A 57,734-nucleotide genomic window follows, 5' to 3' on the forward strand; every position below is an offset into this window, starting at 1 on the left:
TTATCAAAATTTCATTCCAAACATGATTTATTTTGAAATTTGAATGCATTTTAAATGTTTTAGATCCCCTCTGGTTGAGATTAGCTATTAACACAACCATCATCGAGGATTTATGGTAGCCATTGGGATACATTTATATTTCAAAATCATTTGGAGGCATTTGAAGGTATAAAGTCCACTTCAGTTAAGATAAACATTCAACACGGCCAACATTGAGGATTTAAATAGCTTGTATAATTGTTATTTAAAACATGTCAATTATTTATGTTCATATGCTAATAGAAGATTGGGTTTAGTATCACTCTTATACTTTTAATAGTCAACCTTTCTTTTAATAGACCTTGAATGTCTAATATGAATATATAAAACTAAATACTACTACGACCATGTATTTGTTAGTATTTTAAGTCGTGTCAACTCGAGTCTAGTCAAACAGAAGGATTATACTTAAACTTAGGTTCTCTTTTAACCCGCGTAGCGATATCAAGCTTTATTTTTATCTATTTAGTACATTTTATCGGAGCATATGCAATTTTTTTTTTAAATTAATCTGTATGTTTCTTGAGGTGATGACTCGCTTTTAAAGGTGGTAGTGCTCTTTTTAGGGCAGTTGCTTGCTTCTCAAGGCTGCTGCACATATTTCAAAACTAGACCATCAGTTAAAATGGATCGAAGTGGCCAAAATTGGCTTTCTTTCTCTAGAATTCCTCTTCTCTCACAAGCACATAGTCTCTAAGGAGAAAATGAATTTATTTTTATGAAAATAGATTTTTATTTAAAATATGAGCACAACATTATGGCGCTTGATCTTACATGCCGTAATACTCCCTTAAGGAGTGCATATTGCTACCTTAAGGAGTACATAATGCCGTAAAGCCACCCCATCACTATTGTGTTGAATTAATTTGCAAAATTCTAGAGAGCTCAATGATGAGATGCTGCCTACCCTAATAATAAAACACCCTAGAGGAAAATTTTTGGGTTTTTTAAACATGTAAACAGACCCCTCAGACTTACTTCAGAACACATGCAGACTTTCATGTGTCTATAAATCATTTATAGACACATGTAGAAAAGTTTATATAAAAAAATTAAGTGGATTACTTTGAATCAGATCAAATTAGAATATGTAACTGATTCTGGAGGTAAAATAGTGGAATCAAAGGGGAAAATCATGGAAAAATGATTTATTAAGTTTTTAGATCAATATATGAAATTATCATAAGGTTTATACAATCTTTGATCCACGAAAAGATCAAGTAAATCCAACTAGGTCAGGAACTCTGCCACGCTTGGTCGACCACTTCTATGAGGGATTTAGAGGAGAAAAAAGGTAGGGAAAATTAGGAAAAAATTATTAAATCAACAAAAAAAAAAATTAAACATTCCACATAAAATTCACATAGGTTTGAGTCCTAATATACATCACAGATAAGAGACAAAGCTCACCAAAGTTAAGTGTAGGGGAATATAATCACCAAACCATGTCCATGGAGTAAGAAATCAAGCCTTGCCTTCTAATTCTATAAATTCTTCACATAATCAACTCATTTTTCATTTACAAAATAAGCCTTGAATATATATGCAAGATAAAATTCAAACTTGGGAGAAGAGGAGGGAAAGGAGGGGCTGATCAGTCCATATAACTACCCCATAACTTCTCCCTCTTTTTCCTTGGCCGGACACTCTACGGGGAGTAAACCACTATTCATATTTAAAAACTCACTTGACTGTCACTACACTTACTTACACTCACATAAAGACACTTTGGTGAACCAAAAGACACTATAGTGCACACTAGAGTCACTACAGTATAGTGACAACACATTATAATGAAATATCCAACACAAATGAAATAATATGAAATTCTCCTAGGTATTCTTCATTTGATTCTTATTAATGGGTCCTCATATTTTCTTTTTAGCTCTCTTAATTTACATCATGGTAGTTAGTCCAATCTTTGGTGTAGGTTATACACCATAAGCTTCTTGGATGCCTTTTCTGGGTATCATGAAATAAAAATGCACCCTAATGACATAAAAAATATCATCACGAGTAAAGGTTTATAGTGCTGCAAGGTGATGTCATTTAGTCTGAATAGAATTGTGGCAACTTATCAAAGAATATTTGATTGCATCTTCAAGAAGCAAAAATAGGCAAAGTGTATTTGGATTACCTATTGGTGAAAGCAAGTCGACTTAGAAGTATATTCAAGATTTAAAAAAGAGAAATACCATTTTAAAATGGTATAATATGCTTGTTAACAAATTAAAGTATACCTTGGTGGGATCTAGCAAATTCCTTGGGTCCTCCTCACACCTTAGGGAAGAAAAGGTTAATCTTGATAAATTAAAAGCAATCCTAGAGACATTGTTTCTTAGAACACCCAAGGAAAGCAACAACTCACTAAGTGAGTTATGGGACTCAATTACTTCAACACCAAGCTGGGTGAAAGGTGCTCACCCTTCTTCAAGGAGTTGAGAAATGCAAAAAGTTCATCTAAAGTGAGGAGTGTGAGGCTCCCTTCCAACAGCTCAAGCCCCTTCTCTCCATGCCATCTTAACTTCAAATCCTAAGAATGGGTAAGGATTGTTACTATACTTAGGCATATATGGGGACACAATAATCTTTATGCTCATTCGAGAAGAAAGAAATAAGCAATGATCAATTTATAATGTCAATATGATAATAAGAGTTGCTGAACATATATACCATATATATATATATATATATATATAATGTGAACATATCCTAAAAGAGTTTTCAAGTGAATTTATATTTATTTAAAATTTTGTAAATTCAATAGAATTAAAATATTGTTAAATTTGAATTTATTTTATCTTAATTTGATTAAATCTATTGAATCCTAAATCGTTCAAAACCGAGCGAACCCTAATCCGGGGTGTAACTTTGCTAAACCCTTTCCTCTCTCATACGGGAGCCCCATTTTCAGAACCTCTGCCAGGCCATCGTACTACGCCGCCACCTCTACTGCTCGCACGGGCATATCCCCTGTACTCACAAAGTTGAAACATTGCCCTTATCTGTTCGGAAGGGCTGACTTTAAGCTCGCATATCGTCCAACGAAATGCCTTATCGGCAGCGTCCATCGGAGTGCTCATGGTTCTCCATACGGAACTTCCCCAAAACCAGAAGGTTTGCAAGGTGAATCTGGCTACTTTTTAAAGCGGGTCTTCTCGATTGAAATTAAACTGTATTGATTGATAATGGTTATATAAACATTTTACCTTACAAGCCTTATCTAGTCTTAATTCTTCGCTCCCTTCATTGCGCTTTTTTCAAGGAGCCCTGTGATCACATGCGACTTATCTAATCCAATTCCATCCAGCTCAAGTAGCAGTTTGCATACCAAATAGCTATATATATTCCTCTTAGCTCCTAAGTATCATTATTTTTTTAGTTCTATATCTTAGACGCGACAGAATGGTGTGAAAGTACCGAACAAGTTTTCGATTAGCATTGCAGTTGATGCCACTGAGGTTGGTTTATTTGTAGATTAAATATATTAATATGATCCTCTAACCACATTGAGATGGTTCTGTGACCAGAGCTATTGTGAAGCATAGATTAAGCATTCAGCAGTATGCTAGGATATCAGATTGGTATTAAATTTGCTTATCACCGAAAGGATTGTGTGACACAATATACAGTGTTTAATGAAGTTCATCCATCCTCAGTTGAGGACAGTGTATTAACAGTCAAATTCTGAACTTCTCTAATTTTTGTTTACTGCCGGTTGATTGATAATGCTTATACGGCTGACACATCAGTTTTTTGTTTTGTTTTAGGAAAATGGGTTTTGAAAAAGATGATATCTACTTTTGGAAACAGATGGGGAAAGCAATGTTCTGCACTTATATGATATTTGGACTTGCCTGGTTGTGGAATGAAACATCTCCGCTTGGTTGGTGGACCTTTAGGTCGAGGCCCAAGGTGATGATGTTCCTTTTTTCCTATGTTGTTGCTATTATTACTATTGCGGTTGCTGAATTTTCTTCTCCTCCTTATTAACATCTGGTATCTGACCTATTATCTCCATTGAGAACGTATGAGAACCTGCCTTGAAAAAGCATAATTAAAATATTGCAAGTCAACTAATTTTAAAATACATGCTTACAAAAGTAAACACTTCTTACAACAACATCAAGCCTTTATCCCACTACGTTGGGGTCAGCAAATGTTTTAGTCATGGTTTAAAATTGTGCAAAAATAGTTGTGCCTCAGCGCAATTTCATCCTTTTAAGTCTCAAAGCCCACACAACGAGATCAAGAATTGAGGCGTACGCCTCAAGTTTTAGAGGCATCCGCCTCTAGAAATAGAAAAAAACTAACCTATTATTTATTATTTTTAGGTAGGGGTAGACCTAAAAAGACTTAGCTATTTAGAGGCATCCGCCTCTAGAAATAAAAATATTAGGAATGACCTTTCTTTATTAGATTTAAACGAGAATTTGACGTTTAATAGGACACAATGGAGAAAAAGGATTCATGTAGCCGACCCCACGTAGTGGGATAAAGGCTTGATGTTATTGTTGTTGTTTGTTGTATGTTCGGACCCCCCCCCGGGTCGGTCATTTCCCGAAAACAAACCGAGGGTTTTCTCCCTTCTTCTTCGAGCGACATTTTCCCTCTTCGTTTCTTTCAACCAGCGTCGGCCTCCTTCCACTGAGAGCTGCTCTTCGCCTCTTGCTTGGAGTTCTCTTCTACTGCGAGTTGGGCTGGAGTCTCCTTTGACCGACCGCTTTAAGCTTTTCTTCTTTGTGGTTGGAGCTTGGGGTTTATTGACAAAGGTGAAATAGTTTTATTTCCTCTTCTTCTTTGCACTCAAATGTGATTTTTTTGTTATACCATCGCATTTATCGACATATTCCTTTGGTTTTCATTCATTTTTGGCGAAATTTTTTTCTTTTAAATTTTATGCAATCTTGCTTTATTTTATAAATACACTTTTTATTGTCATTTGATTGAATGGTTGCCATTGATATTGCAAGAAAATTAAAATAATAGGACTTTTTTATTTATGTAGTATTTAGATATCTTTTTGTTAGACTTATGTTTATGTGGACATATGGTTTAGGCTTGTATAATAAAAAGTATAAGATGCTCAATAGATGTGTGTATAAATTAATATCGAAAATTTTAGTAGGAGAGGTGTACTACATGTAATATGAATCTAAGTTATGCACAAAAAATGTTTGATCTTCTATGATATAAAATTTTTTTGGATACGATTTAAAATTTACTTTGTAGGTCTTGACGGCTACGTCTTAAACTCTTAGGTTGTTTTTTTTATAGTGGCTTGATGTTTTGATCTTGGAATTATATATTAATGAAAAATACTGTGATTTGGGAAAGATAGAATTTGTGTTGAACTATATTTCATAGTCTTATTATTGGGATATTTTGATTTCACTTCATATCTTTTGCCTTTTAATGTTTTATATTATTTACTCATTAGTATATAAAAAAATTATCATTTTATGTTAACGCAATCTTTTGATTTTGAGGCTTATGCCTCAAAACGCCTTGAGGCTTACTCCTTGCCTCACGAACGAAAAAAGCCTCAATACCCGATTACGCAATTTTAAACATTGGTTTCAGTTACTCCTATGGGATAGATTATGAGAAGATATTTCTCATGGTTTCTAAGCTTAACTCCATTCATGTACTATTAGCCATTGCAACAAGCTTGTACTAGCCCCTACATCAATTTGATATTAAAAATGCTTTTCTCGATGATTATCTTAGAGAAGTATATATGAATTCTTTCCCTGGGTCTGAGAATCGAGGCAATGCACATTTCAGAAATTCTTATATGGTTTTAAACAATCACAACCACTGCATGCATGGTTTAACTTATTCTTAAGTATGTTTAAGATGCATAGATTCTTTTAATGTCAAATGATTACATTGTTCATAAAATATATTTTAAATTGCTAGATTGCTATACTGATTGTTTATGTTGGTAATATTATCATTGAAATGATGAGGAAAAAATAATTAAAAGAATCTTTTGCCAAAAGAGTTTAAGATTAATGACTTTGCTAAACTTCAATGTTTCCTTTGTATGAAAATTGCCTTATCAAGAGATCGCGTTTTTGTATCACAGAAAATGTACATTTTTAATATCTTTATTGTAATTGGGATGTTGGGATGTAAGTTAATAAACATTTATGAATCGAAATTTTAAGATGAGTGCTGAGGATGGAAGCACTATTGCAAAATGTATATGTAAAAACTTTGCGGAGAAACGCATATGACATAAACCATATTATATATTTGCTTCTCAGTTAGCATTGTCTGTAAATTCATGAATTATCCCACAAAAAAAACATATGTATGGGTTATTTTTCAGATCTTTCAGTATCTAAAAAGGAGTCTTACCAATTGACTATATTTTAGGTAAACTCTCAACAAATTGTGGAAGTGTTCATTGATGCTTATTGGACAAGTTCTATTATTGACAGAAGATCAACAATTGATATTGCATATATGTATGTCAAAACCTATGTTGCACTAGTATGGATACGACGATACATATATGACACGATACTTACATAGGGCACGTCAATTCTTAATTCTTAAAAATACAGGATACAGGTACAGCGTGGACACGTCATTATAATTTATGAATCATACATAAAAATTAAGAAAGCAATCAAAGCATAATATTTGAAATTACAAAAAAATGAAAGCAACATCATTTGTAGCTTATAATATCAAAATAAAGTAAGCATTAAATGTCTGGTACAACAAAAAAAGCAGAAACATAAATTGTTTAGCACGTGAAGTTTCAAATATTCAATAGAAGAAATGATATGAGTAGCTTCTTCAGTGGTTTGTCTTTGAACTTCTATATCATCTTTAATAAATATCATAGCTTCTAATTCAGGCTCATCAAGTGCAAGATTAGCAATTTTTAATATTCCCATATCATCAAGTGACTCAAATCCATCTCGGAAATGAGAGAACCTCTCTCACAGCCGTGGAAGTAAATACGACGAGTCTTTTTTTTTTTGGATTTTGTTTTTGCTTTTCAACGGACTCGCGTATCGGATACGCGTATCATTTTGAAATTAAATAATATTTTAATTGGATACGGCAAAGCCGTATCCAACACATATTGGTGCCGTATCGGAGGCTTATTCGTGTATCGGTGTATCATATACAACACGCCTTCATAAATAGGTATATCGGTGCAACATAGATCAAAACTTAGTCATATCGAGAAATAAGAAATAAGCTGTTCTGTCTTAAAGTAGAGCCAAAACGGAATTCGAGGCTATGTTACATGTGATATGTGACAGAATTTGGTTAGAGAGAATATACAAGAATTCCAAAGATTAACAACTAGCTCATGTTTCATAATAAAGATATCAATAACATTGCAGAGAACAGAGAACCCAACTCTTCATAATTGGACCAAGCATATATAGTGATAATTATTTTATTTAGGAAAAGATTGATGACTTCTATCCAACTTGTTTACACTCCTTGAAATCTCTAGGCAGCTTATATTCTCTCTAATGCCATACAGTAGCAATTTTGACAGTGTGAACTTGAACATGGGTATGCTTGATATCTAAGAGCTATTATACGTTGGTGATGTCTACAGACCTTAGCAATTCCACGGAGTTATAAAGTAAAGAAGTAATTCTTCAAGCTCAAAGATAAATAAATTTTAGGAGAGTGCCACTTCAAATTTCATGGAATCGAGCTTCACAACAGGTTTTTTTAAAACAATGTTATGCTATTCCAGCTTGCTCTTTCTTATGCAAAGAATGGTTTGAAACTTCCTTTGTTCAAATGATCATATCCTTATATGTGCTGTGAAATTTTAGTCACCACTTATCTAAAAATCTTTTAAGCATTTGAATCCTTACTTGCTTTGTGACATACCAATTATCTCTTACCATTTAATGTGTTCTCTCAATTATTTGAGCTGCCACACATGAGGTGTCTTCTATTTGTATCTTCATTACTTTGCTTTCTTTGGTCCTTTTGAGGTTCTCTAGAGCTAGAAGTAGTTGACTTAGGAGTATGAGTAAGACTGTATGAATGAGCTCCCCTTTCGATTTCTTGCAAAAGAGCTTGTTAACTTTTTTGCATAAAACCCATAGGAATAAGTTTTTTGAGGAAAAACAAAAAATAGTCCCTTGATCATTAGCAAGTGCGCAATCTAGTCCCAAAGTTTTGCATTGCCCCTATTTAGTCCATTGACTATTGAAAATTGATTCAATTTGATCTCATGACTTAAAATAAAAGTTAAATGTGAGTGTATTTTAGGCATTGCAATTATAGGTGAGATTATATTACTTGTTTATTTTATCATTTATTAAATTATAATATATAAAAAAATCAGAATGAAAGTTGAACTACTAAATAATAAGGGCGAATAATTAGTAAAAAAATATTATCCTTTAAGAAAAATCTAAATGAAAGATTATACAAAATTCCAAAACTCATAAAAAATACTATAATTGATTAAAAAATTCCAAAACCATTATTGCAAAAATGGTGTCATTGGCTACAAAGCTCCAAAATCCTTGTTGGACATTGTTGCATGTTGCTCGTCAAAGATTGTCATATGCTGCTTTAGTTGCCTATCTTAGTTAGAACTCTACAATCTTTCATTGTTTTATCTCGCTGTCGCACGGGATGGCTCTAGAATGGGATGAGCTACGATATTATAAAAAGGTAAATTTTAAATATTTTTACTAAAATGCTTAGGAGACGAAGGAATTTCTTGGCTTACAAAACTTTTTAATACTATTTTGAAGTCTAAAAAGATGCCAGATCACTGGAGAATGAGTGTGTTAATTCCTATTTTAAGAATAAGGGTGGTGCACAGGAGTGTGCGAATTATAGAGGAATTAAGTTAATGTGTCATACTTTAAAACTATGGGAGCGAGTTTTGGAGCGTAGGTTGCGACGTGATACTATTGTTTATCAAAATCAATTTGGATTCATGCCGGGTAGGTCTACTATGGAAGTCATACATTTATTGAGATGTTTGATGGTGAAATATAGAGAGAATAAGGACTTACATATGATATTTATTGATTTAGAGAAAGCATATGATAAAGTTCCAAGAGAAGTGCTATGGAGAGTTCTTGAAAAGAAAGGAGTTAATAATGCTTATATTCAAATAATTAAAGATATGTATGCAGGAGCTATTACTTGTCTTGAAACACAAGGTGGTTTGACCAAGTATTTTCCTATTTCGGTTGGATTACATCAAGGATCAGCGTTAAGTCTATATCTTTTTTCTTTAGTTATGGATTTTCTCACTAGACATTTGCAAGAGAATGTACCTTGGTGTATGCTTTTTGCTGATGATATTCTTCTTGTTGATAAGACTAGAGAGGGAGTTGAAGGTAAACTCGAATTATGGAGGTCAACTTTAGAGTCTAAAGTTTTCGCTTGAGTAGATCTAAAACTGAAAATATGGAGTGTAATTTTAGTAGCAATAGACCTAGTGATTGGATTGTGAGTTTGGGCGATCAAGTCATTAATAAAAGTACACGTTTTAGATATCTTGGATCTATTGTTCAGAGTGATGGTGAAATTGATGGGGATATTATCAGCATAATTCAAGTTGGATGGTTGAAGTGGAGGAATGCATCGGGCTTATGGTGCGATAGAAAAGTCCCCCTCAAACTTAAGGGAAAATTCTATAAGTTGGTGGTGAGACCTGCAATGATTTATGGTACCGAATGTTGGCCATTAAAAGAGAAGCATAATACTAAGTTAAGTGTTGCAGAGATGAGGATGCTTAGGTGGATGAGTGGCTTGACCCTTAGAGATAGGATACGAAATGAGCATATACGTGAAAAGGTTGGAGTAGCTCCAGTGGAAGATAATATTAGAGAGAGTCGCCTTAGATGGTTTGGTCACATTAAACGGAGGCCTTCTGATGACCCGGTTAGGAAAGTTGAGGTATTAGATTTGAATTATGTTAAGAAAGGCAGAGGTAGACCCAAAAAGATTTGGTTAGAAAATATTAGACATGATCTTTCTTTATTAGATTTAAATGAGAATTTGACTTTTAACCGGACACAATGGAGAAAATGGATTCATGTAGCCGACCCCACGTAGTGGGACAAAGGCTTGATGTTGTTGTAAAATGCTCTCACATTAAAAGTGGTGGTTTTGCAGGCTATTTTGTAAAATTTGATAGATTTTCTAATAAGGGACCAAATTGGATCAATTTTCAATAATTAAGGGACTAAATATGGTCGGTGCGATGTTTTGGGGCTAAATTTGGCACTTATTATTTGTCGGAGGACTATATTGGATTTATTATCATATTTTTTGTTACTTATTCTGAGGCAATGATAATTTGATAGTTATGAATTAGATGATGGGGAACAGTGGAGTTTAAAGTGAATAAGGCTTGTTTTTGCCAGATTCAACTAACTGATTACTCCTTTGTGTTTTCGTTCTTGGTTTTAAATCTCAGGACTTTATTCCACTATTTGGTAAATCAATAAATTTTTTAATATGCTTGTCAGACTTCTTGACTCTACACCAGTAGCTGTTTAACCCTGATGAGAAAGATGGAAACCTCTTATGATGATGAACATGGAATATTTTGTTCCTGTCCGCCCTGATAACAATATCTTTGTTAACATCTTTGATTCTGAATGATTTGACTATCTGTTTCTTTGAAAATGTCCGCTTGAATGTAATTGTGGCTAATGATCTGGACCAACTGAAAGAACACTGATGCCACTTGAAAATTCGTCAGGGATGTTAAGCTCTTATGAACTAGCCCAAGGCTAACCAAGAGGGGGCGAATTGATGTTTTAAAATTTTTTTAAACAGAATCACAAACACAACCAAACAATCACCACAAAAATTAAATTGCGAAAATTAAATGCGAAAAATACAATAAGAAAGAACACACTAGATTTTATAGTGGTTCTGTTAACTTGACCTACGTCCACTCCCCGGAGCCTCTCCTCAGGCTATTGCACTAAATACAGTGTCTCTCCTTTTGCCCCCACAACAAGGCGTAGAAGCCCGTACAAAAACTCCTTTCCACTTACCCAGGTGAGGCAGAGAACCCAACTCCTTTGCTTCCTCCTGAAGCAGACAGAGAACCCAACTCCTTTTGCTTCCTCCTGAAGCAGGCTGAGAACCTCGATCAGTTGCTGAACTAGACCTCTCTCGAACTACCAAGGAACTAGGGACGACGATCGTAAAAGACGACTCGGATCCTTGCTTGGAGCAACCTTTGTGAAACCCCTCACAAACTCCCCCTCACAAGATTCTCTCTCTCTCTCTCCCTTGCTCTCCCTCTCCTCTTGGCTCTCTTAGGTCAGGACAACAACAAAAGATCTCTTAAGAAAACAAGAGATCTTAAATAGAAGGGCTTCAAATTTGCCCTAATTTACAACTAATCATCAAAGATCATCCAGGACGATTGACCGATCGTTCTGTACGATCAGTTCAAATTCAGCTCAATCAGCCATGACGATTTGGGAGAGTCTGGACGATCAGAAGGTTCATTTGTTCAGATCGTCCAAGACGATAGGATATCGTCCAGACCATCGCCTTGGATGGATATATGGACGTTGGAAAAATAACTAGATCGTCCAAGACGATCTCACGATCGTCCAGACCGATTATTACAAAAATGACAAATATCGTCCAGAACATAGCCCTGGATTCATGTCTGGATGATGAAAAAATAACTGATCGTCTAGGCCAATTTTGGATCATCCTGGACGATTAGTTCAATTTAGTACATATCGTCCAAAACATCATTCTGATCGTCCAGCAAAAACCTAAGGTTTGTTTAATTGATCATCCCGGACGATCCTGTGATTGTCCAGGATGATATGATCGAGCAATCAAACCTTAATTGATTTCCTTAATTACCATATTAATTTTAACATAATTGCACTGCATCGTCTAGGACGATGTCCAAAAATAAAACATGCCTAAAGAGATCTGGCGGCTGATTTTTTCTGATTTGAGCCTATCGTTCCGGATGATTTGATTAATTGCGTCTGCCTTAACCAGGATGCCCTAATTAGGGTTTCTATTTTTAACTGATCGAAAACAGAGAAATCTAAAAACAGTCAGAATTTTTCCTCCAAGTGTGTGTGTGCAAGGTTACTTAGCATCCGGACCCACATTGTTACAATGGACTCAAGAAAAGGTAAAAGACACTTGATGTACATTACAAGCTGACTCAGTCATAATCTACCCAATCTTGAGCTGGTTTGATTTGCAATTTGATCTTGTGGACCTGAAACGTTAGTAGGCAAGGCAGTCGTAGAAAAAACAGAAGTAACATAAATATTTGCTATCATCAAAATTATAATTCTTGAATCCAAATTCGCAACACCAACATATTTGAAAAACTTCAAACTGTGACTTAGCCAAGAATCAATCAGCTTTTGTGAGGTGTTTTTTTTTTAAATTTTTCTTCACTGGCTCCCCATTCCTTATTTTAGATTATGTGAATCTGGGCCCTGAGGTCTCTTGATTGAACAGATCTATTCTAGAATTGTGATTTGTATAGTCCCTGAACTATTTCACGTCTCTTTTCTGGCAGAAGGCTTGGCATCCTTTTTCTCATTAGCTGATATGGCGAAGTCAGTACTGACAATATTGCATTCAAAGATCCCTTCTCAAGAATGTTGTTGTTCATTTAATTTTTTAATTTTTTTTTTTCAGTTGTGTTAGTATAGATATGTAGAAATTCAATTCAAACCTCAACTTCTGTCAGTATTTGTATAATAATTAAAGATTGGAAATTCAAAATCTTTGAAATAAAGTTTTGATTTCAAGCTTGATTTTTTATTTAAAATTTTTTAAGGCTCACTATTAATGCTTGTTTGATGATGATGTATTAGCCCTTGATCTCATCATGATCTTATAATGGGCATTTAAAATTACCTTCTTGATGTTCTAAATTTTCATGTGTTACTGATCATAGAGTCAAGATATAAGAATTGATCTTATTGAGTACCATGCACAAACCTCTATGTTTATTGCTAAATATTTTGTTAAATCTTATTAACCACGAGAGATAAGTGGGCAGCCAACACGCTCATTGTTGGAATGCAAGAACAAAAAGCGCACCCAACTATATTCATTCTAATATTTCTTAATCTTTTCCATCGTAGTCTTAATTGGCTTTATGGGTTTGAACTTATCACAACTTTTAAAATCATTGAGTTGAATTTGAATATCTATGATGCATGGACACGGACACGGCGACACGGACACGACACGACACGGACACAGGACACGGTTTTTTTTTTGAAAATATAGGACACGGGTACGGCTCGGACACGGCAATACATTTTTTTATATAGTGTATATATATTAATGTAATATCATATTAAAAATGATAAATAATAATAAATGAATGACATGATAACTTGTCTAGCTTATAATATAAAATATCTAGTACAACCACAAAAATATAAGCAAATAATAACTTACTCCAACATCAAGCATTCAAGCTACAAGAAAAAGTTATTATATGTGGGACATGATGTACTTGAAAAATAAGGATTAACATCATAAAGTGTTTTTAAAAACTCAATTTAATTTTTTACAAACTTCTACCCTTCTTTTTTTGGATTATACTTAAAACTTTTATCAATTTGTTAAAGATGATCAAATTATTCTTTTGAGGGAAATGCTATCACACACATTTTTTTTTTGGGACATTTAGGCCATTAAGGCAAACTCACACACAACGCATACACAAAGACTCGAACCCAAGACCTCTTGGTTGGAAGCATAACCTCTCAACCAACAAGCCAAAGTGAGCTGTGTCTATCAGACAAATTAAACTAATGAATTCCATGTATGGCACATTGATGGTATTTGCTTCTTTTCATTTAAATTTAGTTGATTAATGGATATTTCAAACTTCTAAATTATAAAGATGACTTTTCAAATATCTTATTCTTATATAGTACCTATTTTTATTTATAAGTTCATTAATTTACTTCAGTCCATCTTGAACTATTGAGTTCTGTATGTGTGCACTACAATAAACCTGAAGTAGATCATTAGATAGATAATAATTTCTTTTTACAATGTCTCAAGTTACTATGATAGCAGTACTTGAAATATTATTGACAACAGTGCATACTAATGTCATAGCGGCAGTCAATTTCAAAGACATCTTCATTATGCATGCATATAACTAGTTAGTATCAAATGGCAGTTTTACCTTTTATATGTAATAATATTATTCTTCAGTTAACTGATATTACAAGTTTCTAAAATTATGAAGCGACAATAAAGCCTAAAATATTGAAATTTAATACAAAAAGAACGTAGGAGCTGCACGCTTGTATTAATCTAGCATCATTGTCCCTTTAGGACAGGTGAGCATGAATTCTCTTGAGAAATCATTATGTTTTTTTTTTTCTTTAAAAACTGTGTTGTTATCATTAATGTATACCGTAAAAAAAGGAGAAAGTATATAGGCATGCTAAAGTGCAAAAATCAAACATTTCAATGACTAGTGATTTTGTTGACTTCTTTTTTTTTTTGAAGAAAAAAAAACAATGGCTAGTGATTTTGTTGACTTCTTTGCATTATTCTATTAGATATATTTGTTGACTTCCTGCATGATGCAAATAATATATATGCTTCCAATTTAAAGATGGTTTTGAAATGAAATAATAATAAATATAATTTTCTTTGTTGTTGATAATGCTTCAAATAATTATGCCATAAATCAAGGTTGTGAAAATCGGTCCGGACAATGAACCGGAAGAGGTTCACAGTTCGATGGTTTGCCTAAGGCTGAACCAGGGCTAACCGGATGATATAATAAATATTAATTTTATTTAAAAATGAATTAATATAATAATGATATAATCATATCAAATATGTGATAACAAATTAAACAAAATAAATAATTATGAAGCATAAAACATGAATAAATAAAATCTTTTTAAAAAATAATATTATGAGTACAATGACCAAATATAATCTGTTTGGCTCAAATACAGAACTTCATCAACTGGACTATCTACATAACTGTTCAAACAGACCATTCTCTTTCATTCACTACTCAATTATGGGTATTTTGGATCAAACACATTTAACATTTAAATGGATGCTCGGATAAGCTAGGCTTTTTAATATAGTTTTGAACTATGTAGAGACCTACTGGCTCTATGTTTTTCATTGATAGATGTAGTCCTAATTAAAGCCTAAAATTAACATCTAAAGGATTTTGTTTCTCAATAAATATGAGTCTCTCATTTTATCTTTTTAAGATAATAGTCTCAAGTTTTAATTGAGTCTTTAGCGATTACAATTTTCCTAATTCATTACATTGGGGCATTTCCACAATCATTTGGAGGGCAGTTAGTTGCTTCTTGCACCTTATCCATGGATGAATCTAAGGATTTTAAACACTTGTTTGCTGCATTTCCCAATTCATTCACAACTGAATTCATAATCATTTCAACACAATCTTTCATGGACATGTCGACGTCCACACACGAGATGTTGCAGATCGAGAGACTGACTTATTTATGTCGATCAAAACCCCGATGTAGCATGAAATCGTGATTCGGCTCATGTTCATGATCGCAGTCTGCCTTAAAATCAGGCATTGTTTCATTTTCGTCAGTCTCAAATGCCTGTTCCTGCTCGGATTCATGATCTTCCTCATTCTCGTCGCACTTGGCATCCGAAATTTCTTCGGTTGAGCTGGCGAAGGTGATATCCTGCAAGTGCCAATGGCAATCCAGTCAAGTAGAGTAGTCTGAATCAGGTTGGGGACGGAGATGAGCATGGAGAGTTAGAAAAAGCGGGTTTTTTTTTAAAACATTTGCCAGTTCGCCGGTCCAGCTGTTGGACCATCGATTTGAAGTGGGCTGCTCTGGTTTCCTACGGAGCCGGTTAGAGGAAAGGATCAAACCAGTTGGCTAGCCAGTTCCCGGTTCAACTAGTTGAACCGACTGGTCCTGTTTTTAAAATATTGCCATAACTGAATTTTAATTTAATTGTTATCTGATTTATTATTTTTGTGCATTGGTTTATTTCATGTTTGTTGCGATGCACACTCCTTGAACTTAATAATTGATGAATTGAAACACATTGCTTTACTTATTAAGAAGACTTGGGATGATGTGAGATATTTAAATAAATTAGCATTTGTGAAGTAGAAGTATGAAAATTGCATCAATCAGTTGAAGTTAAATGAAAATAAGAAAGTACTTGTAGAAGCACCTTAGTTATTGAACTCTAATTATTTATTGCTTGTGACAACATTGCCATTATAATATGCATTCAGCCATCTTGTGTCGCTACGAGTTAGAAGCATTATCCAACTAATAGTGAAGAGTTGCACAAGATTCATTTAATGTTTTTGAAGCATTTTATATTGCTTGTCTTAACTTTTCAGTTGCATTATATTCTATTTGTATATATATATATATATATACTTGCATATTCAAATTCAACTTAATATTTTGGCAAATCATGAGAATTTGGATCTCAAATTCATGGATAGATATGAAGGCTATGTTTAAGAAATGTTACAATGAATGTTATTTGATTCAACTAAATAGTGAATAGTTGCACTAGATTCATTTAATATTTTGTAAGTATTTTTTAATGCTTGGCTCAATTTTTAGGTGCATCATATTCTATTTGTAATATTTTTTATGATATTTGCATATTCAAATTCAACTAAATACTTCAGCAAATCATGAAAATTTGGGTCTCAAATTCATGGATATCATATGAAGGCTATGTTTGAGAAATGTTAGAATAAATGGCGTTTGATTCTTGCTTTGTTATGTACAAGTTGTTTCTTGTGGAAAGTTATTGTGAAAATATGTAGTCAAGATATTGAGTTACACATAAAATGTTAAAATTGTACTTTCGATTTATATCATAAATATAAAAGTGATGTATTAACTTATTTGGATATGTGCGTCACTGAAAATGATGAAGCATTTTTAGCTATCAAAACACAAGTATTGAAAAGGTAGGGTACTTGGGTTGTTTTCTTGTTTGATACAGTCAGTTTTAATCTATTAATACAGGTACTTATTAGAAACTAGAGCTGGGCTCATATTTGAATAAAGGTATAATATGTGCCAATGTGTAATTTAATATTTTGGGTTGGCACTTTGAAGCGTCAAACTATAGGTTAGCTTGCTCAAGATATTTCTGATAGAAAATACTTGAGTTCACAAGTAACTCTTAGGGTAATACTTGAGTTTGCAAGCAAACCTATCACCAATTGGTGAAAAACAGCGAGAATAATGCAAAATCTGGGTGAAATCAGCCCCAAAATGATAGATTGAGGTAAGAAAATCAAAGCTAAACAAGCACGAAGACGAGATACAAGAGATCCTCAATTCGAGAGGAGGATTATCTCTCCCAAATCTCTAGACAAAGATAGTCTAGAGCCCAAGTCACCAAAGAACTGTAATAGAAAACAAATCAAGCATACCTAACCCTAAACATCTCATGCTACTTAATACGTAAACTTTCCTAATCAAAATTCCCTCCTAAGCTCAGCCGCCCTACCTTTTCAAATTTGAACATATTGTAGTAATGGGACCTACTATTGTGGGCGGCATCATTAGGGGAGGGGGGACTAGCCCGCCTCCTGTATACACGAATCGACCCTAGACGGACTGGTTGGGCCAATTTAGGAGGAACCGGCCTATCAATACCGCTCTCCCAAAGAATCTCCTTGTCCTCAAGGTGAAAATAAGGGAACTGATATTTCACCCTCTCATATTGCTCCCACGTGGCATCATAGTTAAGGAGGTTCTTCCACTTTATCAGCTCTTCCTTAGTTCCATCTTCTTTCTGGAGAATCCCCCCCCCAAAATCAACTCTAAGGGTTCCAGAATCACCTCTAAATCCTCAGTAAGTGTCACCGGTAACTCAGATCTTGTTGTATAATCACCAATGACCCTTCTCAACTGAGATACATGAAAAATAGGATGTATAGTCGCCATCGGTGGTAGTTTCAGCCGATATGCTACTGCTCCGGCTTTCTCCAATACTTCATAAGGCCCAAAGTACCATGGAGCAAGCTTCTCATTCCTCCTGCTGATGATTGTCTTTTGCTGGTATGGTTGAAGCTTCAAGAACACCATCTCCCCTACTTCAAACTAGATGTCCCTCTTGTGTCCCTCTCCTCCAAATACTCCTCCACTGAAGAAACTGGAGTACTGCTACTTCTAAAGTGCACAAATTGAGGAGGATACCTTTCATGCAACATTTTGAATGGGGTCATTTGAGAAGCAGAATGGTAATAAGTTTTGTACCAATACTCGGCCTGTGATAACCACTTGGACCATAGCTTGGGTGTCTCAGACACAAAGCATATGAGGTAAGTCTCCAAGGTCCTGTTGACCACTTCTGCTTGGCCATCTGTCTGTGGGTGGTAGGCGGTGCTCCTTTTCAACACTTTTCATTGCAATCCGAATAGCTCTCTCCAAAAATGGCTGAGGAACATATTATCTCTACTGGATACTATCACCTCTGGTACCCCATGCAGAACAACCTCTTTGATGAAGGCTGGTGCTATTGTCACTATCGTGTAGGGATGTCATAGGGGAATGACATGAGCATATTTGCTCAATCTATCAACTACTACCAAGATCACCGTGAAACCTTCTGAACGGGGTAACCCATCTATGAAGTCCATAGATTCCTCCTCCCAAACTCGCTCTGGCAAAGCCAATGGCTGTAGTAGTCCTCCCGGTGACATGGCTAAATACTTATTTCTCTGACATACCTCACATCGGGACACCATCTCCTCGACATCCTTATCCATTCCCTTCCAGTACAACTCCGAGGCTAGCCTTCTGTAGGTCTTTTGTACCCCTGAGTGTCCCCCAACTGCACTCCCATGGAACTCCTGAAGTAAATGTGGAATGTGAACTGATGTCCTGAGCATCACAAATCTTCCCCGGTACAATAGCCTCTCCCCCTCCAAAGAGTACCCCGGGTGGCTACTCATTTCCTTTTGTAACTCGGCCCTGATCTGTCCCAACATCTCATCTTTGGCGCTCTCCTCCTTGATGGCCTCCCAATCTAGTATCAGAGTGACCGATACTGCCATCATCTTCAGCTCCCCCATATATCTAGATAAGACATCTGCTGCATTGTCCTCCACTCCTGGCTTGTACTGGATCTCAAAATCATATCCCAACAATTTGGACAACTACTTCTGATGCTCTTCAGTCACCATCCACTGCTCCAATAATTATTTCTTACTCCTATGATCGATTCTGATAATGAAGTGTCTACCTAATAGGTAGGGCCGTCACTTCTGGATGCCTAAGATGATGACCATCAACTCCTCATAGACCGATTTTAGCCTGACTCTAGCTGTCAACACCTAGCTGAAGTAGGCAATGGGTCGACGATTCTGCATGAATACTGCTCCTAGTTTGTACCCTGAAGCATTGTCTCCACTATAAAGTCCTGAGTGAAGTCTGGTAAGGCTAAGACTGGTATCATAGTCATGGTCTTCTTGAGACTCTCAATTGCCGGCATTGTCCCCTTATTTAGAGCTCTGTAGTCCACACAAAACCGACAGCTCTCATTCTTCTTCTTGACGAGAAGGATTGGACTAGAGAAAGGACTCACACTCGGCCTGATGATCCCAGTCTCCAGCATCTCATGGATTATCTTCTCAATCTCATTCTTCTGAGATTGAGGATATTGATAGGGCATGATGCTGATGGGTGACACCCCTTCCCTCAAGACGATGACATGCTCCTGCTCCCTAGGTGGTGGCAATTCCTGAGGTGGCTGAAACACCTCCTGGAATTACTGGATTAGCGGCCGTATGGAGAGGGGTATGTCCCCTCCCTCTTCCAATCTAGCTCCCTCTAAACTATGCAGCTCCAAATATCCTCCACCCACCAACTGTATGTTCCTCGCCATAGTTTTAAGTGAAATCATGGATTTGGATAGCTCTGCATTTCCCTTAATCACTACCTTTCTCCCATCCACCATCAACTCCATTGTGAGTGCTTCCTAATTAACCTTGGTGTCTCCCAACGTTTGCAGCAACTTCATCCCTAGGATGACATCTGTACTTCTGAACTCTAGTGGAAGAAAATATTCCCTCACCTAAATCCTCTGAATAGTCAGTAGCACTTCTCTACATATCCCTTGGCCATTCTTCATCTTCCCCGTACCCATCATCACCCCATAATGACCAGTATCCACTAATCTCACTCCCAATTGGTCGACGACCTGAGTGGAAATGAAATTGTGGGTAACCCCACTATCAATTATCACCCCCACCTCCATGTATTCTATCTCCACCTTCACCTTCGTGGTATTATTTATAGTGAATCCTACCACCGAGTTCAGGAAAACCTCGGCCATATCCAAATGCAACTTCTCCTCCATCTCCTCCTCTAACTCCCCTAACCTACTTCTCAGTTTCCTTATCATCGCAGATTGTGAGAACCTGAAAAGTTCCGTCATTGCATTGATGCCCTGGCATATACTTCTCATCGCACCTAAAACGCAACTTCTTTGCTCTCTTATCCCGCATCTCCTTCTCTGTCAGCCGCTTGAAATTTCCCCCACTCCCTCCTATCTTCTCCCTGGTGGTCTTCGGACTTCCTCCTATTGCAGGACCTTTAGGTGCTAGATGGGTGGTCGTCATCCTGTGTCAACTGTGCTGCTACTCCTAGCTCCCCTCTCCAAATTTCTCTGATTTTCAACTAGTTGTGCCATCTTCATAGCCTCCCCGGAGTCACGTGTAGGGGTGTCAATTATTGACACGACCCGAAAACCCGACCCAGAAAATCTTGGTTAGGGTCGACCTGTTTAACAAACGGGCTGGGTTCGGGTCTCAACTTTCGTCCCGTTTAAAAAACGGGTCAGGTTCGGGTCAACCCGGTAACCCGAAATTGACCCGGGATTGACATGACTGCCAACCCGCCAGTCCTGCCTCATGTACTCACGTCGAACTCGATCCCGATGATCCGCATAGGCATAGCCAAACCGTGGAGCGCTGGAGCTGCACTGGTCGGTCCGGTCTGGCCTTGCCCAGTCTCACTAGCCCTCTCAAGGCTCGTGTCGCGTCGAACTACCGAACCACAGTTCCACAAGCTCTCGTAGACTCGCAGGCGGCAGTCACGCAGCTCTCCCCTGTCGCGATGGGGCCTCGAACCGTGCCGAATCGGTGAATCCTGATCTCCAGATTTAAGTTCCTGCGTTCGCGAGTCGGGTTGAGTCAACCCGGTAACCCGCACGGGTCGGGTCCGGGTTGGAAATCTTCACCCGTTTAGCTAAACGTGTTGGGTTCGGGTCAACCCATTTATACCCGGGTCACAGTTGACTCGAATTGACACCCCTAGTCACGAGGCATCAAAACCTTCACTGCTTGGATTTCTGCCTTTAATCCCTTCATGAAGTTCTCCTCCAATATAGTATCTGATAATCGCTTCACCCTACTTGTCAGGTGCTCCCGATAGTTTGCTACTGATCCCTTCTACACCAAAGCAAAGAATTGCTCATAGAAATCTCCTTCCTGGTCAATTTTGGAAACGTTATATTATGTAGTCCTTGAATTCTCTCCAGTTCTTGATAGGTCTCCTCTGATCTCTCCACTGGTACTATGATAGTGCCTTCCCTTCCAAGCACAAGCCTGCCACTGTTAGCTTCTCCTCCTCCATTAGCCCATTGACGGAGAAGTACCTTTCCACCTTATAAATCCACCCATATGCATCCTCCCCTTCAAATATGGACATCTTTAGCATCCTCGGCTTTGGATCTCCACAATTTCCCCTTATTCCTCCATAGCTTCCTCTTTCTCAAGTGCTTAGCCCTCCCCATGTCTCCCGGTCTTCTCTTGCCCTGTCACAGCTGAAACCCCCTTTGAATTCCCCTCTCCTTTTTTCAAATTCAGCACCCCGGTATCCATAATATCCCTCCCTGCATTCCCAATCAACACCTCTTTGCTCCGCCCTCCTTACCCATGCCTTTCCATACCTACCTCTTATATCCTCCCTCTTGAAAGGCTCCAGATGGGGTTTCCTTCTTTCTTCCTCCACGATCTCCTCCTCATCTTCCTCACGAATTTCGAAATTCGTGGTTTTCCCTTTCACTCATTTTGCCACGGAAGCCGCCGTTTGGTTGTGGATTTCCAATATTTTCTTCATCATGTCATGAAGATCGGCTACTTTTCCTTCTATGGAGGAAATTATTTCCTCCACCATTGTCTTGATTTTGTTCATCTCCCCTTCAAGTCTTTCTTCTAGCGCATCTACATTCTTGACCGCCATCTTTATCCAGATTTTCGTAGATTCAAAAATTTTGGATTAGGATAACAAAAACAGTAACTATGTCCTTTCCCAGGCAAAATTTAGCCGCTGAAACTCGCCAAAATCAGCCCACGAACGGTCCCAAGACTTGCTCTGATACCAATTTGATAGGGAATACTTGAGTTCGCATGTAACCCTAAGGGTTAAAAAAAAAGTAACCCTAAGGGTAATACTTGAGTTTGCAAGCAAACCTATCACCAATTGGTGGAAAACAGCGAGAATAATACAAAATATGGGTGAAATCAGCCCCTAAACGATAGATTGCGGTAAGAAAATCAATGCCAAACAAGCACGAAAACAAGATACAAGAGATCCTCAATTCAAGAGGAGGATCGTCTCTCCCAAATCTCTTGACAAGATAATCTAGAGCCCAAGTCGCCAAAGAACCCTAATAGAAAACAAATCAAGCATACCTAACCCTAAACATCTCATGCTACTTAATACATAAACTTTCCCTATCAAATTTCCCTCCCAAGCCCTGGCCGCCCCATCCTTTTCAAATTTGAACTTAATTGTAGTAATGGGACGCACTATTGTGGGCGGCATCATTAGGGGAGGTCGGACTAGCCCGCCTCCTGTATACATGAACCAGCCCTGGATGGGCCGGTTCAGGAGGAATCGGCCTATCAATTTCCTTTAGTATTAGCATGTGAAATTGCAGCTGAGTCTATATAGAACATTGGAGGAAGAATCAACAACAACAACAAGTCTTTATCCCACTATGTGGGGTCGGCTACATGAATCATTTTTCTTCATTGTGTCTGATTAAGAGTCAAATTGTCATTTAGATCTAATAAAGAAAGATCATTTCTAATATTTTCTAACAAAGTCTTTTTAGGTCTACCTCTTCCTTTCTTAACATAGGTTAAATCTAATACATCTACTATCCTAACTTAGTAATCGGAAGACTGTTGTTTTATGTGACCAAACCATCTAAGGTGATTCTCTCTTATCTTATCTGCCACTGAAGCTACTCCAACCTTTTCATGTATATGCTCATTTTGTATCCTATCTCTAAGAGTAAAGCCACTCATCCACCCACCTGAGCATCCTCATCTCTGCAACACAACTTAATATTATGCTTCTCTTTTAATGGCTAACATTATGCGCCATAAAGCATTGCAGGTCTAACCATTATCTTATGGAATTTTTCCTTAAGTTTGAGTTGTAATTTTCTATCACACAGCAAGTCTGATGCATTCCTCCACTTCAACCAACCAACATGAATTCTACTAATAATATCCCCATCTATTTCACATTACTCTGAACAATAGACCAAAGACATCTAAAACATGTACTCTTATTAATGAGTTGATTGCTTAAAGTCATAAGCCCCCCACTAAATCTAATACTACTAGAATTACACTCATTGTATTTAGTTTTAGATCTACTCAAACGAATTCAAGTTTACTTTCAACTCCCTCTTTAGTCTTATCAACCAGAAGAATATTGTCAGCAAAAAGTATACACCAGGGAACATTTTCTTGCAAATCTCTAGTAAGAACATCCATGGCTAAATAAAAAAGATATGGGCTTAAGATTGATCCTTGATGTAATCCAACTGAAATTGGAAAATACTTGATCAAACCACTTTGTGTTTGAACACAAGTAACAACTCCAACATGCATATACCTATTGACTTGAATATAAGCATTATTAATCCCTTTCTTTTCTAGAACTCTCCATAGCACTTCTTTTAAAAATTTATCATATGCTTTCTCTAAATCAATAAATATCATATGAAGATCTTCTTTTTTCTCTATATACTTCTCCATCAAACCTCTCAATAAATTTATGTCTTCCATAGTAGACCTACTCGGCATGAACCCAAATTGATTTTGAGAAATATTAGTATCACATCGTAACATATGCTCCATAACTCTTTCCCATAGTTTTAAAGTATGACACATCAACTTAATTCCGCTATAATTTGCACAATCTTGTGCATCACCTTTATTCTTAAAGATGGAAATCAACACACTCATTCGCCACACATAACATCCTTTTAGTCTTCAAAATAATATTAAAAAGTTTAGTAAGCCAAAAAAATTCATTAATCTCTTAAATATTTCCACCCTCTATTGGAATATCATCAGGTCCAACAGTGTTCCCACACTCAATTTTCTTTAAATCTTCTCTAACTTCAGTTTTAGTAATACGCCGATACAAAAAAAAAAAAAATCTCTATCTTCATTTAGTGTGTTAAAGTCACTAAAGTCAATCGTATTTTCACAATCTTCATTGAAAAGCTTAGCAAAATGTCTCAGCCACCTTTGTTGAATATCTCCTTCTAAAAAAACAATTTTTATCTTCATCCTTAATGAATTTCACTTAAATTAAATCCTTATTACTCCTATCTCTTTGTTTGGCTAGCTTATACTTATATCTTTCGTCCTCTTTAGTATCTAATACATTATATTAATCATTAAAAGCTAAAGTTTTTACATCATAGAATGCTTTCTTAGACTCCTTATGGGAAACTATATATCTTTCCCAATTTTTAGATTTTTTACATCTAAATCAATTTTTATAATAGAGTTTTTTATTTTTTATTTTTTCTTGCACATTTTGATTCCACTACAAACTATTTTTACTATTAAAAGCTTTTCATTTTTATACTCCAAACACATCCTTTGCAACATTATTAATATTACAAGCTACTACTTCCCACATAACATTAGCTTCCTCATGCACCAAAAAATTTTTAAAATCGTGAATTTTACTCTCAAAGATATTTTTGTTAGAGTTTTTTAAATGCCACCATCTAATCCTAGAACAACGATATACTATATTTTTCATACTTTGTCCGTTCATCTTAAAGTCTAAAACTAATAAGTTGGATACATAAGCTTCACTCAGAATAACTTTACAATCTCTGCAATCTAAACGATCTATTATTCTTACAAGAAAATAAACAATTTGAGTTTTTCTATATCCATTCTTATAAGTGATAAGTCTTTTCTTAAATAAGGTATTAACAATAAAAAAAATATGAGCTAGAGCAAAATCTATTATAATCATACCACCTTCATTAGTCGCTCTAAACCCATAGTTATCATGAATGCTTGTAAAATCCTCTGCCTCTCTACCAATATATCCATTTAAATCTCCCCCAATAATTTTTTTTTTCTTTAAGTGGTATCTTTTGTATTAATTCTTCTAAGTCATTCTAAAATTTTAATTTTGAGTATATATCAAATCCTTACTTGAGGGGCATAAGCACTTATAATATTAATAATCTTATCATTAACAATAATTTTCAAATCTATAATTTTATCTAAAATTCTATCAATTTTTACAACATTATCTTTCAAACTTTATCTATAATCACACCTATACCATTTCTAGTACGACTCCTACCAGAATATCAAAGTTTAAATCCTAAACTATTAAACTTTTTAGCCTTCTCTCCCACCAATTTAGTTACCCGAATGCATAGAAAATTTATCTTCCTATGAATCATAATATCAATTAATTCTATTAATTTGCATGTAAGGCAACCTACATGCCACGATCTTAACTTAATTTTAGTTTTATGGACTAGCTTCTTTGTCCACATCCGTCCATGATGAGGGAACCCTTGCTTATTTAACATTGCATCTGTGCTTCTTCGATGCATCGGCCTTTGCACACTTCTTATTAAATTCAGGCTATACAGCGCGCTGCTTCCAAGAAATGCCCTTGCATTAACACAATGTATTAAATAATTCATGTTATGATTATTCGATAAGTTTTACGCTGGCTGTTGACTATCTAATGCAATCCTCAACTTTTCTCATCCAGGATTTGAGACCTGGCAATGACAATGTTTTGAGGAAGAATCATCAATTAAGAAAAATCTTCCTTGGATACATCAATCATGGAGACCATGATTTGTACTGTTTGTTAGGGGGCTTAGAAATTTTTTTTCTTCTGTATTTTCCATTGGCATTTAGTTTTTTGTCTAGCTACTTCATGAAGTTCAACTTTTATAGCTATTTTTGTGGGTCAAGTGATTGAGGTTAAACTGATAGTCCTTCATCCATTCTTCCATCATTCAAGTGTATCTATTATTTCCCTTGGCTATGAACACTATTTCTTTTCTTCCTTTCTCTTTTAACCGGGAAAATAGAAGTTCGGGGATGAAATATACATAGTAAGAATGGCTTAAAAAGCTTAATTCCTATATCCTATGTTCAAGGGGTATATATGCATAGAGCATTGTAGACTAAATTGGAAAATTCATAAAGTGTTATAATTACAATAATTTGAAACATTTAAAAGCATTTCGTTGTATTTTCCTCTTATTTACTTACAGCCGGCCTGCCAGCGTTCTTTCTTGTTGGAATCCATGGTATGCAGTACAGGAGTTCATGAGATTCGTACTTCCTATTAATCCCTGCTGTTAGCTCCTGTCTCTATTGGACTCATGGGCTTTAATTTCTAGTTTCCATATTTACCTTGCCGCTAGTTGGTGGTCCCTTTGTTGGTGCTGAAATTGCTGCCAATTCTTTGATCTACTTCTTGTTAACTGGCTCTTCTTGTGGACAAATGTTCTTACTTTTGTTAGAACAAGTTCTTCAACAAAATGCTTTGATTCCCCATATTTTGCATATGCTTATCCTATTCTAGTATTCCTACAATTGCTGAGTTTCTGTACTCTTTAATTTTATTATCCTTATCATCTCTTGCAAATGTTTGGCGGGTTATTGTACACGTTGACGAAGAATTATTTACAATGAATATTGCCATTATTACTTTATGGAGCTGCTTGGTGATTGGCTTAATGTGGTGAAAATGATGTAAATTTGCTACTCATGAATGGAGATAAGGTGGTAAACACAAATGACAGCGGTTTGGAAGAGGTGTTGGGAATAATTGAGGTATTTGAGAGTTAAGCTAGTGTAGTGAATTGTTTTGCGAGCTTTGGTGAAGGTAGAGGGCTAGGGTTTGACTTCTATGGGGTGTGAGAGGTTTTGAGGGCTTGGGGATGGAAGGAATTGTCTGTAGCTTGTGGAAATGATGGGGATGGTTTTGGATTGCTTGGAATCGAAACGCTTAGAGCTCGAACAAATAAAGATTTTGTCTGTATGTAAGGCTAAGGCTTTGGGTTGGATTCGAGGGTTGGAGGGGGGATGTGTAATTAAGGCTACAATGCAGGAATACGTATGAAACGTCATTGATGAGCCCAAAACTAAGAGATGAGTGATGCTTAAAAAGGTGTGAAAAGTGTAAGGGGACATAATTACTATAAGGTAAAACCTTAGATAACAAAATACTTTGTCTTACCAAAGGATCAAGGTTGATTGTAAGCAATTAAGTCTTTAACCTCAATAATCAAGCCACCAAGCAAGATCCTGAAGAAAAAAATAGTTTTTTTTTTGTTTAATTCAACAAAGATAAATATAAATATTTGCAATTGTTCGCCAATTTTGATGACCTTTACACGTTGAAGATGAAGCCAAAGATGGTTCCAAGTGAAAGATGGATGCTTAAATGATGTCAATTAACCTGCATGAAAACTAGCATCCTCCCCCCCCCCCCCCCCCAGATAACCTGCATGAAAAATTAGCCGGCAGTGGGTGGAGGTTGCTGATGGCGGCGGTCGTGGCTAGCGGTGTCTATGGACTGTGACAGCGTTGTAGATGGTGGATGGAGTTGGTGTCGGCCAACAACCAGTGGTGGTCAATGACCGGTGGTGGTTGGGGTGGTGGCTTGTGGTTGCCGGCCGGTGTCGGTGGCCGACAGTGGAGGGGGGCGGGAGGGTGGTGGTGGTCGAGCAAGCTTATTTGTGGTGTAAATAGTTCTTGCTCAAAATTGGGCAAGTTTAGTTTATCACAAAAATGAATAAAATGGTTTACACCATATTTACTTTTACTTTGCATTTCTTTTTCATCTAACTAAGCACTAAAATTTTCAAAACCCCCCTGCAATTAAAATACTTTACACATATTTTACTTCCAATCAAACAATCCCTAAATATGTGATAATTTGTTAGAAAGCATACAGTTGAGGTGTTGGTATTAAAATATATGCTATAGGAATTCTGCGAATTTTCAAATGTTTGATGAGAAAATTTGTGCTTAAATTCATGAGTATTTTATACTTGTTAGTGAAAGGAGTATTGAAGGGATGAACTCTAAGCGTTTTATTTTTTTCTTCATCGATTGACAAACTATTTGAATAAAGAAATGAAAAAAATAGTATGAAACATAAATGAATGGACACCACTTTAAGAGAGGATAAAAAGAAAAGTTCAATTGTTTTCAATAATTATAAATATTTATCTTCTAATAGTCCTACACCATTTGTATTGAATCATACTATGATGCATCGTTCAGTATCCAAAACTTATCTGACACGGCACATGTTTGACACGCCATCGACATCGTCGATAACATATCTGATTAAAAAAATATTAATTACAAATTGAAAAATCAATCGTCTCAACTGAATATCCCATTCATCGAATATTCTCACTTTCATTTCTATGTGGCAGGTCGAGACTTTTGTGGGCTCTGAAAAATTCCACTTTAGGTGTGATCCCGGGGTAATTTTCAGAAGGCAGATTGGGTTTTAGATAAGACACTACCCAGTGATTTCGCCCTCATTTGGTGAGGACTTTTTGATCCGAGTTCTGGTTTCCTATAGGCGCAAGCCCCTATAGTTAATTACCCCTCTTGATAACAAGAGAGAACTTTCGATTAAGGCTAGTCGTTCAAGCGTTCACAAAGGTTATGAACAATAACATGCCCCCAACAATATATATGCGCTCTATAGCAGATCATGTTTGTTGTAAACTGGTTGACCCTACAGATCTCAAACTAATTTATTCATATAGGGGTGGCTCTAGAAATCCATGATTATCTTTACGATTTGTCATGAATTAATATTTTTAGCTAGCTTTGTGCTTTCATGGGCTTTGATGAAGAATCTTACCATCACCTATACACACTAGATTTGTTTTAGGTTAGTGCAATAGTCATCTTCTAGAGCTTTTTTTGCAGTGGCCGACTTTGATGTTCAATATTCACATTCTTTAGCCTATGGCTTTATGAAGACACGGATAATTTCTTTGTCCTAATTTGTGCTTTGACGACATGTGAGAAGTGAAGCTCCTCTCATCTTAGCTTGTGCTGACAGATTTATGTAGGATAATGACTCTAAATTTGAAAGAAGTTTTTATTGTGGCTGTGTGCCTTGACTTGACTGAATTTTTGAAATTTTGCCTCAATCCATTTGTTAGTTGAGAAAATCTTCTGAATCTGAATGCTTTGATTCGTTAAATTTGACAATATCAAACTGATAGATTTTTCATCGGCTAAATAAACAGGTGATTTCCTACTACGACCTTTATTCGTAAAGCTATCAATGACTCGCCATATAGGCTTGTTGAAGCGATATTGTATCTGTTTTGAGATAAAGCGACTTGTAATATAACGATATCATACCTATCAAATATTGTGTTGAATTGTCAGATCATTTCTCCTCATACTGAATTTCAAAATCTTACAATTTGAAAAGAATCTTCAATTTTTGCACAATGATCGTGTATTTACTTGCATGAAGGCACTAGCTATCTCTCCTATTATGCCACATGTAGCTTCATGAATAATTTTATATATTTATTTGGGGTTCATGACAACCCAAATAAATATTTAAAATGTCCCCTGCCTTGAACGGAAAATTTCATCCATCATCAGATTTTTTGCACCATCTTGTGTGAATTTGTAAGATATTTTAGAAATATTCTCTCCTTTAAAACAAGAATGATCTTCAGCTTTTTTCTAGAAGTAATACTTGTTCAGTATCTCCATTGATCGGGGCATAATCTTTTGATATTCCTAATCGATGAGGTGATAGCTCCTCCTCCTGCTACACCTTCTCGATGACAAAAGACCTTCATATCATTGGTTCAAATTTACCACCAATTCTTCTTGGGTGAATAATTATCTTCTCAGCACCTAAGGATGTCATTCAGGATGTTCTTTTCATAGCTTTAACTTGAATATTGAGATTTGGTTCTTCCTGCCTGCTGCTTGTGCTACGAATTTGATGAAGAATTATCTTGATTATCTTTACTGACTTGTCAGGAGATTTATACCTTTTTGCCCTCTTACTCTAGCTTTTGCGGGCTGACGAAGGTAGTAATCCGGAGACCTAAACCCTTTAGTTTGCTTAGGTCGTGGTGGCGAGAAGTCATCGGTCCTGAGTTTTGCATAACAGACTTTTTATGATAACAAAAATCCACTTAGTTAACCTTGGGCTTTATAACGAACTTTGAGATAATTTTCTACGTCCTTTGCTTTGTGCTTTGACGGCTTGTTGAAGAAAAATTCCTTCGATCTCGCTTTTGCTTTACGGATTATTGAAGGATTTGCAGGTTCTGGATTCAGTTGATTATTAGAAACATAGATAGTATCTTGATCCTTAACCACTTGAGAAGATTTTAATCTGAATCAGTTGAGTTCAATCAAGATCGGCAGAGCTAGAATTGATAGCTCTTTGTCCTCTGGTTGCTAGATGGGGTTCCTCTACTACGCGCCTATTTTAATGCTGGTTGAGGAGACGGAGCTCGCCAGCATGATATCACGGCCAATATTCTGTGAGCTATATGTGACCTCCCTTTTTTTACACATCTACAGTTTCTAATATTTAGCTGATAGAAAATATGTTGTTATCCCAATCGCTAACTTTCACTCGAGTGGTCTAAGATTTGAAGCTTCTCCTCTGTGGTGTCTCAATATTTAGCTAAACTCCCTATCATCAATTCATGGTTAGTTTCGCTTTGACTATTCTTCTTCTACTTGGTATTACTCTTGAATTTTCTCCAGAGTCATTGGGCAGATTTTTTAACCAGTAATCGATCTACTTTTAATCTTCTTTCTCATGTCGACCAATTTGCCTCTACGTTTGTTTTCCTGCTTATCTCCTTCAGTAAGATGTTACGATTAAACGGTGTGTGGTGTCCTTTGCTATACGGCCTTTCTAATTATGTGTAGTCAACGGAAGTGCACGATTCCAGCCATTTGCGTATTCGATCGAACTTCACCAATATCTGAATCGGCTTAGTACAGTTGGGAGAAAGTTCATGATCGTACTTATTTGCATAGATTTGTGTGTAGTGAATCACAAATTTCATTTTTTTCATTTGTGAAATTATGGTTTTATACTGGAAGGAATGACGTCTACAAACTTTTAAGAAATCACCTAGGCAATATACACTTTGAAAAAATTTCATAAATTCTTTCACGAAAAAGTGCATCTGTATTGATAATCCTTATGATAATTTATTCAGGCTGATCTCGGCTACGGCGCGTTCAGTCGACTCGGCGTAAATTATTTAAATGTCCCCCTGTTCATAGGATGATTTTGATATGCTTTGGTTTATTTTAACAATTTCAAATATTTATCGAGGGTATCTCGTGCAGCTGCTGGCGCGACGATGTCGACCCGAATAAAATTCCAATGCCACACAGTTTTATTGGGAGATATTTTGAATGCATTCTGCTATACAATGAGAAATTTCAAATACAAATGTTATGCACAATAAATATGATGAATTACTTCAGCATTTCTTGGGCCAATTTATGCGTAGTATTTTTTTTTTTTTTTTCTAAATTATATCTCGGACGCTTGACTCGAAAATCATTAGGTCGCTGACCTCCACAGAGGCCGTCGAATATATACTTATAAGCTCCTCTCACCTGTACTGAAAATACTCCTCGTAAACTAAAGGGGCCTCAATGATACGAATTTCTCACCATTTTTTTTTTGTGAGGTATTGATCTTGGTCTAAGCACCACAAAACAAATTCCTTCTGATGTAATGACGCAAGGCAAAGAGCCATCTGATTCGAATTTTTTTGTCATCTCTTCTTCGATAGATATTTACATAATATTATTTTGGAGCTATTCTTAATCATGAGTTCATCAAGGTGGTCTCAGTACTCTATCCATTCCTTAATATATGACATTTCTTGGTTTCTAACAATCACTTTACTTTTTCTATCCCAATCTCATTCTCTTGAAGCTCGCTTGACATTTGATATCATTCTTCTGATTGACGGTACTTCATAGAATCGTGATTCGTTCAACAATCTATGTAATATGTACTAAACACATCTTCAGTAATATGCCCTAGGCAATAAGTAATATCTCCGCTGAATTCACGCAAGAATCTCTTTCATTTTCTTACCGCTTGCTCTTGAAGAACGTCCTAATGCAAGTTCGTGTCTTCCGCTAATTGATCTTCTTTAGTCTAGAGATTAGCTGCGAGTGAGGATTTACTATTATAAAGGAATTTCTCAAGAGCTCTTAGACCATCAAGGAATATTTTTGTAAGACTATCTATAAGATCAACTTTTGATGACAATTTTTTTTAATGTTGGACTTCTAGGAGTACACAACATAGAAAGAGACACATTCTATTGAAATAATTCTAGAGATTGTCTTTCATTTTATTTTCACTATATTGTCGGGACCTCAAGATTTCACCGTGTGGATTCTTTGAACTATATACCAAGTATCACACCCCGTATGCTACCATTACATAATCATGATCTTTTCTTACATCCTACCATCATACATTATATGGTAGCTTGTACTCCTCGTGGACCTTTCAGTATGGATCTTGGACATAAGATCCAAATGTCGCATTCTCTGATCGTTCACCCGTACAGAGCTCAAAATATCCATTCCATTATTTTTGCTGCTACCTATAGCATATAGTGACTAGCCAAAGATGGATAAGAGAACCATTCCCCCAGTGGAGCGCCAGCAATCTGTTGCGGCTCAGGCGACGGGGCGGTAGGCGCAGGTCAGTTCGGAGCCGAGGCTGCGATAGGTAAGTCTCGAAGTTCTTTCGTTCTTTGCTTGCGATCTTTTTTCTCGGTTTCGATTTTCAGAGCATATGTGTGCGTGTGTGTGTCGTAACCGAATGAGAGAAGCGTTTTTTATGTCGTGAGAGAGGCAGTGGTTGAAACGATGTGTCCGATCGGCTATGTCTGTGGCTTCAGTCGGTTGGTTTTGCCGTTACAGTTAACAACTTTGGTTTTGTATCAATTTTCGATGCCATCTCAACATTGAAGTCTTACGTCGTTACAACATCGATATTTAAAAATCATCTCAACATCAAAGTTTCATATTGTCTTGACATTGATTCTCGACACTAGCAATTTTAAAACCATAACTTGATAGCTCATCTTTGTCCGACGTCGTCTTAACACCGACAGCCAATGCCCTCTTAATATCGACGACATACACCCTCTTGACATTGATGCTCGACTCTCGATAGCATTGTCGTCTTCTTTCTCGATGTCTAATATGCAATATCGATGCCCGACTCAACATCCTAACATTAATCATTTTAAGCACACATTCTAGTTAAATAACTTATTATTTCTAAATTACTTGTAAAATTATACATATTCAATTTTTATACACTTTTTAAAATATAAATATTATAATATCGTGTCTAACCCGTATCCATGTATTATATTTTCAATAATTGACATGTCCTGTGTCTGCGTCGTGTCATATTTGTATCACCGTGTCCGTGTTTGTGCATCATAGAAACCATGTCTTCATTACATATTAAAAATAACTCAACAAATTTTGCTAGATATTATTCGTCCTTGTGGACAAGAAGCCTAAAAAAAATATGCATACAAATTTAATGGGCAAAAGTTTAGAATTATTATGGAAAAGAACCCTGCAATTGTGATAATTCTGCATCAAGGTGCTATTTGACGTTCTTATTATAATAAAAATGAGTTAAATTTCAAGAAGACAAAAAATCCCATATTATATTTGAATGGTCTCACACGCATGCATGAGATGATCGGACATCCTCATCCAAATTGAGGGTACCATGTCACTTACTTAAAGGGCAAATTATTGGGTCAGGTGTTCGAACCTATCTCCCCGTTCGGACGCCAATAGAAAGCAGACACCTGGCTACGATTTTTGTAATATAATCTCTTTGCTTTATGTCTTGTCAGCCCGATCGACCCGATCCAGTCCACTTTATTTTCATTTTTAACATTTGCCTGCCCTATTTTTGGGCAACCTGCGAAAGATCTAAATATTTATTGCTTTAGAAGAAAGAACGAGCTAGAAAATTGCAGAAAAGAGAGGGAATGCTCAGCATAGACGGAGGTGGATGAGGGAGTGCATGAATCGGAAAGGATGCGTGAATCGGAAAGGATGCATGAATTAGAAGCTAACTTAGCTGGATATTCCTCTGGTTTCAACATATCGGTAAGTTTCAATCTCATCACAAGTTGGAAAAACGAGCTAGAAAGTTGTAAACAAAGCAGTGTTGTGCTTGCCGTAGAAAAAGGGCGTAGGTTTAAGCTCATTAGACGCTTAGGATCTTAGATGTTGCGATTTAGATCCCATAAGTGTTTATAGGAATATTTTTGTTTAGGAGGAAAAGTAAAAAAATCTCTGATGTTGTTGCTTAGCTTTACATGCGCAAACTTGCGCTTTACTTGCGCTTTACATGCGCTTTACTTGCGCTTTATATTATTTGTTTTTATCATTTCTGGTTGTTTATAAAGATGAGAAAGAAGCATATGATTGTTTTTGTACTTATGCCCATGATAATGGCTTTAGCGTCTGGAAGGATCATCATATTTTTTGGCCAAATTCTAGGAAGATAAAATCCAAGGACTTTGTCTGTTCAAAAGCTGGTTTCAAGAAAAGTATTGATCTTAATTCAAGAAAGATATTCACTAGACCAGATGTTAGAACTGGTTGTCCATCCATGATGAGGTTTGTAGTAGATGAAGATGGTTACTGGCATGTCAAAAGATTTATTGAATCCCACAATCATGAATTGGCTAGCCTAGCCGACCAACACCTTCTGAGATCATGTAGGAATGTTGTTGAGGAAAAAGCTTCCGTTCTAAAATCAACGAAAGATGCAGGGATTAGAACCATTGATGCATATGCCTACCTTGCAGAGGAAGTTGGAGGAAGTGAGAATGTTGGATTTTCTAAGAAAGATGCCTACAATTTTATTCATAAGGAGAAAATAGCAAGGATTGAAATTGGTGACACTAATTCTTTGATTCAATTATTTAAAGATCGACAAGTTGAGGACCACATGTTCGCATGGGATGTTCAATATGATGAGCATGATATATTGTTAAATTTTTTCTGGGTTGATGGTAGAAGCAGGATATATTATGAATGTTTTGGAGATGTGTTGATTTTTGATACTAGCTACAGGCTCAACAAGTATAATTTTGTTTGTACACCATTTGTTGGTGTTAACATTCATTGGCATAATATTTTGTTAGGGGTTGCTTTTTTGTTAGAATAAACAATTGAAAGTTTTACATGGTTGTTTAAAATATTTATACGAATAATGAGTAATAAATATCCAACAACAATATTCACTGATCAGGACCAAGCTATGTCCAAGGCCATAGAAGTTGCATTACCTCACACTCGTCATTGATTATGCCAATGACACATCTTTAAAAAGGTTCCATCAAAAGTTTCTATCTACAATAGCAATAATAATGTTAAAGTACTCTTCTATAAGTGTTTGAGGTGGTGTGATTCTGAGGAAGTGTTTGAGGAGGCATGGGCTGAAATGATCAAAGAAGGAAATCTTCATAATCATGAATGATTGCATGATCTTTATAAGATAAGGAGAAAGTGGTCAACAACTTTCAACAAGGATTGTTTTAGCATGGGCATTTTATCAACGCAGCGTAGCGAGTGTACTAATAATGTGTGTCATGACATTTCAAAGCCAATAAGTTCATTAACTGATTGTTTTCTTGGGTTGGAAAAGATATTGATGAATTGGCGGCAAAATGAGAAGGATGAGGAGTACAAATGCAGTCAGTCTGAAATTGTTCTTGTGATAAAGAACAGCTCAATATTAAAACAAACAGCTGTAGTTTTGAGTTTATTCACTGATTGGATGCTGGAGTAAGATGTAGATATATACGGGTATTCAGGATTATGATCACAATTCATTTGAAAGTCAATGAATTTGTACTTCAGGGAATCTAGATCTGATTGTAGTTTCTCCACAATATCTTCAAGTCGATCAACTCTAGCAACCAAATTCTGTAGCGCAATCATCGCAACTATAGCGCAACACTAATTATAAAATATTTAGACTTAAAAATTACCTCATTTTTCTTTAAAAATTTAAATAATTTGGCAGCATTTTCTTGTGTAAAGTATAATTCAGTATACCCCTCCTATCTCAGAAAATGGGATCTTAGTTCTTGATCAGATGGTTTTTTAAGGAAAAGTGTTTCAAAAACCAAATCTATATAATACCAAACATAAAACATTAAAAGTTAAAATTAAAAAGCTTTATGAGAGAAAAATAATCAGTAGGACTGGAAACATACCAGTAGGAGAGGAAAAAAATCATTGATGTAACCCAATGGTAATTGCATTTGAAACTTGTCAAAAATTGTGTTGAATTCTTTGACCATGAAGTTCCTTATACATGAAGCCCAATTAATAGAAGTGAACTCACTTACATTACATGCAACAGATGTGAGCCTTCTAGGGAAAATATGGTTGTTTAGTGGAAAGAAAAGATTAGATAACAAAAACATTATAAAGGTCTTTAATTTTGTAGCATTATCAGTCAATATGTCCAATTTTGGCATTTCTGTTTTTATTTCAGTTGTTAGAGGTCCAATTAGAGGATTATTTCTCCCTTTGATATCATTGCCTCTATTAAACATACCTGTCAGAAAATTTTTGAACATTTTACATTTAAAGTAGAAAAACATATCCGTATCCATAATTCCTTATTCAAAATATTACCTATCAACAAGGCAATCTCGTTAGAAGTGAATTTTAGTAAATGACCATGGATAATGAAGCCTTCATCAGCATGACTCCAAAATTTCAGAACCTAAAAAAGAAGTGGTATACACTGTTGTAATGCTGGAAACTTCAAAAAGTAATGAATGTTCAGATTATTTAATGTCTGCTCAAGTTCATCATCAATAATCTCGACAAAAGTATCACAATATTTTCGAAAAGTGATAACATAACATCGAGAAGTTACTGGCCTTTGATACGACATCTGTAAAAAAAAAATAGATAAAAGCGCAAGTAAAGCGCAAGTTTCGCATCATTTGTTTCTTCCATTTACAAAGAAGGTTGAACTTCAGAAGATAAACATTTGAAGATCACATTGCATTGAACAAACAATGCTATATATAAAATTATTACTAAACCCTAAATTTTAACATATAACATAAACGCAACAAAAGCGCAAGTCAAGCGCAAGATAGGCCCAACCATACCTTTTTCGAGATAATGATCTTCTCCAATGTCGTCGTCTACCGCCGGCAGGAATAATATATTGCAGTATTGGAGGAGTCCGAGAGCAGAGTGCCGGAGCCGAGACTAACAGAGCAGTGAAAATGTCGCATGAAATGAAAATACGCTTCGTTTCCATTCTTTTATTTCTGAATTCAAATCATCTGGGTTACTGGGCTGAGTCGATCGGGCTGACAAGACATAAAGCAAAGAGATTATATTAAAAAAATCGCAGCCAGGTGTCTGCTTTCTATTGGCATCCGAACGTGGAGATAGGTTCGGTCACCTAACCCAATAATTTGCCTACTTAAAGAGCTCAATTGCTCCCTCATGCTCCTGAGAGCCCCATCCATTGCTACAATCTCATGTCATTTTTAAATAGGCATATAAATGATGATATTAAAACACAAGTAAAATATAGAAAAAATATATAATATCAATACAAAGGTTTAAGAGCCATGATATCTCTAAAGCTTATATAATAATAATAATAAAAGAGAATAGTCATAATTTAACCGTTTAATACTAAAAGCATTGATTAAACTATATGTAAATACAAAGTGCTGGAGGCATGATTATTAAAAAAAACTTACATGTTTAAAAAATTAGAACACAAGTCTAATTGAAACAGTTACTATTGGAGAAATTGCTTGACCTACTTGTAAATAGAAAGTGTTTGATCACATATATTAGTTGTTCATTCTTGCATCTGAGTCAGTAGTTTCCGAAGTGTCCATTCATTTTAATCTTCCTCGTCAACTGAATTCTCTTCATCCACTTCATCTTCATCCAGGAAGAAAGAGAAATGGCTAACTTGTATGAGCGAAGGAGATTTCCATATCCAGGTGACAAAGAGGCAGTTGAGGAGTTCATTTTAAAGGGTGGTATGCTTGGGACTACCATTGGACCCAAAGGAACTCAAGACTCAGAAAAAGATGGTGAGAATTTCCAGAAGAAACTGCAGTCTGAGAAGTTTGATCAGGAGGCTAAGAAGCTTTGGTCTCGCATGAAAAGTGAGGTCATTCAGGAGCTCCAAGAGAAGGGATTCGAGGTCAGAGCTGAATGACCAGTTTAATTTATATCAAGTTGTTCATTTTTCCTATTTCTTAAATTAGCATTTTTGTACAAAAATTTTAATTTTTATATTAGAAAACTATTTTAAGCCATATGAAAGGCTTCCCAAATGAAACCTTAATTACACCTAAACTGGGTAGAAATTTAAATAACTTCGTTTGATATACTCTAAGAGACAAGATATACTCTAAGAGACAAGATGGTTCAATGCTTCATGTTTTAGGATATTTACTGATAATATCAAACTAGGCAGATGCATTTTTATTATGATTGTTTGTTCTTTATCGTGAACTTTAAAAAAATGGAGGACTGAAGTGTCAGGACACAAATTGTGTTAAATTCTGGATTAATATCCGAAGTAAATGGTTATCTTGTGCTGGAGGGCCACTCCTAAATTCATACTGGTATTTAAACTGCAGCCGCAATTAGCTTACTAAGTTCCTTCTCTATATATGATAAATCGAATATTACAAAAAAATTCAAGGTGAAAAGTCTTTTTAATATATGAAAGGAAGAAACGTTTTCATTTTCTTGCTGTGTTATATACTCGATGATCTAAAGAGCATCCCCTTCAATCTAAATATTAGGAAAATCAAGTATGATACAAATTTCCAGAGCCCTTTGAAGGGCCAAGATTTCTGCTATAAAAGAAATTTTGGAGTATCAAAAGCAAAACTAAGTTAAGGCAGTCTTTAAATGGAATTTTTATTGCGTCCTCCCACCTGACTTAGAGATACGTCCTCCCACCGCTAAAAAACTCGGTTTTTGCTCGGTATTGTTACGTATTATTTGATAATAACGAGGAATATCATCATGTAAAGACCAATACCGAGTTATACCGAGCAATACAAAAAAATATCTAGTTTTTTCTGGGAAAAATTAGGTATTTTTTTGTATTGCTCGATATAGCTCGGTATAATTCGGTATTGGTCTTCACATGATATTCCTCGTTATTGTTTGTTATTGCTCGGTATTTCTCGTTTTTAAGCACGATTTTAGCTCTGGGAGGACGTATCTCTACGTCAGGTGGGAGGACGCAATAAAAATTCCTTTAAATGTCTCCGTCATCTGCCAAATTATTTCGGACCATACTTAAATGAACATTTCTTTCTGTTTTTGTTTTTCTTATTTTTTATTTTATACTGCACTAATACTTTATTAGTTTTTTCTTAATTATAATAGGGTATAGATTTATTAATGAAAAAATGTATTGTAGACATTTTTTGGGTAAATGTAATTTTATATTTATTATGTTGGAATTAAATATCAATATATAATTTTGAAGTAAAATATATATGTAATGTTTAATTTCATTCATACCAAACATGCCTAAATAAATTGAAGAGAAACTTCGCGTCGGTAGTTTTGTGTTTCTTAAAAAATAATAATAATAAAATTTATTAACTAGATTAGTAATTTAATTTATTTTTTTTAATAAACATATATTTAATTAAATTAAAACTTTAGCATCGATATGATTTTTAGAAGGGCATCAGTGAGTCCCGACCTTAGCCATTTTAAATTGGACTATTTGTACTCGAGTTTTTTTTATTGAATACTGCATGTATGTTGGGAACTTTTATTTGGTCCGGTTATCTTACGTAGCTCTACGTTCGGACATCAGTAAAATAGTGCCTCACTATTTACCGCGCGACCCGACAACCCCGACCCGAAATAGAGACATGATTGCTATGTTCGCGTGCTGCTAGGTATTGCTCGGTATTTGTTCGGTATTGATCGATTTTGCTCAGCAATAATGAGAAATACCATTCTATGAAGACCAATATCGAGCAATACCGAAATTTTCTCGGTATTGCTTGGTATTGTTCGGTATTTCTCGGTATTGGTCTTCACATAGCGATATTTTTCATTATTGCCAAGCAATACCTAGCAATACCGAGCAATACCTAGCAATACCGAGCAATACACGAACATAGCAATCCCGGGTCAAGTCGTCCGTCCGCGCGGAATTGAGTAAGACCACTTAGCTATATGTTATTGGCGTCCGAACGTAGAGCTACGTCCGGTCACCTGACCTAATAATTGTTCGTACGTTGGGCCTTTATTAGAGTATTGCTATTTCAAAATAATTTTTAATAATAATTCTAGTATTACCTAATAAAAAATTAACGGTGGTAGAGTATCTTTAATAACTTAGTTTTGAATAATAATCCAGCTTTTCTTTAACAGTTTTTTACGGCGAAGCGAGCGAAGAAGATGATCTTGGAGATTTTGACGATAGCTTTGAAATAAGTGGCTCTCAGTCGGTCAGGCATGGCCGACGAAGGTTCTTTAAAGGATCTGGGTAGAGAAACTACATATTTTAAGAAGTTTTTGGCAAACCAAAGATTGACTTCGTTTCTCCTTCAATCGGATTTGGGTATTGTCTGGAATTATTATTCAATTTTACCTTTCTTGATTGAAGTTGGTAAGTTTATATATCTGGATGAGATTTTTGAACAGGATTTTCGTTTACTCGACGGTGGATTGAGTTTTTTTTTTTGATGAAATTTCTGTTTGGTGGCCGATTTCGGCCTTGAATCTGATGGGGAATCATTTGGCCGAAGATGGCTTATGGCATGGTTGTTCTGCTTTGATAAGATTTGAGAATTTTTGTTGCCTGATTATGTTTCGATTTTATAATAGCCTTGTTTTATTTCTTGGATCTGAAATTTTTCTGGGTTTGAACTTTGAAGTATGATCCTAGGAGTTTCTTGAAGAGGATTCGACAATTATTCAAGGAACTTTGTTGTGGTTTTCTTTTTTTCAACTGTGGTCAGTTTTATCTTCAAGAGGTGGTTATGAAGGTTATTTTGATCCTTTTTAAATTAAGGATTGGAAATATGCAATTATGGAATGAGATGCAAGATCAGTTGGGAGAACTTTTGTGCAGTTTTTTTCTGTTCAAGTATCTGGGATTGTGTAATTTCTTGTTGTGCGAGAGGATACATGGAGTTAGTGTTGCTGTTTCCTCTAGCTATGAAGCTATTTTTATGGAGTTGATTGGATCTTCCAAGGAAACCAGATCGGGTAAATGCTCTGGTGAAGACATTGTTTTTGAAGCTAATATAATGCTGGTTGTTTTTTTGGATTTACATAGAAGTGTAGCTTGTTTTAGATGGGAGCTTATCTCATCTAAACTAAAGATGGTTATCATTTCAGTTTTTGAAGAATAAGTCTTATTTGTTGGAGACTTGAGGGATTGGAATATTACTGGTTTATTTCTTGCCAGTATGATGTGTGTGGTGGTGATTTTTAGATCGTATAACTTTGGTTATGAAGAGGTTGACTCTTGGACTCTTGAGGTGGGAGTTCGTGTTATTGCTTTGTTGACATTGATTGGCTCGTTCATGTAGGATGTTGTTGGTTGCGTTGAAGTATCAGCGGATTCTATTCTGGAATAGAGCTTGTTGGACCCTAAGACTATTGATGGAGGTCCGGTTGATGTTTGGACAGCTGGTTTAGCTTTTCTTTTTATATTTCTTGTAGCAAGTTGTCATTTGCGTGCTTTTTTTATAGGTTTTTTCTACCTTTTTGAAATCGTTGTAATGAAATGTGGGATTTTTACTAGGTTTCATTTTCTATCTATTGGGAACTCTGGGATACTAACCAACCTTTAGGTTGTTTTATTATTTGGTATCCCATCACCCCAATGGATCTAAAATGGAATTTAGTGGATCACATATTCATTATGATAGTTTTAAAGGGTTTGCTTTTGCTTTCTAGTTTGTAATAGTTATTATTTTCTTTTTAATGCTATTCGCATTTCTTCAAAAAAAAAAAAATTAATAATCCAACATGTACATTAAAAGGTTGTAAGAGTTAAAAATGTTTTAGGAAAACTCAAGAACTTCAAAGATGTTACAATAATCTACAATATCATAGAAGATATAAAAATCATCGTTTCTTCACAATTGAGAAAAAAGAGTATATACATAGTTAGATATAATTATATGATTCCTATTGCAGAAATTACATAAATCTAGTGTCCATAAGCGTATTGTTAAACCCCCACAGTAAGTTCATAAGTTAATAGTTTAATGACAATAGTCACATGATAAAAATCTTCCAATTATTACAATCCGAGAGTCCAATCTTGTGTTTTGATTATTACAAATATTATTAGATGATTATTTAGCTTCTCCTGATTTATATACTGTATTTTTTTCTGTATGCATTACTAATATTTCAATCCAACATACACAAAATATCACAAGAGAATTGAAGCTCAAGAAAGGATTGAATATATTAGGCTTATTTGAAATTATGTGTAATTTTATTTTTCTTGAGTCCATGTATGTAAAAGTGTGTATGTTAGCTTAGCAGTCGTGCACATACCAACACAAGAGAGATTAAAAAATAAAATATTTTAATTTTTCTGTTAATCATATTGTACGATTTAGATAGTACTGTACTATCCATTCAAATAGAAATTAGTTAGAATATTTAATTTAAAAGAAAAGAAATTGAGTTATTTCTAATCTTACATAACGATCAGCTATTATCAGAAAACTACTATCAAATCCAACTTATTTAAAATAAACAAATTTGAATTTTGAAAATTAATTTGTTCATACTATACGAACATATTCATACAATATGATATTTTACAATATTGCCTAGTTTTATTCAGATAATTAAGGAATCAAATTAGATCTTAAGTAATTATAGATCGTAATGGATGATCGTGCATTGTACAATACAAATCATTCGAACACTCTCTCGAAAAACCTTAGCTTGTTTTGTATAATTTGATATTTAATTTGAACTAATCGCACAATACAATTTTCACTCGTGTAAGATGATCTATGTCGGTCTTGAATTAATCATATTGTATGAACATAGTCGTTAGAATTGAATTATTAGGATTTTTGCACCCACTATCTCTTAATAACTTAAGGAGTCTTTTGATATCCATATGAGTGTTTCTTCTTGAGAGTATGAAGAGAGGGCATTAAGCAAAGAGAAAGGAAATATGAGGTTGTGTTAGAGGGAGAACATCCTTGTAGGTTTCGAGACAATGTGAGAGGGGTTTTCACATTGTTGCTCTAGCCAACTTGCACCTGAGTTCATTTATTGTTTGTGTTGTAGTGGTTTTTGAAAAAGATTAGTTTTCTTTGAAAATTTTATGTCAGAATTCATCTTAATGACAACTTGCACTCAAAGGTTAAGAATGACCTATAGGGATGTTTCCAAGTATTTAGGGATTTTTTTTTTTTTTGAAATTTTAAATATTTTTGATTAATTAATTTAATTAATTATCAATTTTTCTAAAAAATTAAATTAATTTTAAATTAGCAATCTGATCACGGGGCTTTTAATATTTTTGGATTGAAGGTTTAATTACAAGCAATTTGTCATATTATTTATAATTTTTGGATTTTATTTGACTTCTAAAATCAATAAGCTCCTAGCCAAGGATGGGTAGTGTCACTATATTTAAATGTTGTAGTTTTCATCCATATTCGGCAGATGTTTTCGAATATGAAAATAATGATGTTTTCATTTAGGTTATAATAACTAAATACAAGTGGAAACTCATTTTGATAATTTAGTGTCATATGTAGTTCTTCCTTGGATTTGATTATTATAATCGGGGTGAGATTTTTAGCTTCATTATTTGAACCCACTAAGGAATGATATCTTTACCTCCCGAGGTGATATATCATTCATAGTGACATATTCGATTTTGAAACTAAAATGCTGGCTTAACATTTTCAAAGAAAACTAATCTTTTCAAAAAACCACTTTCAACACAAACATTTATGTATTAGTGTTTGTAGTGAGATAAGCTCTGCGAAGAATTCTTTGATGTCAAAGGCCGCTGGCAACTCTGCTACACTGGGAAGGTGAAAGGGATTTTGGTTGTCCGTCACGCTATGAAGGTGAAAAGGATTCTGACTACTTCGCCGCACTGAGGAGGTGAAAGGGATTTCGGCTACTCCACCATACTAAGTTAGTGAAAGAGATTTTATAAGGGCTTCTCAGCCTAGCTATGGGGAGTGAAGGAGAGACTATTATTTAGTGCAATACCAGAAGAAAACTTTGGGGTGTGAACGTAGGTCAAATTGATCGAACTACTATAAAATTTTGATTTACATCTTTTATTTTTCACATTTACTTTCTATAGTTTTTACTTTGGATTCATGCCGGGTATGTCTACTATGGAAGCCACACATTTATTGAGAGGTTGATGGAGAAATATAGAGAGAATAATGAGGATCAACATATAATATTTATTGATTTAGAAAAAATATATGATAAAGTTCCAAGAGGTGCTATGGAGAGTTCTTGAAAATAGAAGAGTTAATAGCGCTAACGCTTTTATTCAAATCATTAAAGATATGAATGCATGAGCTATTACTTGTGTTCAAACACAAGGTGTTTTGACCAACTATTTTCCTATTTTGGTTGGATTACATCAAGGATTATCCTTAAGCCTGTTGATATTATCTACCTCATGAACTATTTTAGAGATTTTAATGATAACAAATATATACTTGGATGTTCTAATTTATGTGCTAAGTATTTCAGGTGTAATGATGTGCATAATAATTATTTATGAGATTTACAATACACAACTCAAGTTCAATCAAATGTTGAGATTAAGATTGACCAAGTTGGACAACTTCCAGGACTTTATATTATCGTAGGAATATGTTAGTGGTCCATTAGTATTTACTTGCATGATTTGATTTTCTCACAATCCAAATATCTATTAATTTAATATTAATCTTGATATAGAAATCTATAAGATTTCTTTATTAAATAAATTTTATAAGCTTCATTGATTACATTATTATCAAATATGGAAAGATATATAATTAGGGAAATTAAATGTAATAACCTTATGTGGTAAAACTTTTATTATTTCTTCATTTTAAATTAAATTGTTTCACATCAATTTATTGATGTTTGATTAATTTTATATAAATTTTATGAGATATTATATTAATATTCAATTTATCCTTAAATATTTAATAAATGTGCATAATTTTTTATTTTACTGAATATAATATTATTTTAATAGAAATGTAGATTAATTTTTATTTCATTAGATTCCTTGGATTCTGTAGATATAAATCGATATGTTCTATGACTCATTAGATCTCATTTGAATTTATAATAAATTTTCAAACATTATCTTATTTTAATATAATTTGCTGGGTAACTATTTTTGACTTATTTTGGATGCATATTAAGATTTTTTGACTTTCCCATGTGACTAGCCATTTATAGCCTTTTGAAAATTATATATATTTAATATAAATGAGTTCTTGATCAAATATAATATTATTAGTTGATAAATTAATATTAGATTAATAGTTTTATTCAAATGTGACTTTACTTATCCTTTCCCTTTAAATATCTCTCTTCCTCTTCATGTAAGGGTTGCTAAAAAAAAAACTTCCGCAATTCTTTCATTCTTCCTTTCTTCTTTACATGTTATATCTTGAGAGAAGAAACATTCATTTTTATTCCAAGAGCACTTTTTATTTGCGAGATCGAATTCTTGGTTGGAAAGCTTCAACTCACAAAACCGTATAACATCTCTTGGAATTCTTGAGTTTGCTTTCATTCACTAAATCATTACTTGTTGTTCTTTCAGATTTCACCATATATTTCTTTCTTGAAAATATTTATTATTTAGTAAAATACTAGTTGGGAATATTATATTAAGTTTTTTATATTACATCTTTTAAATCCATAAAGTTAGCAAAGTAAATATTTTTAATTTCTTTAATGTGGCATAGATTTGCATTTAAAATCTAATTCTTTTTTTGAAGAGTTAAAGTTTAAATCAATAAAAAAATATTTTTATTTAAAATATTATTCATATTTTTATCAAAAATAGAAATCTATTTTAAAGTGAGCAAATTTAATATTCCATTTGCAAGTAGTGAGGTGATTAAAATTATATTACAAGATAATTTGAGCTTGTTTTATTTACATCAAATTGTATTTATTTATTTTTTTGATCTAAGCCATTTGGCTTAGTGAAGTTTAAAATGTAACTAGATTGGATTGTACTTGCCCATATAGGAGAGTACTAAGGTTGTAAAGAACTTTTTTGATTTATAGAAGTGAGGTTTGCAAATCAAACTTAAGATTAGTGAATTCTAGCCTGAGAGTTGGCTACCGTGGATGTAGGTCGAATTGGAATCCGGGCCTAACCACATAAAAATATTATGCCTCTTATTTTCATTTCTTGCATCTATTTTTCTTTATATTTTTCATAAAAATTGTGTGATTTCTTATTCTTTTTGAAATAGCTTTAAAATTTTTAATTATCTTCTTTTAATAAAATAATTAAAAAACCCCAATTCACCCCCACTCTTGGGGAGCCATAGTTATCAAACAAAGCCCATATCTTTTTGCTTTAGTAATGGATGTTCTCACTAAACATTTTCAAGAGGATGTACATTGGTGTATGCCTTTTGCTGATGTTATTTTTCTTGTTAATAAGACTAGAGATAGAGTTGAAGGTAAATTTGAATTATGGAGGTCAACCTTAGAGTCTAAAGGTTTTCGCTTAAGTAGAATTAAAACTGAATATATGGAGTGTAATTTTAGTAGTCATAGACCTAGTGAGGGGATTGTGACTTTGGGCGATTAAGTCATTAATAAGAGTACACATTTTAGATATCTTGGATCTATTATTCAGAGTGATGGTGAAATAGATAGGGATATTATCAGTAGAATTCAAGTTGGATGATTAAAGTGGAGGAATGCATTAGACTTTTTGTGTGATAGAAATGTCACCCTCAAACTTAAGGGAAATACTATAAGATGGTGATGAGACCTATAATGCTTTATGGTACTGAATGTTGGCCATTAAAAGAGAAGCATAATACAAAGTTAAGTGTTGCAGAGATGTGAATGCTCAGGTGGATGAGTGGCTTTACCCTTAGATTTAGGATACGAAATGAGAATATACATGAAAAGGTTGAAGTAGCGCCTTTGGAAGATAATATTAAAGAGTCTCCTTAGATGCTTTGGTCACATAAAATGGCGGCCTTTCGATGATCCAATTAAGAAAGTAGAGGTATTAGATTTGACTTATGTTAAGAAAGGTAGAGGTAGACCTAAAAAGACTTAGTTAGAAAATATTAGAAATGATCTTTCTTTATTAGATTTAAACGAGAATTTGACTTTTAATAGGACACAATGGAAAAAAAAGGATTCATGTAGCCGACTCCACGTAGTGGAACAAAGGCTTTATGTTGTTGTTGTTGTTGTTGTTTGATTTGTGTTTGGCAATCATTTTGATAAAAAGATAATTATGGTTGATTGAAGTTGCTTTTTGGTTTTAAAAAATAGAAAATAGAAAGAAAAAAAATACTATTTACTTTTTCTATAGAATTAAAAATGAAAAAATTAGTATTTTTTGGTTGACATTATGAATTGTGATCACTTCCGCATTAAATTTAATTTTAGTTTTTAATTTAAAAGTTTTGAAAAAGCTCTTTAAAATATCAATTCACTCCATGTTGGTTTGCTATTCCATTGTTCAATTGGTTTTATAATCAACTATTGAACTTTTGATTAGTATCAGAGCGTGCTCTCTTGATTTGTGATTTTAATACCTAGAGTTTGATCCAATGGTACACTTTGGTAACCATAACATTATTGAAGGGTATTCAATTACCTGTACAACTTTATTTGATTATCATATGTTTTGATTTCTAGAAAATTTATCTATCAATATTTTTACAATCCATTGATTATCACATGTGGCATATGATTCAGGTAGGATACTCTATTCCATATTGTATTGTTAATATCATGAAATAGAAATCTTTTTTTTTTTAATGAAGTATAGAAGATAGGGATTTAGCTCAATTGAATGCAAAATGCTTGAATTGTTTCTTTTATGCTTTGAAATTTGAAACTATATGCGCGTATCTACATGCACTATTTGAAATAAAATTTAGGATAGATTGTGTATTACATATGAAGGCACCAATGAAGTTAAACAACAATGCTTAAACTTGCTATTACATGAATTTTCATTTTAAATGAAACCTAGTTAAATAACATCTTATATATTTGCTAGGTTCACAAAGATAGTACCCTCTTTACCTGCCTTAAGTAGAAAACTATCTAACTCCAAAAAAGTGAACAAATTACAGTGTTATTTTTTCTTGATTCCTTTGATAAAAAAGTCACTCCAATATGTGAGTCTAAAGATCTTAATGTGCACTCTATTGATAATTTATTGGTCTCTCTTATTTCTTACAAGAAAAATGTGAGCTAAAGTCTTCAAGATGTAAGTCACAAGAAGAAAGAAAGAACCATGACACTGAAAGTATATCAAACCAAGAAAAGTGATTTAGGAGCTGATGGGCGCGAGGATATAACATTGATGACCCACCAATTCAAGAGCTTCCTGAAATAGAAATAGAAGTGCTACCACAATTTAATAAGTTTTCATCTAAAACTATCTATTTTGATTGCAGGAAGCCTAGACATTTAAAAACGAAATTCCCCAACCTTAAGAGTCATCCTACTAAGAAAAAGTGTAAAGAAAAAATCAATTCTAAAAAGGCCAAGCAAAAGATGCAAAAAAGTATTCTGGGCGAACTTAGGTTGAAACTCTTTAGAATTGTGACTAGAACCAGAAGAGGAGATAACCAACCTTTGTTGAATGACAAATGATTGCATTGAAAACTCTGACTAAGATGAGGTTTGCGAGCTTTTTTATGATGATTTTTTTTAATTATTGAACAAATGCATGATTCATATAAAAAATTTAAAAAGCACAATATACTTTTGAAAAAAGGATTTTTCAAACATAATGGAAAAGCATGATATTTTAACCAATGATTATTTAATTTTCAAAACTAAGAACTTTGCATTAGTTAAAGATCACAATTCATTAATGTATGAGTTTGATTAACTAAACAAGAAATGTATTGAATTAGTAAAGTTACACTAATTCTTGAAAAAGGAGCTTATTGAGTTAGAAAAGAGATTTAAGGAATTAGAAGAGCTTGCATTAAAATGGATAGCAATGAGCTTAAAGCAGTAGTTCAACTAGGCATTAAAAAGCACAAATTAAAATCTAATAAGAAAATAAGTGCACTTCAGAAGAATACACACGGACCAATGCATACACTAAAGTTATAGCTTAAGACACCACATGCTTCATACATCCCTAGGAAGAGGTCTTATCCCCCATTTAGATTAGTAAATTCATTTTCAGGGGTTATATGCTATTTTTGTGACATACTAGGACACATATGCACTTGCACTTGACACCTTAGAACACACTTAATATGTAGGCCCAAAGCATTATCATTACACCATCGCATTGATGAAATCAAGCATAAGGTGGGATCCAAACCCACTTGGGTTCCACAAACTAACCCTTGATTAAGTTTATAGGTCTCATAAGAGGTCCATGAGGGCAGATAATACTTGGATAATGGATGCATCACATAATTGGAGATCTAAAATATCTTATCCTACTAGAGACCATGAAGGAAGGAAGAGCTACATCGAGAGATTACATTATAAGAAAGATAATATGTACATGTATTACTCGTAATGTTGATAAACTTTTTATATTAAAATATTTTTTATGTAAAAGGATAAAAACAATCCATTAAGCATTAGTTTACTTCGTGAAAAAAGAAATTTTCTACAAAATGTTCACTGAGAATAAAAAAAATTGTGTTGAATAAAAATTAATAATTTTATTTGAATAGCATTGGTGAATCAAGTGACCGTTGAGAATAATTCTTGATGAGTGATGGTTATTTAATGTGAAATTTTTGCATGCTTGCTTGAGGATAATTATGAATATCATCTTGTTAAAGTTGGTTAGAAGCACTCTTAAGATAGAAATTTTCATGGGTTAGATTTTTAGCACATAAAAGTGAGTCATTTGATGAATTTCTTCCCTTCTCTATTTGGATTCATAGGAAGTTAGAATGTTTAATTTCTATAATTTATAGTGATCATGGTGGAGAATTTGAAAATAAAAAATTTAAATTTTTATGTAAAGAATCCAGAGTAGGTCATAATTTTCCTACCCCTAAGACCCACAATAAAATAACTTAGCTAAAAGGAAGAATTGAACTCTGGTAGAGGCAGCTAGGTAAATATTGAGAGAGTATAACCTTCCTATATTTTTTTGGATAGGGGCAATGAATATTGCTTGCTATGTGCCGAACCGAGTGAACATTAGGTCTAAGCTGAATAAGGCGCCCTATAAACTACTTAAGGGTACGACACCAAACTTATAACATCTACATATTTTTTCTTTGTAAGTATTTGGTGCTTATGAATGATAAATTTCATTTAGGAAAGTTTGATTCTAAAGCAAATGAAGGTGTTTTCTTAGGTTATTAGGTTATTCCTCAATAGTTAAAGTCTAAAGGGTCTTCAATAAAAGAACCTTAGTTATAGAGGAATCAACCAATGTGGTCTTTGATGAGTCAGATAGATATGTTGAGACTAGATAGATAATGATGATGAGGGTGAGATTACCCATAGAGTAGGAAGTATTGACATAGAAAATAGAGAATAACCTTAGCATCCTTTACCTAGAAAATGGAGATACTCTTCTAGTCACCCTAGAGAGCTCATGTTAGGAGATCTATTTGTAGGGGTTAGAACCAAGAAAGGCCTTAAGAAAGATGCCCTAAATGATGAATTATGGATCTTATCCTTGTAATAGAAGATGAATCAATTTGTTAGAAATGATATATGAGGATATATGAGAGTTAATTAGTAAACCTAAGGATCAAAGTGTAGTTGACACCAATTGAGTTATTCAGAAGAAGTTGAATGGCTCTGGGTCGATGATTTAATTCTGGATCTTGTCCTAAATGATGAATTCTGGATCTTTTCCTTGTAATAGAAGATGAATCAATTTGTTAGAAATGATATATGAGAATATATGAGAGTTAATTAGTAAACCAAAGGATCAAAGTGTAGTGACACCTATTGAGTTTTTCAGAAGAAGTTGAATGACTCTGGGTCAATGATTAGAAATAGAACAAAGTTAATATCTAAGATATATAATTAGATAGAGGGTATTGATTTTGAGGAGACTTTTGTCCCAATAGATAGGTTAAATGACATAAGAGTTTTGCTATCATTTATATGTTTTAGAGGCTTCAAGTTGTACAAATGGATGTCAATAGTATATTTTTAAATAGTATTATAAAAAGAGGATGTGTATGTGGAATAACCCCCTGGCTTTGAGAATCTTCATTTTCACTTCATGATTACAAACTTAAGAATACATTATTTGGGTTGAAACAAGCACCTAGGGCATAGTGTGATAGGCTCAACAATCAACTTTTGAAATAATCATTTGTTAAAGGTAGTGTAAACAACATCTTATTTCTTAAGAAAGTTGAAGATGATATACTCTTAATCCAAATTTATGTTGATGATATACTATTTAGATCAATAAATAAAAAATTATGTGATGAGTTTCTACCACTATGTGTAAGGAGCTTAAAATGAGCATGCTGGGCGAGGTAATACATTTTCTTAGTTTTAGTAAAAAATAATGAGAAAAGGGTACATTTCTCAGTCAGATAGAATACAAATAAATCTTGAAGAAATTTTATATGGAAGGTTCTAAAAACATAAAAAAATATAAATATACTAATGAGTTCAACAATCGAGCTATATATTTTGCATGGTTTGTTTCAATGCCATTTCATTGTGTACCTATTTTTATGTAGTATCTATAGTTTGAGCTCTATTAATAGGAGCTTTCCTATCTTAAGATCAAACACCTGCTGTCAATCCTAGCTATTGTGGACCCAACTATTTTAATCAAGACTAATTGGAAGCCAACGCGTGTAAAGCATTGCAGACTCACGGGTGTTGTTTTATAAATCTATTTTATAGCTTATTTGATTCAAAAAATGGGTAAATTTGGCTGAAATTGTATATAGGTCATGCTCTATCTTATGGGAGGCCTGATCCTTAGGAAACAAAAAAAGCATATTTTATAGGCCTTATATAAAATTTCAAAATCATGCTAATTATTATGTTCAACTACATTAATAACTAAAAATAAAATAAATTTTAATTGCATTATTAGATTTGGAAGCATAGCATCAATGAGTATGCCACCATTTTTTAGGTTCTCTAAAAGTCAGCCTCAAATTTCAAAAACATAAATAATAGTCTACCCTATCTAACATTTCATAAGATAAAAATCATAGTTTTAAATTGTTTATGTGGAGTTTAGCGGGCATTCCACTGCAGGAAAGACATAAGTCCAAAAATGTCACACTTTCCTAATCACTTTTAAGAGTAAAAATATAAGTCTCACCTTATTGTTATCGCATTTCATTATACTAGATTCAAATTAATATCCTATAGTACTCACCGTAGTTCTAGGATTTGAGGCTCATATTCATATCTTAAATTCTCACCTTATTGGGAATTATCACAAATTTGTGATTAAGGAATATAAATTTTAACTTTCTAATATAATATTTTAGAAATAATAAATATTAATTCTAAAACACTAAATCATATTACAAGATATAGAGCACTTCTGAGTTTCTCAGAATTCAACGCTCTCTAATCTTCTTTCTTTGTCTAAAAAATAAATGCTCAAATTTGAACAAATCACCTTTGAAAATTCAAAGATCTTAAATCCATGTCTAAAACTCTAAAATCAAGAAAAATACATATTAGTATTATAATTGAGAGTGATCTTAAGAGACTCGTTTTTCTTGGGATATAATTAATCATTAGGACGTGCCTTTATGATCAACATGTAACTCCAAAGTAAAGGAAAAAAAAAACTCTATATTAAAATAAACTCTATCATATTCTTTAAGTAGAGGAACAATCTTTAGGAATGTGGACATTTTTCAAAACCACATTTATATCTTTGAATATCATAGTAGAATATCACTTTTATCTTTACAACATGTATGATATTTTTTATGCCATGTTCGACTTTGCAAATAAATATTGAAAAATTATATTTATATTTTTAAATTCATTGTAGATTATTATGTTAGTATTTCGAGATGATATATTATTCTCGATATGATAGTTGATTACAAAATTAGGAGCACTTCGAATCAACATAGTATTATTTTTCTCACAATCCGTAAGAATTGTTTAATTGAACTATAAATAAAAATAAACTACACCTTCCAATCCCTCACGTTGTTGGCTAGGCAATTCATCCGCTTCACTATCAAGGAGACTTAAGGAGGAGACTTGAACACTTCCATTCTTAAATCCCTTCATAATGAATACATTGCATAATAGAGTTAATGTCCACAATAGCTTATTCTCTTATAGGAATGCATTAAAGGAAATGACGCTTGCCATGAAATTTGGTAGGATTTGGGTGGGATCGGTCCTATACAAGTTTAAGATATCCACAAACTCATGGAAGAATAGTGGTCACAATCCCATCTTGAATTGGTCACATGGGATGCATAACTCCTCTTCATAAAAGGTATTTAGGTACTCATCATCCGTGGGAAATACACCTACAGTGTAATATTCCCAAAGTATTATGTACGGGATATATGGTCAACAAATTTTATGGAAAACTAAAGTGATTGCAAATAGTTGGCATTAGCAAAAGTGGTGGCGCACTTATGAAGGGCAATCATGGGATCTCAATACACTATCGCTCTGAAAATTGGGGTGGTCAATAAAATCTCAATCGAGAGCTGGCACCCATATAGGCCCAACTAAGTAGTATATATAGAGAATAGAAGATGCATGAATATTGAAGTGCTAATCGCATTCACATTTAATGCTTAAGATTTTTCCCATACTCTTCATTATTATCTTAAGATATGATGGCTTTCCATTCACTCTCCCTGATAAGAAGTCACTAATTATATGTAATGTTAGCTTGCTCATGAGTAGCAAACATATCTCACCATCGAGCCTCACCCATAGCAAAAGTGCTAAATTATATAAACTCGCCACTTGTCGAATAAATAATAAATTCACCATTCAATAGTAAAAACTAACTCATCATATTAAAGGAAACACAAATAATGCAAAAGTATTCTTAATTTTCATTTCTTCATTTTACATAACTCATTAGAATATGATGAATAATGTACTCATAGTATAGAAAAAAACAACCAAATATAACATACTTTCTAAACATAAATATTTTTACCACTTAGATAAATTCTTACATATATGTCATTACATAAAATATTATTACAATAAAAAGAAAGCGAAGGCGAAGCTCCTCACCACTGCAAAAAAAAAATCCTATACATATGGTTTGTCGTTGCCTTAGGCAAAGTAGCCCTTACTCAAAATTAATGGATAGTTAGTTTATAAAATTTTAATAGATTACAAATTTTTGAAAATGCCAACTTGAATCAGATTTTCACTAAAAATATTTTCACTAAAAACATGAAAAAAAATCGATGTTTTTATTAAAATAGTGAAAAAAGATTTTTCACTAATTTCAAATATTAAACATTTTTTTGCACCTTCCTAAATTAACTTAGGATCACATATCTTTACATAATTAGGATTAATCGCAATGAATCTCTAAAATTTGACTATTTCAAGTCTCATTTTGAATATATATTTATAAAATTTAAAATGAGATGACAATGTGTGCCTAATTTTCTGCATTCAATTAAAGGAAAATATGACAACATTTAAATCAGCAAATATATCAATGCTACGTAAATATTAATTCCAGCCCAACGAACATACAACACTAGGCCAAGTCAGTTCTCGGTAGTTCCACTCCATTCAACCGAGTTTAATCGGCCAACTAAAACTCCTTCCATCTAATCTAATAAGTCCGATTGGCCAATTCAAACTGGTATCGAACTTAAATTTGCTAGCACTTCAACATCCAATTAGCTTCCCTTGTCCAACGATTCTGACCCTTTTTTACTTCCACAATAGTCTTGCTCTTTAGATGCCTCCATAAATATCCACACCCATATTCATGATATATTGCTCTAAGCAGTGCTTTCGCGCTAAAAGATTCCATCAATCTCTTTGTTGGCCTTATTCTATAACTGATCACCATCCTGTGAGTAACTGTCTCCTAGCAGGAATAACCAAAGGGACCCTCGACATATTGCACGTCATCATTCTAAATGACATGTGCCACACTCATTTTTTGAAGATTATGCTACGATTTTCGCAGGGTCTTACATCATCATCCATCATAGAAGTTCCTCTATAAGCATCATTTTCACTTATAAATAAGCACATCCTAGGTGTTAGGAGTACCAATGTTAAAGATATTATGTAATTACTTGTTAGGACAAAATGAAGGGTGAAAAAGCTGTTGGACCTGATGATATTCTAATAGAGGTGTGGAAATGCTTAGGAGATGAAGGAATTTCATGGTTTACGAAATTTTTTAATACTATTTTGAAGACTAAAAAGATGGTAGATGAGTGGAGAATGAGTGTGTTAATTCCTATTTTTAAGAATAAAGGTGATGCACAAGATTGTGCGAATTATGTGTCATACTTTAAAAATATGGGAGTGAGTTATGGAGCATAGGTTGCGGCGTGATACTAATGTTTCTCAAAATCAATTTGGATTCATGCCAGGTAGGTCGACTATGGAAGCCATACATCTATTAAGAGGTTTGATGGAGAAATATAGATAAAATGAGGAGGATCTACATATGATATTTATTGATTTAGAAAAAGCATATGATAAAGTTCCAAGAGAAGTGCTATGGAGAGTTCTTGAAAAGAAAGGAGTCAATAATGCTTATATTCAAATCATTAAAGATATGTATGCATGAGCTATTACTTGTGTTCAAACACAAGATGGATTGATCAAGTATTTCCCTATTTCGGTTGGGTTACATCAAGTATCAGCCTTAAGCCCATATCTTTTTGCTTTAGTCATGGATGTTCTCACTAGACATTTGCAAGAGGATGTACCTTGGTGTATGCTTTTTGCTGATGATATTCTTCTTGTTAATAAGGCTAGAGAGGGAGTTGAAGGTAAACTTGAATTATGGAGGTCAACCTTAGAGTCTAAAGGTTTTTGCTTGAGTAGATCTAAAACGAAATATATGGAGTGTAATTTTAGCAGTAATAGACCTAGTGAGGGGATTGTGACTTTGGGCAATCAAGTCATTAATAAGAGTACACGTTTTAGATATCTTGGATCAATTGTTCAGAGTAATGGTGAAATAGATGAGGATATTATCAACAGAATTCAAGTTGGATGGTTGAAGTGAAGGAATGCATCGGGCTTGTTATGTGATCCAAGATATGTACCCCTCAAACTTAAGGGAAAATTCTATAAGATGGTAGTGAGGCCTGCAATGCATTCTGGTGCCGAATGTTGGCCATTAAAAGAGAAGCATAATACTAAGTTAAGTGTGGCAGAGATGAGGATGCTCAGGTGGATGAGTGGCTTTACCCTTAGAGATAGGATACGAAATGAGCATATACGTGAAAAGGTTGGAGTAGCTCCAGTAGAAGATAAGATTAGAGAGAGTCGCCTTAGATGGTTTGGTCACATAAAAGGCCTTCCGATGACCCGGTTAGGAGAGTAGAGGTATCAGATTTGACTTATATTAAGAAAAGTAGGGGTAGACATAAAAAGACTTGGTCAGAAAATATTAGGAATGACCTTTCTTTATTAGATTTAAACGAGAATTTGACTTTTCATAGGACACAATGGAGAAAAAGGATTCATGTAGTCGACCCCATGTAGTGGGATAAAGGCTTGATGTTGATGTTGATGTGACTTGTTAGGACAAAACTCATTTTTCTGCATTGCCCTTTATTTTTCCTTTCTTCTTTCTCTTTACTCTCTCAAAACAAAAAAAGTTTCTTAAAATTTGTGTTCACTCTTCAACATTCACATATGCAAACCTAAAGGATTTTATTTGATGCTTTGATTACCTACTTGGTTGCCTTCCAAGTGGCACATAAAATGTCGAAATTAAAAGCAACAGTTTTCATATAGTTGGTTTTCTACTCTAATGAAGTCGCTCTAAAGAGTTGCTAAGAATGCATGTACTACTCGTATGGTCTCTTATTATCTAATCAAAGTC

At 34.3% G+C, this 57,734-nt stretch overlaps 1 protein-coding gene across 1 annotated transcript; it reads left to right on the forward strand.

Moving 5' to 3' along the window:
* The first annotated feature begins 2,882 nt into the window (after positions 1-2,882).
* On the forward strand, positions 2,883-38,974 carry LOC110112162. The gene is made up of 3 exons (XM_020844272.2): positions 2,883-3,165; positions 3,810-3,954; positions 38,427-38,974. Exons 1-3 carry the CDS (start codon positions 3,089-3,091, stop codon positions 38,697-38,699), a joined length of 495 nt encoding a protein of 164 aa, XP_020699931.1. The 5' UTR covers positions 2,883-3,088; the 3' UTR covers positions 38,700-38,974.
* The last annotated feature ends 18,760 nt before the right edge of the window (positions 38,975-57,734 follow it).

The sequence above is a fragment of the Dendrobium catenatum genome, unplaced genomic scaffold (genome assembly GCF_001605985.2).
Source record: "Dendrobium catenatum unplaced genomic scaffold, ASM160598v2 fragScaff_scaffold_1519, whole genome shotgun sequence".
NCBI classification, from domain to species: Eukaryota; Viridiplantae; Streptophyta; class Magnoliopsida; order Asparagales; family Orchidaceae; genus Dendrobium; species Dendrobium catenatum.

What these genes read in the sequence shown, in the direction of transcription:
- LOC110112162 (XM_020844272.2), top strand. Translation starts at nt 3,089, where the DNA reads ATGCCTTATCGGCAGCGTCCATCGGAGTGCTCATGGTTCTCCATACGG. An exon ending in AAAACCAGAAGGTTTGCAAG is followed by an intron (nt 3,166 to 3,809) that starts GTGAATCTGGCT and finishes GTTTTGTTTTAG; the next exon opens with GAAAATGGGTTTTGAAAAAG. An exon ending in CCTTTAGGTCGAGGCCCAAG is followed by an intron (nt 3,955 to 38,426) that starts GTGATGATGTTC and finishes ATCTTCATCCAG; the next exon opens with GAAGAAAGAGAAATGGCTAA.